Source organism: Mus musculus, chromosome 12 (assembly GCF_000001635.26).
Source record: "Mus musculus strain C57BL/6J chromosome 12, GRCm38.p6 C57BL/6J".
Classification (NCBI taxonomy): domain Eukaryota; kingdom Metazoa; phylum Chordata; class Mammalia; order Rodentia; family Muridae; genus Mus; species Mus musculus.
The window spans coordinates 109,423,615-109,494,276 of NC_000078.6; the positions used below are offsets into that span (position 1 = coordinate 109,423,615).

At 49.3% G+C, this 70,662-nt stretch overlaps 1 protein-coding gene and 1 long non-coding RNA gene across 11 annotated transcripts in view; one reads left to right on the forward strand and one right to left on the reverse strand.

Annotated features, from left to right (window-relative positions):
• The first annotated feature begins 28,870 nt into the window (after positions 1–28,870).
• Positions 28,871–39,722, forward strand: Dlk1 (delta like non-canonical Notch ligand 1). Of its 8 annotated transcripts, XM_030246536.1 has the most exons (8): positions 28,871–28,889; positions 29,151–29,680; positions 29,973–30,112; positions 31,371–31,434; positions 31,879–32,009; positions 34,460–34,601; positions 35,993–36,278; positions 36,504–37,011. In XM_030246536.1, exons 3-8 carry the CDS (start codon positions 30,046–30,048, stop codon positions 36,744–36,746), a joined length of 933 nt encoding a protein of 310 aa, XP_030102396.1. In that variant the 5' UTR covers positions 28,871–28,889; positions 29,151–29,680; positions 29,973–30,045; the 3' UTR covers positions 36,747–37,011. The 8 variants fall into 8 exon arrangements, 7 of the variants coding, with proteins under 7 accessions (XP_030102396.1, XP_011242294.1, XP_006515520.1 ...); NR_033813.1 differs by lacking the exon at positions 28,871–28,889 and having other exon boundaries at positions 29,209–29,680; positions 35,993–39,722; XM_011243992.3 differs by lacking the exons at positions 28,871–28,889; positions 29,151–29,680 and having other exon boundaries at positions 29,834–30,112; positions 35,993–36,238; positions 36,305–37,011.
• A 29,788-nt stretch (positions 39,723–69,510) lies between these two features.
• The window catches only part of Gm34081, a 47,025-nt gene continuing 45,873 nt past the window's right edge, over positions 69,511–70,662 (reverse strand). For all 3 annotated transcript variants that reach the window (XR_003950134.1, XR_872993.2, XR_872992.2), the window contains one exon: positions 69,511–70,015. This is a non-coding gene — a long non-coding RNA (predicted gene, 34081). The remainder of the gene's footprint in view (positions 70,016–70,662) is intronic.

Genomic DNA, 70,662 nt, shown 5'->3' on the forward strand with positions numbered 1-70,662 from the left:
CCCTCCCACCCTCAGCCTCAGGACCCTCCCACCCTCAGCCTCAGGACCCTCCCACCCTCAGCCTCAGGACCCTCCCACCCTCAGCCTCAGGACCCTCCCACCCTCAGCCTCAGGACCCTCCCACCCTCAGCCTCAGGACCCTCCCACCCTCAGCCTCAGGACACTCCCACCCTCAGCCTCAGGACCCTCCCACCCTCAGCCTCAGGACACTCCCACCCTCAGCCTCAGGACCCTCCCACCCTCAGCCTCAGGACACTCCCACTGTCATGCTGCCCTGGTAGAGGAAGAGCAGTGTCCTAGGTATGTATTATGCTAGTGGTCATGTTTGATGCCCAGGAAGGGGGACTTAGGCAGAGACAGTGGCCAGGGTGAGGATCCCACCTCCCCCCACCCCCACCCCCACCCCCACCCAGTGACTCTCAGAAAGCAACTTCCCAGCCATACACATAAGCAGCAACTTTGATGGCTTTCTGACACAGTCTATTCGGACTATACAGGACGATGAAAGCAGAGACATCCAAGCAGACCACCATGGTACTTGGAGTATCAGTGTGGACCTACTGGAGAGAGGAGTGTAGCCTACTGCAGATGGAACCAGCTCAGAGTCAAGTCAATAACATAGAGAGCCACCCTGACCTCATGCCTGCTGTGTGCCAGGTATTGGCTCAGTATGTTTACAGCAAACGGAATTTCTGAACTCTCTCTCCTGTGAGAGGTAAGTAAAGGCACAGAGAGGTTTAGTAACCCAATTGAAGACACACAGCAGTACAAGAATTTGTCATGACAGATGCCTCATAATACTAACGAGCAAACAAACAGACTGAAATTGTCACACTGCCCTGTGTCACAAGAGCAGGTAAGCAGAGGTGGACTCTGGGCAGCAATGCCATGGTCGTGACAGGAAGCCTCTTACTTGTGTCTGGCTGGTAGGACAAGGGGACTTTTCTTAGCTGCCCGTGTTCATTCCTCTGCTCATTTGTTCATTTGTCAAACACGACCTTAGCAGCCAGTCCCTGGGGACTGAGGGACCACTCAGATGTGGTTGCTCTCCACCTGAAATTGTCACCCAGCCAGCAAGGAGACATCACAGAAAGCAATGCTTCCTGGTGAAAGATGGGCCGGCTGAGCTGCTTGCAGGCAGACAGGGCCTTGCTCCTCCGTTCTGCCAGCAGCTCCGAGAGGCCCCCTCGGGAGCAGACCTTGGCTGCCCTGGAGTGCCCAACACTGATCTTGCTCGCTTTCCTCTCGTCTCTCTCGCCCACTTCTAATTCATCTGGCAGCTCTGGTGTTCCTTCCTAAGCCCTGCTAAAGCCAGGCGGGATGAAATGAGAACGAATGACATAAAGACTGTCAGCCATGGCGCCTGGGATCGCTCGCTCTGCCCTCCATCCGGCGCACCTGCCCAGAGGTGACTAGACAAACTCAGGAATTTAATTGCTCCAAGACTTGAGTTTTTATTACAGCCAGGAGTCTCCAAGGCTGACCCCGTGCCCCTTTCTCCACGCTCCCCCTCCTCCAAGCCAGACACAGAGCTAGTGCTCAGAGGGGGGAGGGTCCTCCCTCCCTCCCACCCACGCCTCTGAGCAAGCTCCGTCAACGCACATCCCCCGCCTTGTGAGTCACGCATCATCAAACTGAAGAGTGCATTTGCTCTTCTGCTCTAAAGCACAGCCCTCTCTTTCCAGCCCCACTTCCTGCCTTCTTGAGAACAGAGCCTCGTGTAGCCCAGGCTGGCCTCTCACTTGATATGCATATCAGGATGCCCTTGAATTTGCCATCCCTTTGCCTCTACCTCCTGAGCAACACCGTGATTACAGGTCCCGTTTTATGTGATGCTGCGGATGAAGCCTTGGATACGTCTGCATCCTAGGCAAACAGTCTGCCAAGTGAACCACAGCCCAGCCATCCCTCTCCTTTTATGGAAAGAAAAAAATAGCCACTTGACCACAGGTTAAGAGCCCTCTCTGCCCCTCTAACCTCCCCAGATTACATCTGGAGGGAAGGAGCAGCAGTCAAGGACTCTACCCTCTTCTTTCTAAATTCTCTAGAAGGAGGGTGGTCAGTATAGGCCGTTACCATTCTTCCTGACAGAGGTGAGCACTGTGGGCTCTGTGAGCATTGTGGGATCTCAAAGAGCTGGGCATGCAGACTCAGGAAGAGCCAGGCCAGAGTTGGGACTCCATCCTAAATGGGAACCCCATCTTTTATAGTCCATACCTCCTGTGCTTCCTCTGCTGGTTCACCACATCCCCGGGCCCCCTTCCCTCTTATCCACCACTGGTCCACACATCTTTGTGTGAACTATGGCAGGGGACTGGAACCAAGAGACAGAGACAGAGACAGAGACAGAGACAGAGAGACAGAGGGAGGGAGGAGAGAGCACTCAGCAAGACCCTCTCCAGCGCTGCCATTGCCAGGGACGTGCTCAGCTGCAGAATGTTCAAGGCTTCAGGCAAGCTCCGTGTCAACATCACCTTCTCTGGAGATATCAGGGATGGCCTTGAAGGCTTTGATCCTGGCCACACGTTGGCGCAGGACTGTGTGGATGGAGACAAGGCCACTCGCTCGGTGCTGAAGCAAAAGCTTCAGATGCAGTCTTCTCTTGAGTGCGTGACCAGCCTGTCAATGTCACGGCCTTGGCTGCCAGGGATGGTTTCTCCCAGTGGCAACTTCAAGTTTTCTCAGTGGGGAAAAAACGGTTTCACCCAAGCACTGTGTTCGTTTTGCAAGAATGGAGTCCCACTCTCTGAGTCGGTGCCCAAGATCATCCTGGGCTATTTAGGCATCTGTGATGAGTCTTGCCTCTACTCCTAGGGCCAAGAAGAGAGCCTTGGGCTGTGCCCAGCAAAGTACCTATGATCTTTGGACCACACCACACAGGGTGCACTCACTGGCTTCCACTGGCATCTCAGGATGCTATGAGAAATTCACAAAGGAACCAGTCATTCTGGTGCTGTGTACCCCTCCCCTTACCTAGTTCCTGAAGGGGCCCCCGTGCCCAAAGCAGGCTTCTCCATCCTCCCAGACCCCAACAGCCACTAATGCAGGTTCTGTCTGGAGAATTTTCCTCTTCTGGCCATTCTGTATAAATAGAATCAAAAATTGCAAACTCTGTGCCTGGTTCCCTTCATGTCACCCAAGGCTGGGTGATTTCTTCCAGCTGTGGTCTGTTTCAGACTCGATTTCCCTCTGCGGCTGAATACTATTGCACTGTGCAGCTGGAATGCAGATTCTGTATCCACTCACAGGCCTGAGAGGACCGTGGGAGGCACCTTCTGGTCCTTGTGAAGAAAGGAGCTATGGGTGCTGCACATGTCCCTGGGGGCTACAGTTTGTCAGGGGTCCTGAGGATGCATTGGTCTGTGCCGTGGGTAGTTAGAGCATGGGGTTTTCTGCTAAAGAAACGTGTCCAACGGCATGGGTATGACCATCGTCATCACCCAGCTTTGATACTTTAGTACTACAGAGCTAACACTTCCCACCCCCCATTGTTAATCTGTGATCCTCACTCCTGGGTAAAGAACCAGTTAAAAATAGGGCCGAAGAGATGGCTCAGTGATTAAGAGGACTTACCACTCTTGCAGAGGACCCAGGTTTGGTTCTTAGTACCCACCTGGTGGCTCACCACCATCTATAACTCCAGTCCAGGGGAACCAAACCCCTCCTCGGGCAGCAGACATGCATGCGGTCCATTTACATGCATACTAACACGCATATACATGAAATAAGTAAGCCTTTAGAAAGGAAACATTGACATAAAAACTGGGGCCGAAGATTATAATTTCAAGTCCCAACGCAGGCTCCAGAGCTCACGTCTATTCTAGTAAACTAGGCGAGACTCTGTCTCAAAAGAAAAAAGTCAAAAAAAAAAAAGAAGAAGAAGAAGAAGAAGAAGAAGAAGAAGGCTGGTGGACTAATAAGGTATTCAGTGGACAAAGGAGCTGCAGTCAAGTCTGCTGGCCTGAGATTGACGCCAAGACCACTTCACCAACACTGTAGGAGGACAGAACCAGTTCCTGTGTGTATCCTGCCCTTCACATGTGTGTCATAGGAGGTCACCTTTGCATCAATCAATCATCAATCAGTCTGTCAATCAGTTAATTAAAGACAGGGATGTAGCTCAGCTGTAAGCATTTGCCTAGCTCCGCATGCATACAACAACAATAACAACAACAACAATAAATAATAATAATAATAATATATGAACAGTAAGCCAGGGACAGTCTCCTCCTGGCAATGTTTCTGTGTCACCCACACATGTCTGGTGGGAACGGAGCTCTACCAGTGACTGGAGGTGCATACAGCATGAAGCCCTGTCTTGGCAGCTGAAGCATATCACTGCTCTGACCCCCGTAGTCACTCCCAAGTCCCCATGGCGGACCCTCCATGGCAGTGTGAGCACCAGGGACAAACTTGGCAGCAGTCTTCTGGATATGCTTGGAGCTTAGCTGCACCTGTGCGTCTGTCCCACCTGAGGCCAAGTCTCTGTGCTTCTGTCAGGCGGACAGGGGAACGGGAATTCCCAGGTCTCCGGGCTCTTACCTTGGAGGGAGCACTTAGCACAAGAAGAACCACCCTTAGGAAAGTGGCCTGTACTGCCTGACAGCGTTGTGGCCTCCTGCGTTGGGGCCTGCTGGTAACCATCTCTTCCTTGGGAAACCGAGGCACGTTCATAAGACATTAAGACGCCTGCCTGGCAGAGGACAGCTTGGGTCTGAGGGAACCTGGTGTGTTGGAGGAGACCCACATGATTGAATAGCAAGATGACCCAGGGGCCTTTGGGGGTGACATGGGCTGAATGACACAGGAACATGATGAGGAGCCAGGGTCAACTCCAGCCAGCATGGGCTGGAGGCAGGGGAGTGGTACTTCAACCTCACAGCTCATACCCAGCTCCAAGCCACTCTACTCTTCGTACCATCCCTCTAGCTGGCACAAGGCAGAGGTGGAACTGGCTTTATCAAGCAGTTCCCCTCCCTCCCAGCATGCATCGGATATCCAAGAGTATTCAGCCTGGAGATTTACCTCAGTCTCCTTGGTCTTCCTTAGGGACTTTTTCAATCTTTAGTAGCCAAACTTGATTTTGAAAAAAAAAAAAAAAAAAAAAAAAACGAAAAACAAAAAACAAAAAAAAACTTTATTGACAAAGTATTTATAAGCCATGAAGATTGCCCCCTCTAAGTGTGTAATTCAATAGTGATCAGTAAATTCACAGAATTGTACAACCATTACCAGAATCTAATTCTAGAACATTCCCCTTATCTAGGAGAAACCTTGAGGCCTCGTCATCTGTTGGTGATCTGGGAGCTCCTGTCCCACCATGCTCAACTCTCCGCCAGCCCCACCCCCTGAGCATTACAGGGTCTTACTTGTGCACCTGCCTGGGAGGTTCAGTTGTGTAGCCCTTAATCTAATGGCAAATGTGGAAGTCACAGAGAACCCTAGATGACAGGAGTCAAGGTTGAGAGCTTGCTCGTCAGCTCTGCCGTGTACGTGAGGCAGAGCCTTCTGGTCCAACCTGGATCGGGCTGACTCCCCTCCTTCCTCCTGTACGTGGAGGGGGGATTCCTGGGTGGAGGTCATGGCTCTGTTCATCTAGGACCCCTCTACGGTCTCTTTGCCTGTACAGTCCCTCGCAAGTGTTCCTCGTTAGACAGGTGATAGACATCAATCAGGCGACCACAGAGACAGAGACTGAAAGGAAGTTATCTCTAGTCAAGGACTGCAGGGAGTGAGGGAGGGCATTGGATGCTGGAAGAGACAGAAAACCTCTAATTCCAGACCCTTTAGAAGGAGCAAGTACTAGTGACCTCTTGACATTAGACTCCAAGGGAATACATTTCTGGAAACCACCAACTTGTGGCCCTTGGTAATGGAATCTCCAGGCAAGTTACTGCTGGTAAAAAGAAAGATTCGGGTTTGTGCCTGTTGGAGGGACAAACAGGGAGGCAGAGGGATAGCAGGAAGGTTCTGTGATTGGCTATTGGCAAGGGTGGGGCTTAGGCCCTGAATACTGCTCTGTGCCAGGCCTGTCTCCTAGATCTTGATCACCCAAGGAGCTGCAGACCCTCCTGGCTGTGTGTCTCCAAACTCCAGGACAGCAAAAGTGTGCTTTTGGGACATTGGGCCATCAGAGAGTTCCCCTATGGATAAAACAGAGAGAAGGTGACTACAGCATTCCCGAGCCCCTCTATGTCTTCCCAGAAGTCTTAGAGTGCCTCCCCGAGTGAGGGTTTGTGTCTTTGGTGTGCTCCATGTTGTAGCTGGAAAGTTCCCTGAAGTACAGCATCTTGTGCACACTGGGACCTAAAGCGAAGGCTGACCTCTGGCTGAAGGATGCCATTGTCAACTTTTTCATCCCTAGGCACAGCCAAAGGCATCTCTAGATAATACTAGGTGTGTCCTACCCGCAGAATCAGAAGACCAGTGACCCTGCCCGAAACTGCCCCCAAAAGAGGATGGGACACATGCTGGGGTCCTTTCCCCCAAAAGTCAGTATCTGTGAAAGATTCTACAGAAAAAGAAATGGTGAAAATTATTGGTTTTCCTCCTGTCTCCTCCTTTGGGTGGATTTTTCTTAAATTGTAAGATGCTGGGGTGTGGCTAGGCAGCAGAGTGCTTGCCTAACATGAGTAGAGCTGTGGCTTCCATCCCCCCAACAGTAATATAATGATATAGCATTACTATACACATATATAACATGAAATTCATCATTGTGACTACTTAAAATACTGTTTGTTTAACACTGGCTGTCCTAGAACTCACTATGTAGAAGAGGCAAGCCTACAACTCACAGAATTCCACCTGCCTGTTTCCCAAGTGTTGAGATTAAAGGCCTGCAGCACCACACCCAGCTGTGTGTGTGTGTGTGTGTGTGTGTGTGTGTGTGTGTGTGTGTGTGTGTGTACTTGTGTGCATATATACCATGGCCTGTGTGTAGAGGTCAAAGAACAACCAGCATAGGATGGATACTCTCATATCACCATGTGAGTTCTAGGAACTGAATTCTGGTCACCAGGTGTGGCCTTCACCTTTTGGCCCATCATGCCAGTGCCTAATGTCTGGCTTTCTAAGAAACTATCTCCCTGTTTAAAAGTAAAATCTTGGGCTGGAGTGTGGTAGCTCACACCTTTAGTCTCAGCCCTGAAGAGGCAGAAGAGGGCAGATCTCTGTGAGTTCTAGGTCAACTGGGGCTTCATAATGAAACCCCTTCTCGATAGATAGATGATAGATAGATAGATAGATAGATAGATAGATAGATAGATAGATAGATAATTGATTGATTGATAGATAGATAGATGATAGATAGATAGATGATAGAAAGATAGATAGATAGATAGATAGATAGATAGATAGATAGATAGATAGATAAATAGATAATTGATTGATAGATAGATGATAGATAGATAGATAGATAGATAGATGATAGATAGATAGATAGATAGATAGATGATAGATAGATAGATAGATAGATGATAGATAGATAGATAGATAGATAGATAGATAGATGATAGATAGATAGATGATAGATAGATGACAGATAGATAGATAGATAGATAGATAGATAGATAGATAGATAGATAGATAGATAGATAGAGATTTGACTTCTAGGTTTTGAACTTGCCCCTGGAGGTCCTATGTGATACAGAGATGTGGGCAGCTATGTAGGGTGCGGAGATTATAGACTCTCATGGGGTCAGTTGAGGTATGGCCCCTTTGTTTGTTACTTTTGCATCCCAAAACAGCCAAGTAACACAGAGGAATGGTTGAGATCAACTCATGGCTTCAGAGACGTTAGTCTGTAGTGCTTGGTTCTGTTGGATCTGGGCCTTGGCGATGCAAAGCATCATGGTAGTAAGGGCATGTGGAACGAAGGCAAGACTCCTCAGCCCCCTCTTTCAGCCAGTTCCCACCTCTTTGATTTTCAGAATCTTCCCAATAACAAGCTGAGGATGAGATTCTCATCATGTGAACTTTTTTAGTCAAATGCTTTCTGAGCTACCCAGTCCTGGGAGTAGAAGTTCAGGGTGTGTGTGTGTGTGTGTGTGTGTGTGTGTGTGTTATATGTGTATGTATGTGGTATGTGTGTGCATGTATGTGTATGTATATGTGTGTATGTGTATACATGTGTGTGCAGTGTGTGCGTGTGTATGTGTGTGCATGTGTATGTATGTGTTTGTGTGTGTGCATGTGTGTATACTTATGTGTATTTATGTATGTGTGCATATATGTATATGTGTGTATATTTGTGTGTGTGGTGTCTGTGTGCATGTGTGTGGAGTGTGTGCATGCCTGTGTGTATGCGTGTGTGGTGTGTGTGGTGTGTGTGTGGTGTGTGTGCATGTGTGTGGAGTGTGTGCATGCCTATGTGTATGTGTGTGTAATGAGTGTGTGGTGTGTGTGGTGTGTGTGTGGTGTGTGTGCATGTGTGTGGAGTGTGTGCATGCCTGTGTGTATGTGTGTATAGTGAGTGTGTGGTGAGTGTGTGGTGTGTGTGTGTGGTGAATGTGTGTGTGTATGTTTATGTATGTGTGTGTGGTGTATATGTGTGTGTGCATGTGTGTATGTGTGTGTGGTGAGTGTATGTGTGTGTGGTGAGTGTGTGGTGAAAATTCATGTGTGTGTGTGTGTGTGTGTGTGTGTGTGTTGTATGTGTATGTGGTGTGTGTATGTATGTTTGTGTATGTGTGTGTGCATATGTGCATGTGTGTGTGGTGAGTGTGTGTGGTGAGGATGCATGTGTGTGTGTGGTGTGTGTGTGTGTGTGTGCTGGACTGTGGCAGCTTTCATCACCCAGCAAGAAGACAGGTCCCTAGAAAAGCTGAGTTGTAGAAAAGCAGAGTTGTGTTCTCTGAGCTGGTGGCTGGAGAGTCAGACCTTTACATGGTCCTCAAAGTTCTCCACCATGGAGCATGAATGCAGTATTTTTAGCTTGGAAATATTTGCAGGGGAGGAGCTGCCCAACACCTACATGGGCCATAAAATAATTTCCATCAAGCAGCTGAGAACACCTCGCATGGAACACTGCAAGCGCCTGTGAGCTCTCCAAGATCAACACAGCCCCAGCACCCGCCAAGGCCCTGAACAAGGAGGGCTGCTATGTGGGCCAGGCAGCAGCACCAGCAGCCACGCACTGTCTCCCGGGAACAAGGCTGGCAGTCTTCTTGCCCATCCACAGTGGCCTTCTCTCCTGAAGGGTCAGTGACAGGACCAGGTGTCTTGGAGGGGGCTGATAAAGGATGTCTGTCTCTCTTCTGGGGCCTGTGTTGACCATGGCTGGATTTCAGTAGTCCTAGCAGAAGGAACCTGGTCTTCAGTTCTTATGAGTCACCCACAGAGGTGGAACTTACACAGTGTGAGGCTGTCTCAGAACCTCCCTCCCCATATCTCCCAATGCACTGGTGAGAAGACAGTGAGCTGCTCACTCCGTGTGTGTGTGTGTGTGTGTGTGTGTGTGTGTGTGTGTGTGTGTGTGTTGTGTGTGTAGGTCAGAGAACAATCTCAGGGATACTGGGACTCACCAAGTAAGCTAGGCTGGTTGAGCAGAGCTCCAGGGATCCTTCTGTCTCTGACTCTCCAGTGCTGGGATGTAAGTACACGATACCATGCCATACCAGTTTTTAAAAAGATCAAGTAGACCCTGGGGATTGAACATGGGTTCTTATGCTTGTAGCTTAAGGACTTTACCCACTAAGCTATTTTGTGAAGCTTCTCCGTTCTTAAAGTTGAGGAATCTGGAATCAGAGAAACCAATGGAGTCCCAAGGAAAGACACCTATCTTCTCTGCTCAGTGTCCAGCTCTGGGAAACCTATTGGCTTAGCTGAGTTGACTTATATGGCAGTAAGGAATGTAGTACATCTCTGTGGAGGCAGAGGTCACAACAGAGAGGGGGGAATGGACTGAAGACCCTGGAGGAATCCTATGTACACATTGGGGTCGAGATGGGCTTTTTTCCCTCCTTGGCAGATAACTCTATAGTCCTGTAGCTGTGGGCTTTAGTATAGGTCCACAACTGTAAGCTGTCCTGTGCATCTATGAGAAAGACCTTCAACCTCTCTGAGCCTTCCAGGGATGAACCCAGCACAGGGATCCTGGAAGTTAGGTAGTCACAGAGGAGATGTAATGACAGACCAGTCTTGGTCCAGGTAGGCAAACCCAACATCCTGGCACTGACCCCAGATGAAGGGCAGAAAAGCTGTGGGGGACAAACAGGTTGAATAGTGTGGATATAAGCAGGGTTTAAATATCAGAACCATGTCCATTGGGGGTCTTATTCCTTACAGTGGGGACCCACATGGATGCACTTTCAAGGAAGCACGGAGTTTCTGGGCTCCTGAGGAACACCCCATCCTCCTGGGGGTCTCTGGTTCTCTAAGGGAGAGGAGGAGGTGAAGGCTGAGGCAAATGGAGACAGAGCCATCAGGGCCGTCAGGACTACATGAAGGATTCAAGGAACAGATATAAGGCTGGTGACAGAATTGCTTTCCTTTTATGAAAAAAAAATGAGGCATAAGGAAATGACTCATAGCCAAGAGGGTCCTTCCATGCAAGCCTCCCACTGACAAAGAGAGACTGTTTGTCAGGAAGTGCTAAGCAGGTGGATGGATGTTAGGACAGAGGCAGTGAGAGGAACATGGAAAGATAGCCAGAGAGGGTGAACTTGGCCAAGACAGAAAAAATCTGAAGGGATTCATGTTTAGGAAAGGGAGCATGTGCGTTTTGTGCAAGGGCCAGAGCTGTTGTGGCTGGAAGAGTGTCTGAGGAGCAATGGTGGTCAGGTTGCCAGGAGAAGAAGGTGAGGTTGGACCAGAAGGACATTGCTAACCACCAGCCTGGCTTTGACCCATTTCTCCTGCATGAGAGGATCCCGGAGGCCAACTGCAGTGTCTCCATGATCCTGGAAAGAGCTGCTGCAGGCTCAGATTGGCCGGGGGAGACACAGAAAGAATGTGATAGATCCTGGACATGGTTTGAAAATAAACCCAAGGGCTGTGCTGGGGAGTTGGAAATAGGTGCAGGATAGTGACGGGGTGTGGGATGCTTGTGAGAGGAGCCGTGGAGGTGGCTTTGTGTCAGGGCCAGCCTCTGGGTAAGTCCTGGCAGGGACAAGGCCTGGCTGCTCTCAGCTCCCTGAGTGATGGTGGCTCTCCTAGTCTTACTCAGTCTTCCAATGTCCCCCCAAACAAGAGGCATAGCCAGGCTGGGGAACAGTGAAAGGCATCCCAGCTGAGGTAAAGAAGGACAGGGTCCCCTTATAGGTGCCTGAGGTCCAAATCCACAGCCAGGTACAGTGTGCCCTGTTTAGACTGGGGGCTCATGAAGTTTGAGATGGTGCCTGCCCATGGCTGTGCACACACACACACACACACACACACACACACATACAATCTATTATCTTATATAGATAAATCTGGCATTTGAAAAAATAGGGAATGTGTCTGAACTATGAGAAAAGCACCAGTCAGCAGAGAAGCCCCAGCAGGGATGCATTTTCTCATGACAGTTCAGGGACTTCGGGCTGGAGCGTCAGATAGCCTGGAGGTTCAGAGTACTTACTGCTCTTGTCAGAGGACCTGAGTTTGGTTCCCAGCACCACATGGCAGCTCACAGCTATATTAGCACTGTTTTTCTGGCCTCTTCGGGGACCTGCACTCACATGCACACTCACACTCATACACACAATTAGAAATAAAACAGATCCTAGTTTTCATCTTTTGAGGCCGGGTCTTGATATATATATATAGCTCGGGTTGGTTATGAATTCTTGGCAATTTTTCTGGCTTAGCCTTCTTTGTTCTGTGACCACGGGAGTATGATGCTATACCTGCCTTTAAAAGTACAATTTGTGGGGCTGGAGAGATGGCTCAGTGGTTAGGAGCACCGACTGGTCTTCCAGAGGTCCAGAGTTCAAATCCCAGCTACCACATGGTGGCTCACAACCATCTATAATGGAATCTCATGCTCTCTTCTGGTGTGTCTGAAGACAGCTACAGTGTACAGTGTACTCATATACATAAAATATGTCCTTTTCTTTTTTTTTTTTTTTTTTTTTGGTTTTTCAAGACAGGGTTTCTCTATGTAACCTTGGCTGTCCTGGGACTCACTCTGTAGGCCAGGCTGGCTTCGAACTCAGAAATCCTCCTGCCTCTGCCTCCCGAGTGCTGGGATTAAAGGTGTGCACCACCACGCCTGGCTCATAAGTCTTTTTAAAGACAAAAATAAAATATAATTTTAAGTCCCACATGTCTCGAATAAAAGGCCAACCCCACTCAGTCTGGGCTCTGAGGTGGTCCACAGTTGGGCATCTGGGAAGTCACAGGGAAGGTCCTCCCAGAGAGCTGTGGGATGGCCCAGTGCCAGACTGCAGCCACAGTCCTCTGATCCCAAGGAGGCCAACTCTTGAAGGGTCCCAGTGTGTGATTTTCTCGTCTCTCAGTCTTCTGCCCTCTCTGATTTTTCTTTAAATAGCACAACAGCAGCAAAGCCAACCAGTTACTTCTCATTTTAAATTCTCACTCTGTCTCCAAATCCCAGCTGAAAGGCAAACTCCCTGGCCAGAGCACTCAGTCTCCACTCAAAGGCAACCCCCAGCCTTCACACGCTCCCTTCTGCCCCTATGCTGGACCCAGAGGGCCACGCACGGGAAATAGAAGGGATCATCTCCGGGCTTTGTAGATATGGCTGCAGCAGCAGAAGACATAAAGAGAGACTCAGGATCCTTCTCTGTCCTGTTCTCCACAACCACACCTGGCCCAGAGACACCCCTCCCCCCAGATTCCCACAGGTCAGTTACTGGCCCAGGCCTCTGGGTGGCACTACCAGTCCTAGGCTGGAGCAGTCCCTGCCTTGCCCCGCCCCGCCCTTTCCACACCTCTCGGGACTCTTCTCATATATCCCCCTGGGGTGGCAGCCAGGACCAGGCTTCCAGGAAGGGGAGAGCCCAAAATATCTCTTCTGTCCTGTTCAAAGTAGCCCCACGGCAGGCTGAGACCGATGTACATCCCACGTTCCCTAATTGGGGGTGGACGGGACAGAGGACCACTCTGGGAAAAGGCCCTTGTTTGTACAAGGAAGGGCCAAAGGTCTCAGATCCGTGTCACCGCAGAGTCTGTGTGAAAGTGGCGCTGGCCTTCAGAGAACCACATTAGGGAGAGCTTTATGTTTGTATAGGGAAGGACAAAGGTCTGGGAACGATGTTACCACAAGAGCTGAGCAAAGTGAGACTGTCCTTCACACATCGGGGTGGGCAGTGTGGGTGAAGAAGCCACTGGAGGAAGCAGGGCTTCGTTCTTTCCATGTTCACACAGAGAAACAGCCCCTGCCTGGGCCTCTGGCTCCCTTCCGCATCCTCACACACCCCTGAACGGGCCTCTTCTGTGCGCCCCTCCTGCTGAGGGGATGTAGAAGACCTTCACCGCCCTGACACCAGGGAGCCATTTGGCCAAGCCTGGCTGTACGGATGGGAAACTGTATGGAACAGGCCGTAGTCTGGACTGTGTCTCACGTAGCTGTCTGTTCTGCTCCCATGAGGGGTGAGAGCATCCAGCCACCTGGCTGCGTTTGCTGGGAACGGACGTCAGGAGCAGTGACTGGAAGGCAGGGGGCCTAGTTGGGGAGGGAGGAACTCTGCAGGCTTGAGGCACCTTCCACCCCATATGACTGCCCAAAAAAAATACCTTGCTCGGGAGAACAAGGACCCCTCTCACATCCCCCACGTTTTAGACGGCCCATTACCACAGTTACAGACTCCTGGCTGTCTTTGGGTCCCCTCTCCTCATACACAGCTGACTCTGCCAGCTTCCTCTGCCCGGCCCCCACACTGCCAAGGCTGATAGGATTGGGCCACGGGGAGGAGTGAACCCCCAGAACTATCCGTCAGAATGCCTGGACAATCAATGCCTGGGAACGTCTGTGCTTCCAAAAATTTGTTATCGGTCTTCCTCTTGGGCCTCCTGAGCAGCCTGTATTGAGGAAGTTTGGAACAAGCAGTATGGTTCCTGGGACATGAGTTATGACAAGCCTGTGGCTTCGTGACTGGAAGGACTGGGGCCCTGGAGGGATTTATCACTCTGAAGAGAACCTTCAGAGGGCTTCATTAGGCTGAAAACGATAATGAATAGGCTCCCCTTGCCTGCATTCATTCACAACGGCTCTCCTCTTATCTGTTCCCTACAGGAGCCACTCTCTGAGGAAATGCAGACATCCCGGGGATGAACTGGTAACTGCTGCAGAGTAGGCGCCTTCCAGCCCTCTTCCTCCTCCACGTTGGCGAGGCGAGGCCAGGAGACCCGCCGGCAGGGGGCGCAGCCAGCTCGCCGAGAGCAGGGGCGCTAGGCGGGGCAGGTGTGCTGCCCGGGGAGCCAGCGGGACCCAGGGTGGTAGAAAAGTTGAGGCACGCAAAGGGGGAGTAGGGCGAGCCTTCTGGGGCCTTCAGGCCTGCACTGCCTTCCAGATAACCACATCCGGCCATGTATGGATATAAGCCAGATGCCGCCATCTCCCCCACTCTGTTTCTTTTTCTTTTAGAAGTGGTTTAAAGAGTAACACTGACTCTCTTCCGCACGACACTTTAAGGAGTGAATCCTCCTTCCACCCCAGTCCCCGCCCACTCAGCAGAGGTGAATGCAGTAACAGTTTCTTGTGTGATCTTCCTGAAACATCTATGTCTGTGTAAACATATACATAGAAAAGTGGATCTGGTACGTTCCCTTTCACACTACATAAATGAGTTCATTATATACACACTGTTCTGTCTGGAGCCTTTCTTTCTTTCTTTCTTTCTTTCTTTCTTTCTTTCTTTCTTTCTTTCTTTCTTTCTTTCTTTCTTTTTTTTTTTAAATCTTACCACTACTCATCTTGGGGATATGTGAATGTATTTTCCCTGTCTGTGTTAAACGGAACAGACGCAGGAGTGGGAGGGGGACTTGCTAAGGAGGAGAACTGCCTTTAAACTTCTACTTCTGTGTCTCTCCTCTATCTTCCCTACTCCAGCCACGCCCCACAGCACCCCACTCCTCTTCCTCTACCCCATCTCTGCCCCTTGGCCTTTCAGCTGTCGCCATGCCCTTCTTCCACCATGGCTGCCACGGTGACCGCTGGGGCTTCTTAAGGCTCTGACCTTGTAGCTTCACTTCTTGGAACCTGCCTGAGCTTTTCCTGTGGCAATGCCCAGTAAGGTCATGTTGGGGACCCCTCCAAGCTTCACCTCCTTAGGGACAGCTGCTCCCCTCACTCTTCTGAGACTCAGCTCCCAAAATAGCCAGGCGCCCGGGTGCCTGGCCTGCCCTGGCTGGGCTTCCTCCTGTTGCCGGGAAGACCTCCCCCTCCCCTGAATTGGCACACTCCTTTGAACCTATCAAGGCCCATCTCTACCTCCACTGGGATGTCTTCCAAAGGCCCTGCTGGGGCCTAGTGGCTCTCCTGGGGCCCAGCTAGAGTAGCTCACACAGTCTGACCTGACCTGCGTACTCTGTCCGTCTCGGGGCTGTTGCCCAGGGCTGGGGACTCTACTTCAGTTGTTGTGGCCTGTTCTTCCCCGCATACATTTTCCTTCCACTAGGCATGTAGCAGACTAGAATGTGCTTACAAGGTCTGCTCCACGTTGCTCCCACTTCAAAGGCCCAGTAACAAGGTTAGAGAGGGGCCAAGAAGGGTGTCCAGCGTGCTAGTGTCTATCTATGTTTCCTTAGCTCTGAGACATGAAACTCTAGACACGATCCTCTTTTCAAAACTCTTGTTTCTTCCTCCAATATGGGAGCTGAAGTCCACACTCAGGCTATCAGTTCAGACACTCTTTAGAGCCTTCCAGACTTGCCAGTGGCATTCCCAGTGCTGAGCAGTGGCTTTACCAGCGAGCATGCCAAATGAGCTCTATTCTTCTCTAGGCTCTGCATAAACGGCCAAGCTGGAACTTGTTGGGATCTTTTGTCCAGGCCAGACTCTACAGGACACACTTGTGTCCTGACAAGTGGCAGAAGTGAACAAGTAAACAACAGGGATTGAATTCTGGGGCGGAGGCAAGTGGCCACATGGGACATGAGCCTCTCAGTGTCTGGGGCAGCACAGGAGGAAGACCCCAGGGAAGACAAGAAGGGACAGAGGGACATCTGACCTTGCCCTAGTGGACACCAGTTTACGGTGGGCTTTATTGTAACTGTCTCCAAGGTCAGAGGAGATATTAAGGCTCTGGGCAGGAGTGCAGAATTGTGCCAGGCCCAACACTGGGATCCACAGGCTCCTTCTCCACTCGCCCATGGACTCCTATGGCCAGTTCCCAGGTTGACACTCCCGGACCCTCTTTGAATTTGTTCCATGGATGATGCTGTTGATCCCACGGTCAGATCTGTCCTCTGTGCTGGTTTGCCCTGCCTTCCTAGTATGGCTATCAAGAGCTTCTCAGTGTCCTTTCTGAGAGAGAGCCACCACAGATGTTTCCACAAAGTCGGGGCCAGGGAACACACGGATGCCCCCATCTGTGTCTGCAAAGCCCTCCCTGCCTGCTCTGTCTCGACAAGTGGGGGTTGGGGGCTGAGAGACCTGGGGGGGAGGGGAGACAGGCAGATGTGGAACCTGGGAACACGGCCAAGGCTTTGTTCCGGACAGTCTTCTCTATCATAAGCAGAACTAAGGAGCAGACAGGAGCAGAGAAGCTCCGAGATAATTTGGGGCTCCAGGGTACCCACAAGCAACCCACTAGCCAATCATGGTCAGGACATCCCAAGCAGGTGGCCTGGCTGCCCCCACCCTTGAGAGAGGCTCTGTCACCCTGAGGCTCAATGGCTACATTCCATGGTTGTAATAAGGACAATTTGGGCAGGTAGTGGTAACATACTCCCTTGTCCTTCTGTTTCAGGCTCTCCCTGTGGCCCACCCTCCCCCAACCCTTTCGAGGGGCTATGGGCATATAGTGCCTTAGCCTCCTCTTTCAGAGATCCATGGAATGAATATGTGACAACTGTTCAATCAAAGTCCTCGAAACTGAGTACTGGGGTGCCTGACTACAAATGGGAAGTCAAGTGGCTATGGAGTCCTTGGAGTGGGAGGCAGACAGTTGTGGCACCCTTCAGATCACATGGAAAGGGTGACCACCTCCTTCAGTTTCTCGGCAACCCAATCCTGCCTGAGGAAGAGCAGTATTTAAACACCCACTGTTGCTCTCTGGGCCAATCTGTAGCTTTACTCTAGGAACCTCCCCAGTGAAAGAGAGAGTCTCATTTTCCCTAAGGAACAGCCAGGATTGTGTCTGTAGCCTTGGCAGGATAAGGACAGGGAGGTGACAGATCCTGTCTAGACCTGGCCATGATGGTAGAAGATCTGTCAATAAAGAGTTGTGCCCCCCCCACACACACTCTTCTTAGATGAGGGGAGAATAGAGGCATTGCTTCTTCTCATAGTCAGCCCAGACAGGAGGATAGGGATGGATAGACAAACAGACTGTCTGCCCAAGGTCCTTGGTGAAGGAAGCATTGGGGAAGAACAAGGGTCTTATGGGACTAGGAGATGGAAGGCATGAGCAAGCAGGTGGTATTTAGGGGCATAGGTAGAGACAGGACAGTCCCTGCAAGATCCCCAATGTGTGGCAGAGCCAAGTACATATGGAGGGGACCCTCTGGAGGGCATGCAGCGGGGTCTGGGATGAAGTTGGGCTACAGAAAAGCATAGAAGTCTCTAATACAGCTGCCAGGGGCCACGAAGTTCCTGGCTCCCTGGCCCTGCCACCCATCTGTCCCAACTCTGCAACTTCAGTGGCCACAGGAAGCACAGGCCTTCCCTGGCCTCAGAACCAGTCATGAGGTTTTTTTTCCTCAGAGTAGTGTTGTAGTTGAATCCCTTAACTGTCGGTTACTGCTCCCCACACAGACAGTTTATTAAAAACTGGGCCAAGTTAAAAATACTGGCATCGAGGAAGTACAGGCACCCCAAACTACCAGAAAGCCGCAGCTCCTCCCAGGGGAATCCCTGCCCACGGCCTGTGTGTAGCCCAGCTGGCAGGCAACCTGCCAGCTCCACGGAAGGGGACAGAACAGCCCCTCCCAGCTGCTCCAGCTCTGTTCTGCCTGAACTGAACACCAGCCTGGGACCAGGCCCGGCACCCCTGGGTGCTAAAGAGGTCTGGACTGGGGCCAGATGGAACCCCTCCCCACCTTGAAGTGAAGGCAGGGTTAAACACATTCACATACCCACCCGCCACCCATTTCTTAGCACTGAGATCCACTCCAGGGATAAGGAACAGGACTCTGTAGAGAAGTCCCTAGAAGGGGGTCCTGTCTGGCATGGGAGGGACTGAGGGGTAGCTACCAGATGAGACTCTCTGGTAGCCCCAAAAAGACCCCTTTGATGGTCACAACAAGAGAGATATACCTTTCCTGTAGAGTGAGTATTCTCCCTAGCTCTCCGCCCACACATTACACACTAAATCAACAAATGCTCTCTGGGCCCCAACGGTGTGTCCAGGATACAGATGAGAACCGGGCACCAGCTAGATCTTTCAGAGGCTCTGGATACTTCCCAGTGCGCAAAGTGGCTCACTAGCCTCCGAGGCAGAGCGTGACAAACGCCAGGTTCTGTGTAAATAAAATCAATGCGAAACCACTTTGAAAGTTAAAAGCACAATTAACGCCCAAGTGTGCCTACTACAAGGCCAGTGGCAGAGAGTATCCAACAGGCTGGGCTCCGCAGCATGGCTGTTCTCTTTGCCAGTGGCACCAGAGGACAGATGGAAGGGGCTCACGGTACATTGACTCACTGCCCGTGTCGTTCCCCCCCACCCCCAGCCCCTCCTCACCCCTGCAAATGCTGCAGACTCAATTAAAGAGCTCGTGGAAGTGTCGGTTCAAATCCTAGTCTCCCTAACTCGCCAGAAACTCTCAGAGGAGCAGGCTGCATTTGCCTCATTCAATTAATCATGTAGGTGCTGGATCATCACCTGCAGCCTCTTCAGCCCACAAACACCCTTGGGTCCCTCTTACAGTTAAGTGAAGGCCTAGGCTCCCACGCACGCACTCACTTAGACATTAAACTGTGCATAGTCTCTGCATCCTGGAGCCCTTGGCTACCTGTCTCCATCTTTTGCTTTTTTCCCTGTGGCCACAGTTGGTCCTCTCCTTTTCTGCATCTCCCTACAGTCCCAATCACACAGCGTCTATGTTTTCATTTTCTTAATCGATGTCCCTACGACATTGGGGACCTACGAGGAGTGCCTCCTTCACTCTCTCTGGGTGTCTGGAGTCCCGTTGGGTTTTTTTGGTTTGTTTGTTTGTTTGTTTGTTTGTTTGTTTTTTCATGAAAAGGATTGAAGAAGGGTGCTTAGGGACACCAGGCAAGGAGCCAGTCGTATGAGCGGCTGACACTTGGCCAAAACGGAGACTGGAACACAGTCGTTAAGGGCACTTGATGCTTTTGCAGTTCTTGGTTCAGTTCCCAGCACCCGTGTGGTGGTTCAAGATCCAACACCTTTTTTTTTTTTCCCTGTCCTCCTTGGGCACCAGGCTCTTATGTGGTGAACACATATGCACACTTAGGAATAACACAAAACCCAGGAAAGTCCCGTGGGCTTCTCTAACTTGCAAAGCCTCCACCCCTGACCCTTTGTGTCTAGACCTGGTGAACTTGGCCATCACCTGGGATGGAGGTCAGATCCTGTGAGCTGGAGCTTCCTCCACTGAAGCACATAGCTTCTCTACTAGCTTTGAGTTTCCAGCCCAGGTACTGATACCCCCTAGGCCTGTAGGGTAACTGGGCCTGCTGTCATCTGTCTGTTTTTTTTTTTTCACCTCACCCACTTTGCTGTAAATAGTCTCTCTAATAAGCTCTCTCTGATCTCACCATCTTGCATGAACCATCTGTCTTGTGCTGAGCCCTGCCTGGGAGGCCCTGATTCACACAGACCTCCCCAGTCTTGCCTCTTAGCTCACAGGGTCTGTTAACTCTCGCTGTCAAGCAGGGAGATTGGGCCCGGATCTCCAGAAGTGGATGCTGGCCTGTAGAGTCCATTTTAGATCCTAGGTGCTGGTTCTAGAGGCCTTGGGTCCAGGTCTTGGCTGGTAGGTTGCCGACTTGATTTGTTATCAGACTTTCCACAGTGCTCTCTCACCCTGCCAGCAGCGGAGTATTTTGTCAGAGGCCAGACTCCTTGAAAAAGTGCTCATCAGAGGCCAGAGGCTTCACATTCACTGAAAAGCAACCCCCTCCAGCTCCCCCCCCCCATCTCATGACCCCCATGCCCTTGCTGGCTTCCTGTTCCTTGGCCTGTACCAAATCTTAAAGATGCTGTCAACAAGAAAACAAACCAAGCAAACCCAGACAGTGTGGAGATGGGGCGCCCACATGCCACACCAGGATGAGGGAGAGGGAAGGTCAGGGGTTGGGTCTTGTTGCTGCCCCTCAGGCTGGGAGTCAGAATGGAGTAAAATACAGTTGGAAATAATTGGCCCGTTACAGGGAGGTAACGAAAAGCCGTTGAAAAGAAACTTACGGAGGAATCAATGTAAGGCTGAAGGCAACTCTTCCTAGTGAAGAGAAGCTCACTTGCTTAAAGGACAGCTTCTGAGGGGCCCTGTCTCCCCAAGCAAGCCCAGGACTTCCCTATTGATTCTTTCATAAGACGTTGCAATTCGATTCCACACAAACTTAACGAGAACCTACTGTGCACTAAATTCATAGCTTGGAGCCCCGAGAAAGCTAATTTTCCTCCTAAGTCTGGCTCATCTGTGGGAGAGCTAAGGGAGACTTCACTGCTCTGCGGCAAAGCCTCTCTGATCCTTGCTTGCTATCATGGTGGTGAAAGGGGTCAGGCAGGTCATGGCCAGAATGAGGCTTAGAAATGGGGTTAGTATCTGGGATGCCAGTAGGTCTCAGACTTGGGACAGGCTTTAGATAATGAGGAGGACAGGGGGGAATCAAAGTTGAGTTCCAAGGTAGGAAAAAGAGAGAAAGGAAATAAGCCATTGTGTATGTGTGCTTGAGTGTGTGTGTGTGTGTGTATGCATGTGTGCGTGTATGCCTGTGTGTGTGTGCATGCGTGTATGTGTGTACCTATGTGTATGTGTGTGCCTGTGGGTGTGTTGGTGCATGTGCGTGTGTGCCTGTGTGCCTGTATGTATGTACACGCAAGTACATGTGTGTGCACGCGTGTGTGTGTGTATGCCTGTATGTGCATGCATGCATGTGTGTGTGCATGAGTGTGCATGCATGCATGTGTGTGCCTGTGTATGTGTTCGTAAGTGTGTGTGTGTGTGTGCCTGTGTGTGTGTACGTGATCAACCCAAAGCTTGACACTGAAGTAATAATGGCAAGGAAGGACTACTCAATCCCAACTCTGACCCTTCTCCTTGTTTCTAGTCTCTGGGCTTGTTACTGTACACGGGGGTGTCGCTGTGCATGTGTGGAGTACACCTGACACGAGTAAATACTCTCCTTACACCATCTGTGTCTCTGAAACTGAACCCAGGTATTCAGACTTGGTGGCAAGCATCCTTGCTCGCTGAGCCATGTCGCCAGCCCCTCGGAGCTTTTTGATCAGTTTTGGCTTGTTTGTTTTAGATTTTTGTGGTTTAGACAGTCTCATTACGTAGCCCAGACTGGCCTCAAACTCTGTCTCCTGTGCTAGGGTTAAAGCTGTGTCATACATACCACACCCTGCTTTTTTTTTTTTTTAACAAAGCCTTACAACCTTGAGGGTTCCTGGGGGACTCTTTGAAATAAGCCTCTACAGTCTTCCTAACAGGGCTTCACTCCCAAACATTCTAGTCCTACTCTGTCCAGTCCTTGCTGTGTGACCAGCAGAGAATCACTTGCCCTCTCTGAGCTGTGCCTCTATTATGTGACTAAGTGGGGAATGACAGAGCTGGAAGCTAAGAGGGAGAGACATTTCTATGCCTGGATCACATTAAAGATCATCAAAAGTTTGGGTTTGGGTTCTAAGCCACCCAGTGTGTGCATGAGGTAGGGGGTGGGTCAGCTCACGATAGCACCCCCTTGTCCTCCTTGTCCTGTCACTGGTTGTATAGCCTGACTGCAGACTTGCTAGGTAGGGCCTCCCGGAGGTGCAGAGCGTCACCATAGGAACGGTTCGCTCACATGCAGAGAGAGCGGTTCAGAGGAACCAGGCGCTTGGTGGAGGGAGGCAGTGGGGGGGGGGGGGGCTCTGGATGTGGTCTGACTGCTACTCACATTCCCAGTACAAGATCTGGGGGCCTCTGTTGCGATGTAACTAGGTGGGAAGAGTCTTGCAACCTAGGGGACCCTCCTGGAAGGCCAATTGGGGAGGTCAGCCACCCCTGGGAAGTAGAGGGCTGCTGTCGGAGAGGGACCTGCTGCTGGGACCAGTTGCTAGGACACGGGATCTTTCTGAGGGGCCCATGGTAACCCTCCGAGAACACGTTGTGCCTCATTCATTTATTCATTAATTCACTTAATCCGCAACCAGCTCACGAGCAGGGCTGCAGGCCACCAGCCGCGAGGTACAAGGAGGAACAAGATGTCTCTGGTCCTGCTGAGGTCAGGCACATGTGCACAATCCATTAACACCGGAGCGAGAAGATGTGTTCTGGCCAGTGATGAGGCCCAGGGAGCAGGCCACAGACAGGCTCGCTACAGGTCCAGAGTGAGAACTACAGGAGAGGGGGCGGTGCGGCGCAGCTCCGGCACCTCTAGTGGGCAAGCTGGCTTGTGCTTCTCTCCTTTTCTTAGGGACAAGGTGATAGCCTTCTCCAGTCGAGAGATTCTCAAGTCTGTCCTGGACTCAAAAGAGCACACTGAAAACATTTTTTTAATACAATGGAATGAAAATGGAAATGTTTCCTTACAAAACTGAAAGAGAAAAGAAATCTTCGATTCGTTCCTCGAGAGCAATGTTTTCACAGCCTTAAACTTGACAGAGCTTCCTGCCAACAGCTGGGGGGGGGGGGGGAGGGCAAACCACCACACAGCACTCTCTTTTACAGATGGTGGAGAGCCAGCGAGAAGTTCTGCTTCTCCCGCAGCCCCCCCCTTGCCCCGCCCCCTAAGAACTGATCTGGGGCCAGCCAGGAGGATCCTCCTTGCTCAGGCTCCAGGTTTGAAAGGAGGACTTTCTGGTGACTAAAAGCAGTCTCTGATCTGGTGTCCTTGGCCTTTGTGGTCACTCGTTCTCCCCCAACCGAGGTGGGTGGTTCTTCACTGGACGAGGATGGACGTCTTGGATTTATTTCCAAGGCTTCTGATCAAGTCTGGGTGCGATACTGCTGCCACTACCGTCATCATTTCTGTAGTCTTGGTCAAACGACTCTGTGATAAGAGGATTCTGATTCTGAAGCCATTGTTTGCCAAATTAGGACAGATTTTAGATCCAAATATGGAAGCTTTTGCACTGCACTACAGCCTCGGGGGTTTTTTTGCTCCTTTCTTTTTTGTTTTGTTTTGTTTTGTTTTTCCCGAATTTTAATCCTGCAGGACAAACTAACTAAACCTCTACACTTTGTTGCTAGCTTGTTACAAGGGCTCACCATGGTGCCTCAGACCTTTGGGCTTGTGTTAACCTCCCGCCTCAGTCTCCTCCTATATGTTTTCTTTGCTTTGATTTCAGTTTTAGTCATGTGCACGGATGTTCGGTTTGCTCATGTAAGTATGGGTGCTCTCAGAGCTCAGAAAAGGATGTTTGGCATTGGGTCCCCAGAGCTGGAGATGCAGATGATTGTAAGCTGCTCAGCATAGTTGCTGGGAACTAAACTTGGGTCCTCTGGAAGAGCATGAGAACTCTCAACTACTTCGAATCTCTCTATCCCCATCCTGAGCTCTTGGGATCATAGTCATGCCATATTCAGCTCTTATCTCACAGTCTAGCAGCTGCACAGGAACACACATGCGCAAGTCTCACTCACACCATTCCCCAAATGTACGCCCTGAAGACCGTCCCCACAGAAACATCACTTGGAGAACTCCTATGCATCCTGCTCAGCCCAAGTCTATAAGCCCCTTCCCCAGCCTGCACTGGTTTGGACACATAACAGAGCCCCTTTCCCTTCCTGGGCACACAGTAGGTTTTTTGTTTTTTGTTTTTTCTAATTTTGAAGAGATAGATGGATATTTTTGTTTGTTTGTTTTTTGGTTTTTTTTGTTCTGTTTTGTTTTGTTTTGTATTTCGAGACAGGGTTTCTCTGTGTAGCCCTGGCTGTCCTGGAACTCATTTTGCAGACCAGGCTGGCCTCGAACTCAGAAATCCGCCTGCCTCTGCCTCCCAAGTGCTGGGATTAAAGGTGTGCACCACCACCACCCGGCTGGATATTGTTTTTAAGGAGGAGAGCCACTCACTGTTTTATTGGAAACTAACTTCTGAGAATTTGTGATATGTGGAGAATTATTGTAGTCTTGGTCAATGCTTATAATGGCAGCTACATGACAAAAAGACTCCTCATTCTTTTGAATGCCCTCCCTCCTGGTTGGAGGGTGAATTTACCTTGGGAGTAAAGAGTCACTTAACATTCTTAGAGACCCCCAGCGCGGCTCCCTACCGTGGAATGACTCACTGGTGCCCTTTAAGAGGATAATTTGGTTGATGCAAATGACATAAACTTAATATTCATGTAGACTGTGCCTTTGAAGAAATAGAGAGGTCTAGGTTTTTAATCCTCTCACTGATGGATAAAGGAAAACTAGTGTCTGGAGAGAGGGGAAGACCCTGCCCCAACCTGCGCTACATGTGGAACCCAGACCAATGTGTCTCAAGCTTGCCAAAACTGCGTCAAGAGCCTGGTCTCCCGCATTACAGGCAGACCCACATGAGAGCTTGGGACTATGGGGGATTTGTGCTCCGGCTGCCTTCAGAAGGCCTTAGTGTGGCTAGGAGTGGTCTTGATGCACCTCTCTGGCCCCACACCTCAGACTCAGGAAAGGCTTGCATTTCTGAGGCCACGGGCCACGTTCCCGGTCCTCTACATGCAAAGATTCACTTGAGAAAATTCACTTGAGAGTGAAGAGCCTTTTCTCAGCTTGAACCTGAAACAGAACAGTCATGTTCTCAGGCCTAAATGTGCCCTGTGTGCCTCTCATTTCCCCGGTCTTCCGCCTCTGGTCGGCCCCTCCGTGGTAGAGGGAAGGGGTGAGGGGATTTCTGTCTCTGGCCTTTGCCTGAAGAGTCTTGCAGCACTCAGGAGTGCTGAGTCACTCCTCCCACCCTAAGAGAGAGCAGGGCTTTGGAGGTACACCGAGGTGGTCCCGTTCTCGCTTGGACACATTCTTGCTTGGCCCCGAGGTTGGCCCTCCGAGCAGTGAGCCGAGGCTTCCATGTCAGTAGGCCATGGTTTGTTCCATTCTGTGGTCATCGGCAAAACCCTGGAGCCTCGGGTTGCAACCCCACAGCTCCAAGCTCCCAGGAAGCTCTGGTGAACCTGAAACCCACTATACCAGAACAGAAAGAAAGCGATCTTGGGGAGTAAGAAGAGGCCGTTGTGATTAGCATTTGGTGGGGCCAGGGCTCCAGACCTAACATAGGCCTGAGTCTCTGAGCTCTTAGTTAGACCCAGTCTTGGGGGAAAAAAAAAAAAAAAGAAAAGAAAAGAAAAGTGGAAGGAAGGAAGGGGGAGGGGGCAGTGTCCTTGCACAGATGGAAAATGGAGAATGTCAGCTTTAGAGAGAGCAATAAAAGCACCCCCCGACCCCACCCCCGCCCACCCTCCACCCTGAGAATCTCGACAGGCCTCAGTTTACTTATCTGTAGTCTTTCCCAGGACTCATCAGCAGAGAATCTGACACCTCCCCAACCCACAGTCCAGCCTAGGCAGAAACAAAGCTTCAAGGCTCAGAGATTCTCAATAGGGGTGTGGAGCAAGATGTCAACCTGGGGTTAACCCCCTCCCCTTCCCCCCTCCCCACGACCAGCTGGCCTAACCCGCTTCTGCAGACCAAGGCTGGCTTGTCTGAGAGGCCCATCAGCTCCACCCCATTGAGCTTCCCTGACCAGCAATTCTGTATTTAATCAAGGGCCAAGTGGTCTGCAGAAGGCTGGAGGCAACTATAGGGTCTGGAGAGGGAGGATGGGAGAGGGGAGCCGGGTACTGGAAATGGGCCAGAGACAGCATTTTTTGGATTCTTTCAGCAAACTTTGACCCATAGCCAGGGCATCTCTTTTGCAAGGCAGAATCCCCGTTGCTTTCCTCTCCTGCCTGCAAGAGAGCCTGGAAGTTACAGAGTCCTTGGTTTGGCCAGAGAGAAGCAGCCTAGTTCCGAGGCAGCCTAGACTTTTCCTGCGACGCCCCCTCCCCCCACCCCTCAGCAGATTCAGTCTCTGCTACCTGTGTAGGGCCCCTGCTACCGCCGGCCACCGTGACAGTTGGGCGGTGCTTTTGCCATAGGGGGCTACCGGCCTCACCCCTGTGAGTTCAGGGGTCTAAATGCAGACGCCAGAGAAGAGGAGGGACCGAGGGGGGGGCGGGGGAATGCTCCGATGAGCGGGGCGCGACTCCCAGCCCCCAAGATCTGCTTGGCAAACGGCAGACCGTGCCGGCTTCTCCCCCAAGGGATTGGATTGGCATTTTCTGTGCAGCCTCTGAGCCTGTGACAGTCTCCAACCTCCCCTGCCTACTGCTCCTGCCTCACTCATTTGTTCTCAGCGTATGCTCATTACAGGACGTCTTCAGCCGGCAGCGTTAACAAACGCTTTATTGAGACCAGAGCAAACACTCATAAAACTCCTGGGCTTGTGAGTCCTGAAAGAGGAAACTCCCCACCCAAAGCCACCCTGTAGGGCCTCCAAAAGAGGATTCTGTCTGCTTCCCTCACAGATCCCTCGAGCTTTCTGGCGCTCAAGTCCAACCGGGCTGTGGCTGGACCTTTTAGGCACTGGGCTTTCTGCTTACAAAATCCTGAGGTCTTTTCAGGGACAGGTGTGTGATCCCTGCTTAGAGGCATGGAAACATGGCTCAGAGACTGGGGTGCCGGGCCAGCGCCCTCTCAGCAGGCGCGGGATGGATCAGGGATTAGAAAGCAACTTCTCCTCAGCCAAGGGAGTGCCATTTCATTTAAGCCCATGACATTTAGGCACCTAGGCTGTGCCTGTGACTTGCTTTCCTTTCCAGCCCTGGGGAGGGCAGGGTGGAAAGGGGGCTTAGGAAGGGAAAATGGAGTCTGGGGGCGGGGGGGGGCTCACCTCACTAGTCTGGGGCTTCTTGTACTCTATGTGCCCCACTTTCCTGCTGCCTTGAGCAGGAGCCCTTATCTCAGGGACCCAGCCCCAAGATCCTCTCATCTCCCTAGCTCTGGCTGAGAATCCAGCCCCTCCAGTCTGCCTGCTGCACTGCTCTGCTTGGGATAATTTTGGAGGCTGAGGTCAGGGGGTTTGGAAGGAAGGAAGAGATGAAGGAGAGCCAAGGAGACCTCAGTGATCACCAAAGAGGGGACAGTGGCACCTGTCAGCCACTCTCATTTAACCAAAGACTCTGGAGGGGGAGAATCCAAACAACAGCCCCCCCCCAACATAAATACTTGCTATGTTAGCCTCAGTTTATTAACTGAAGACAGGAGGAGCCTAAGGGGGTCAAGGTCCACACCAATGCTAGTCCACCTAGAGGCTATTTCTTCCAGTCTTCATTCAGTTTCTGCAGAAAGCCCAAGAAAAGAACATTACCACCCCCCCCCGCCAGTTCTTTCAACCTCCACTCAAACCATGTGCCCATCCCCTGCTTTCTGCCCGAGAGGTTCCCACTGTCTAGCTTCCAGTTCCCTAAGATGGCAAGACTCTTCCAACCTGCTTGGATAAGGTCAGATGCTCTCCCCTCTTTGGGCTGAAGATACCCCCCCCCAGGTTCAAAGAGTTAATGTCCCTTGTCTAACCACCCTACCTCAAATGAGGAAAAGGAAGCCATGACTAGAGAAACACAAGCTCACAGCCTCTGAGAGGTAGATGACAATTACTATATGCAAATTGAGAATACCTGGACTACCCATCTAAAAATCCCAACATCTTTTCTCAGAGGTTAAAAGACTTTATTTTTATTTATTTATTTATACTTTATTTTATTTTACTAAAACATGTATATGTGTGCATACTACATGTGTGTCTGGTGCTCTTGAAACTGCATTTAAAATCAGTGGTGAGCTGCTGTATGGGTACTGGGAACTGAACCTGGGGTTTTCTGGAAAAAATGATCTTTACTGCTGAGTCATCTATTCAACCTCCACATTAAAAAAAAAAAAACATTTATTTATTTATTTATATTTTATTTTTAAAACATTTATTTGATTTTTATTTTTCTACATGTTTTCTTTTTTCATATAGAGAGACAGAGATGTGTGAGAGAGAGAGAGAGAGAGAGAGAGAGAGAGTCATGTAGTGGTCAGACAAGACAACAGCTTAGTCTCTTCTTCTACCGTGTGGGGGTCTGGAGATTAAATTCAAGCTGTCAGCTTGGTGGCAAGTACCTTTGCCCATTTACCAAAGGAGCTATGTCAATGACTTTATTTACATTTTATTTAAGGGGGTTCTGTGGGGATCAAAGAGCAACTGCAGGAGTCAAGGATCAAACTCAAGTTTGGCTGCAAGCACCTTTACCCAGTGAGCCACCTCCCTGGCCCAATAAATGTATCACTTCACTCAGCTCCTCCTCCTTTGGAGCCTCAGAATGGGGCATGGGGGGCGTCTCAGCTGAGTAAAAGGCACTGAGCCCTTGCTGGGGGGTCTTGCAGGAAAAAGGAATTGCCCCAGGGACACTGGCAGAATCAATACCCACACACACACACACACACACACACACACACACACACTCCCATCCCATCCTCTAAGCCATCCCTGGTTGAAAGCCACTAAGTGAGGGTGTGTGTGTGTGTGTGTGTGTGTGTGTGTGTGCCTGTCTGTCTGTCTGTCTGTCTGTCTGCATTTGACGGTGAACATATTGGTGAACTGTCGACATGTGTCACGGTGAACAAAGATGGATTTGGATTATGTGTGCTTTGGTGTAATTTGTGTGTTTGTTGGGTGATTCCACAAATCTGAGACAGATTTGGGGTCTGGGCATACGTGTTGCTGCGAGGTGTGTACATGTTGGAAAGAATCAGTGCTTTTATGTTTCAGAATGATAAGGCCCAGACTGTGACTGTGGTACCTGCGAGAGGAGGGGGTGGGGGGGGGGGGTGACGCATGATGTCGTCGGTGTTTACCAGTGGTCTCCTGTGTTTACAGGCGGGCTGCGTGGAGGGGCAGCATAGGCAGGAGGACTCTCAGTCTTTTCATAGCTGGCGCTTCCCCTGCTTGGAGCAGATCAGTGTTCCTGCTGCCCTGGTCTGTGACCTGTGCCCCAGGGACAGGCAGTAAGGTTTGCCTGTGCCGAAAGGTGTGTTTGGGTTGGGGGTCCGTGGGGCAAGTGCATCTGCACCTTCCCCAAACTCCACAATGGCAAGGCTCGTCGGAGGGCTTCGGCTTTTCGTGGTGGTTTTCGTGTGTGCATCTGTGATCATGTGCATCTTCCACATCTTCGTGGTGTGCGTTTGGGTCCTCCTGGGCTTCTGACCCGCGCCATGTGTGCGCGGGACTCCAGCCCTAAGTGTCTTACTGTGTCTGTGAGCGTTTTTGTATTCTGAGTGCGTGCAAGGGCTTTCGCCCGCCTGGCTTGGTTCCTGAGACTTGCGCTAAGCGGGCCTGTGTGAGCGCCGCCGCCTCCGCCTCCAGCCGCGTGCTGTCCTGTGTGCGGACCGCGTGCCCATCGTGCGCAGGTACCCGTCTAGCCAAAGAGTGCGGCCGCGTGCTCGAGCCGCTTCCGGGCGCCGCGGCGCTGGGGGGCGGCCCCGCCAGGGGGTGGGTCACCGGGACTGGCCGGCGCCTGCCCCGTGCGCGCGAGGCGTGGGCGTGGGCGGGGGCCGCGGGGGGGGGGACGACAGTACGAAAAGGCGGCGCGCGGGCCGCAGCGGCAGCTCCTCGGCAGCCGCACTTAGCAGCGTGCGCCCCGGTGCAACCCTGGCTTTCTTCCCGCTGGACGCCCGTGCCCCCTTCGTGGTCCGCAACCAGAAGCCCAGCGCAGCCCCCGGAGCAGCCCCTGCACCGCCTCCGCTCCCCGGACCGCGACCCAGGCCGCCCCGAGATGATCGCGACCGGAGCCCTCCTGCGCGTCCTCTTGCTCCTGCTGGCTTTCGGCCACAGCACCTATGGTGAGCCCCCCCTGGCGGTTTGGCTTGCGCCCCCTCTGGGGAAGCCTGCGATGCCCCGCCGACCACCCCACCGACCACCCCATTCTCCCTGTCCCATGCGCCCCAAGTCCCGCCCGTCCCGCCTAACCCTAAGCCCTGCACTGTGCCCGCCTCATCCGCCCTGCACCACTCTTGCTTGTTGAGCCCAATCCCGGGGTCCCAGGGTTTGTGGGAGGTGGAGGGTCCCAGCCCCTTCTAGCCCGGCAGAAGTGGCGTTCAAGAGGGGTGTCGTTGCTCGGATTGAGGAGGTATGAAAAAAAAAAAAAAGAGACTGCGTTGGGAGGTATCCTATTTAAGGAAAAAAAACGTTCTAAGGTGCAACTTTGGGGGTGTCTGTCACGGCTTATGTGCTTAGGAATAGGTCTTGGGGGCTTTGGGGGGGTGACTTTGCAGTCGTAGTCCCTAATTTCCAACAGGAGCACAGCTGGAGCCCCTCTTGCGTGGCGTGTTTCTCTAGGTGAGGGGCTGCGACACTTCTGTCTGCAGAGGCCATCTGTCTTTGGTAGGAGAGAGTTGGCCCCTTCCCGCAGCGACCCCAGCCCTCAATGCGCCAATAGTTGTGAGTGGGGGGTCGGAGGCTGTCTGGGAAGGCCGAAAACTGGTTGAGTAAATGCATACAGTAGGTGTCTATTAAAGTGTCAGACTCCCTTAAGAGCGTCGGAATCTCAGAGGCCCTGCAGAGCTATTGCGCAGTTCTTTTAATGTGACCAGTGTGGGGTAGGAGAAACGTGGGAGGTAGGATTTGGTTGCCTGGTTTAACTAGGGTTAATCTTGGGGTAAAATCTAGCCTTTCACCTGTGGGCTAGGCAGGTGGGCTTGTCTGGGCTTTCCCAGAGACCTCGAAATCTTCCCTTTAGCTCACTTTGCAAATGGGAGGCTAGACAGAATGACCAGGGGTCAAAGGCTACCTCTTCATTGTCCCTCATTCCTACTTTTAGGGGCCTAGGGGCTCTTATTTTCTTTGGGGAGAAAGGTGTCTGCTTTGCACTTGGAGAATCAGGGGTGTGCTGTGCTTAGCCCATGGCTAGGGGCAGGCACAATTGTTTTTCTGGGTAGGTATTCACAGATGAGAAATGCCTACTGTGTGCCAGGTTGGTAGGACCCAAGAGGGTCTTTGGACTCCCTGTTTAGGGTCCCCAGGCCATTTGAGAGAAAATGGACTCTGTAGTGTCCTTTAGGCCTTGTGGGGTGAATTGTGTACCTTTTTTCTCTTCCTCAGGGGCTGAATGCGACCCACCCTGTGACCCCCAGTATGGATTCTGCGAGGCTGACAATGTCTGCAGGTAATGGAGGAAACTGTTTGGGGGGCCATGGTGGGGTCTGTGGAGCCTTGGAGCCAGGCTGAAAGGGAGGGGGGTGCTTTGCCAAATAAAAACTGCGTCACAGCTTTCTTGCTTCTGCAGAAAACTGGTGGGGGGGGGGAGGGAGAGAAGGAGGGGTACAGGAGAGAGGGGGATCAGAAGAGTGTCTTGCAGGGGCGGGGAGGCCACTGTAGATCACTGTACCAACTGTGGTTCTTGTGGGGGTCTGGAAGACCCTTGTGTTTCTGCCCTTCAGCACCTTCTCTGAGTTTTCCATTCAGGTGGCTGCCGTTTGTCCCAGGAAGCCTCTGGCCTGGGACTCAACAAAGACCACCAAATGTTCTCCATACAGCAGAAGACAACTGGAGTCTCCTTTGTACCCCTGCTCCCCTCATGTGTCCCGCTCTCTCCCCTTTGTCCACACAGGTGCCATGTTGGCTGGGAGGGTCCCCTCTGTGACAAGTGTGTAACTGCCCCTGGCTGTGTCAATGGAGTCTGCAAGGAACCATGGCAGTGCATCTGCAAGGATGGCTGGGACGGGAAATTCTGCGAAATAGGTGGGCACTGACCTTAGCCTACCCCTCACCCCTTCTCCTTGTCCCCTCTCCCTCCCTTTCCCCCACCTTGAGCTATATTCCAGAACCCCTAAGGCTCTCTATGTGTAGTATGTGATCTATAGTGTATAAGCTCTTCCTGCTGGGCCTCAAATGTATTCACTATACTGTTTACTTCAGCACTGAAGGTTCTCGAACTTGAGGGGGGGGCAGTTGAGGTGGGGTCGAGGGGAAACTGCCTGTTGAATAAAGACTCACAAACAAAACAAAACAACAACAACCCACCATGCTTAGGGTGGCTGGACCATGGACTGGGGCTTCTTGCACAGGTTGCTGGAGTTGGGGTGTTGGGGGGCTCTGTGTGTGTGGTGGGGGAGGTGAGTCTCAGGGTTCAAACATCAAGGAAAGGGAGCCAACAGACAAATAGGGGAGGGGTGGGCTGAGGGGAGGATGGGATTGGGGAGGGGGATCACTCAAGTGTTGCAAGGGAGAGGCTGAGAAAGGGTTAAGGTGCAGATTGGTGTTATGTGTTGACGTCATTAATTTATATGATCATCGTAGATTGACAGCTGCATTGTTTCAGGGCCATTCTCATTTACTAAACCTTGTCCACCAAGTCCAGGCAAACTGAAGTCCTGGGGAATAAGGGTTTATGTGCCCCCCCACCCCCGCCAAGGTGATATCCCAGCAAGAAGGCAGAAGGCTAGTCTCCTCAACACTGGCAATGACAAATAGGGAAACCAAGGGTCCCCCAAATTGTCTATAGTCTCCCTCTCCCGAGTGGTGGTTTAGCAGGTGGAGGGAAGGCTTTGCTGCAGCTGACTCATGCTCAGGCCGTGGCTCTGCAGCCCCTGCAGCCCCTGCAGCAGCAGCAGCAGCTACTTGTTTGGGGGGTGCTAGGAAAAACCACTGACTAGGGTAGGACCCCTCCATTCTAAATATCTGAACCCCAAACAGCTTTCCAGACAGAATTCTTCCTCACAGATCCTTCCGCCTGCATAGCCCCTCTCCATCAGATTCATGGTTGTCTGGGTGGAAATGGCGGGGGTCAAGGGTTGTCCCAGGGGGGAAATAGCCCCTGGGTAATTGCTGGCTCTCTCCCTTACTGCCTGCATGGCCACAGCTGCAGTTCAAGCAAAGAATCCCCTTGGTCCTCTTCATACAGCAGCTGATTTACACACACACACACACGCACGCACACACACACACACACACACACATCTTTGGGGTGGGAGGCTTTAGGGGGGAATGAGCAGGCATAGTCTGGGGATGGTGGTCGCCAGATCTTTATCTTAAATTCAAGATCCCAATCGGCAAGAGTGCAGGGGCCAGGAAGCCCCAGCCAGCTGCAGAGGCTCTCTGCACTAACGTTTTTTTTTTTTTTTTTTTTGCTGGCGCTATCCCAGAAAGATAAACCCTCTTTATGTTTTCTTGCACCACACCGGGCTCCTGCAGGTTTTTCTGTTGATTGACACTTGTCTCCCCTCAGTCAGGGTGCAAGGTCCTTTGAAAAAGGAGAGAAAAATCATCATGTGTTGCCTTAGCACCAGGAAACCCTTCCTGGGGGCTGCCTTCACTAGCTGTCTCTCTGGCTAGCCCTGGCTTTCTACAGCTCAAAATTATAGAAAACCCCTAGAGACCAGCAAAAAGAGTTGTTTGTTTGTTTGTTTGTTTTCTTTGCTTTTATATGGAGGGAAACTGAGGCAGAGCAGGAAGGAGCTGAACTCTGCGGAGCAGCAGTCAGAGACCCCTTGCCCCCAGCCCCTTTGTTCAGCTCATCCTGGCTTGCTGAGCCTGAATAATGAAGTGGTCCTGACAGGGGGTATTAAAACACAGTGGAGATACAGCAGTGCTCATGGAAACCCGTATGGACAGGAGAGCGCTCAATAGTTCTAATTTTGCTGCCTTCAAAAGATGTAGCCTTTTTATCCCTGGACCCCCTTAGTTCAGAACCTGAGAACAGAAGGACCACGGGTTGGGGTCGGCAGTGCTGTGGTTAAATTAGACTTCTTGCTTCCCAATGGAGGACTTTGTTGGGAATGTGTGAAGGGCCGGTGGGGGCTTTGCTCTCCCCCTAAAGTGCCAGCCCTGACTGGCTCCCAGGCTTAGAGACCCTTCCCCTAAATATGAGAAGCAGATGTGACAGGGGAGACAGGCCTCAGGGCATTTTAGCTCCCTGTTTTGTGGACGAACAGAAGCTCCAGTAATAAAGGTTGTGTCGCCACACTACTAGGGTGCCAGGAGAGGGTCTAGCTGCTTCTCTGGCCTTGGCTTTCTCACCGATGGCCTTCCTAACCCTCAGCAGTAAAGATCTTTGCATAGAGTCACTGCACCCTCTCACTATAAACCCCACTTGGAAATCACTAGCTGAGCCACTTAGGGTTCCTGTCCCACTGGCTTCTGGAAAGGAAAGCTAAACACTGGGTTATTCCACCCCTCCCCCCATTTCCCAGACGTTCGGGCTTGCACCTCAACCCCCTGCGCCAACAATGGAACTTGCGTGGACCTGGAGAAAGGCCAGTACGAATGCTCCTGCACACCTGGGTTCTCTGGAAAGGACTGCCAGCACAAGGCTGGGCCCTGCGTGATCAATGGGTAAATATTCTGACCTCACTCTAGGAGTCTTGCCTCTCCCCCCACCCCCAGGACTCTTCCAGCCTAACCCAGAGGACCTGTAACCTGATGAAAGATGTGCTCCCCCAATCCGTGCCCCCACCAGCCCACTCTGACTGGGTGGGGGGAGGTGATATAGGAATGTGTCATTTCCATAATTTAAAAAAAAAAAAAAAGGTCCTGAAGGTGATTTCATATTCCCCTGACGTCCCCGGCTCCAATGCTGGTGAATGACAGCTGATTGAAATGGGGGTGGAGGTGACAAGCTGGATAATTTTCGAAAGGCAACATAATAAGAGATCAGAGTTCAGCAGGGCCAGCCTGTGAAACCCGCTTACTGTATTGTAGGGGGCAGTTTAGGGCATTTCAATTGGATTTTCTGGGATGTCTAAGGAGATTGGAGGAGATGGGGGGGGGGCACAAGTATTTAGCTAGCCTTAGTGGGAAAGAGGCCCTTTGAGGGGGGGGAGGTGGCAGATCTGTTCAAGATCCAGGAATCTGCTGAAGCTTTGAACAGTCAGGAACATAGGGGTCTAAAGATCTTTATTTAGAAGGGACATTGAAGGTAGTGACCACTGAACTCCACTGCTGTTTACTGGGAAGGGAAAAACACAGAGCGAGACCTTTCAACGTGTTTCGTTCTAACAGACTTGAACTAGTCTGTCAAAATAGAGCCCAGGGGCCCTTTGGATGTTTTCAGAGCCCAAGTTACTCTGCAGCCTTTGGCCCGAAGCTGCAATGCTCATTCCTAGTGTTGGGGGTGGGGGCTTTTCTTTCCCCCGGAGTTTTGGCATTTATCAGATGACAAAGGGCTAGCTCGTTTAAAAACACTTACATTAAATGCTGCATGTGCTCCGCTTTGAGCAAACAGCTTCAGTTTGCAAGCTGCACTTGGGTGAATAGACCACTATTAAACAGCTTGCCACAGACACCACTCCCGCCAGCATAGATACAACCCGTATTTCTTTCGCTGAGAGTCCCCAAGGGTTCCCCTCACAATAGATGTCTGGGCCCACTCCACTAGAAATAAAGACGATCAGGGATGGGGTGGGGCGGGGCGGGGTGGGGGATGCAGACTGGACCCCTGACTAACAGTAGACCTCCCCTGAAGAGCCCAGGAACTGTGCCCTTCACTCTCCTCATCTGAGGGATGAGCCCACTGAAAGATCTAGCTCCAAAGTGTTAATAATGCTGCCTCTCCCAGCCTCAGTTTCCCCATCTGACTAGTGACTTACAATCTGTGCTCTGGCCTGAGAGACTAAGTAAGAGGTGGGAAAGGGCATGGGAGAGGACGTGGGAGGTCGTTTCTGTTTCTACTGCTCTGTCCTAGCCCAGCCCCCCCGAGGGTTCTTTACCACGTCTTTGTGTTACAGTTCTCCCTGCCAGCACGGAGGCGCCTGCGTGGATGATGAGGGCCAGGCCTCGCATGCTTCCTGCCTGTGCCCCCCTGGCTTCTCAGGCAACTTCTGTGAGATCGTAGCCGCAACCAACAGCTGTACCCCTAACCCATGCGAGAACGATGGCGTCTGCACCGACATCGGGGGTGACTTCCGTTGCCGCTGCCCAGCTGGATTCGTCGACAAGACCTGCAGCCGCCCGGTGAGCAACTGCGCCAGTGGCCCGTGCCAGAACGGGGGCACCTGCCTCCAGCACACCCAGGTGAGCTTCGAGTGTCTGTGCAAGCCCCCGTTCATGGGTCCCACGTGCGCGAAGAAGCGCGGGGCTAGCCCCGTGCAGGTCACCCACCTGCCCAGCGGCTATGGGCTCACCTACCGCCTGACCCCCGGGGTGCACGAGCTGCCTGTTCAGCAGCCCGAGCAACACATCCTGAAGGTGTCCATGAAAGAGCTCAACAAGAGTACCCCTCTCCTCACCGAGGGACAGGCCATCTGCTTCACCATCCTGGGCGTGCTCACCAGCCTGGTGGTGCTGGGCACCGTGGCCATCGTCTTTCTCAACAAGTGCGAAACCTGGGTGTCCAACCTGCGCTACAACCACATGCTTCGCAAGAAGAAGAACCTCCTGTTGCAGTATAACAGCGGCGAGGAGCTGGCGGTCAATATCATCTTCCCCGAGAAGATTGACATGACCACTTTCAACAAGGAGGCTGGTGATGAGGAGATCTAAGCAGCGTTCCCCACCCCCACTCCCAGGCCCTTCACCCCACCCCACCCCAGGCCCTTCTCTATTACCGGGGTTCCTTAGAGCTCTCTACGCAGTCTGCGCTTTTTGTGGTGGAGTTTGCTCTATTGTGTGGAATCGAGTGAACGCTATGCTTACATATATTGTCTTGTGTTGCTGTGTGCCATGCTACCACGCTATCTAAGAACCCCTTCCTCCCTATTAATGCATGATAATGAATAATAATAATAAGAATTTCATCTCTAAATGAGTTAAAGAAATAAGTATGTTATTCTAAACTCTTATCAAGTATCAAATATAAAATATCAAAAAGACCAAAAAAAAACATGGTAACAGAACCAGGACTTAGTGCTGAGGTCCCTCTCCTGGGGGGGGTGTCAGCCACCAGGTCCTCGTGAAACCATAAGAGTGTTGTGCTTGACCACTCACTGTGAAAAGGGCTAAACTCTTTCGTTCGTTAATTCTCACGCACACTCACATCAAGTCTCACACCGCAACCCTTAGATCTTTCCGATTGATTGTGACTCTGCAGTGTGTAGTGGCTGTGTGCCAGGCAGAGAGAGACCCCAGGTTGGCTGCTGGCAGAGAGGTCGGGACCTAGTCCTAACCCAGCTGCGCACTCGCTGTGTGACCCTTGGCGAGATTCCCCCACCTCCAACCCTGGGCCACTTCCCCACCCCTCCCCATAAGGGAGGGGTGCAGACACCCAAACACCAAAGTCCTCTCTAGCTCCCAAATTCAGAATTAGGAACGATGGATATATACCAAAACACTTCTTGACTCCAAGAGTAGGACCTGATGGAGACTTGGTCTCATCCTGGGATCCGAAAGGTTTTGGCCTATCCTGGCTGTACACTTGATATTGACGTCGATCCCGATAGCGTTTCTCAAAATGGGGAGCCTCCTGGCTCATGTCCAGTTTGGGAAAAATTGGCCCCTTTAGGTCAAAAATGTGCCATTTGGTGTTGCCTCTTGAGCAACCCATTCCCTACCCTAGCCCAAGACTCCACCTCATGCCCCTCAAACCCCACCCCATATCTGCCCCTCACCCTGATGTAGAGTAGAGATGTGCTTTCAGACTTCAGTGTACCTCGAACCACAAGTGCCCCCCCCCCGGGCAGAATCTGAGTGAGCAATGCAGCCCCCACCAAGGTTTGCACAGGCTTTAGTGACACTATGGCTTGTGGGGTGTTTTCTTGTTCTGTAGCAAAAGCGGGAAAGCAGCTGTCCACAGCCATGGATGTACCTTTGTGTGGCTGAAGTTAGGACCCTCAGATCCCCAAACACCTAGCCAGCTTCTTAAGTAGAATTTTGACTTATTTTTTAAAAGAGCATCTATCTTTTTTTTGCAAAACAAAACAAAAAAACAAAACAAAAAAAAAGTAGAAAGAAATGGGAGAGAGCCCTGTGTAGCTCCCTGACTCTTGTTTGGGGTCTGGGTGCTACACAGTCCTTGGGTCCCCGTTAGGAATATTTTGCTTCTTAGATTATTTGGGTAGGAACCTATGCTCCTAAGCTTTAAGTGTGAGCCGTGTTTACCTTGCTCTGAGTACTTGCTTGCAAGTCATTGTCACCGTTGCTGTTCGAATCATGATCACAGCACACACTTCATGGTCATCAGCCATTGGTCATACGCGTCTCCGTTGTCACACATTATCGACCCAATCACCCCTCCAACCTCTACCCCAGGTTCATTTCACCCAAAGCCCTGACTCAAAGAATCTCTCCCCAGCCATTGGTCATTCATTACCTTCAGCCCAAGCCCCTTCCAGTCCCACCCTGAAACCCCTCCCCCATTTGGCCCCAGCCTCATCCTGATGAGGGTGTGTCCCAGCTCCCCAAATCTCCACCACCTCCCATGTCCCTGCCTCCTAGCCCCTCTTCCCCTGGTTCCCTCCCTCCCTCCCTCCAGGCCCCTCCCCTGCCTCAATCAGTCCCGCCCTGAGGCAAACCAGCCCCATCACAATCACCTCATTATCCCATCTCATTTTGAGTTCATTTTAAGAAATAAAATCGAAAAAAATTTAAAAAAAAAGTATTGACATATGCCAGGAGGGTTTCTGATACCCTTCCTGGCCTCTCAGCGTGAGACCTTGACCGAGTCTGCGAATAATTCTGCTCCTCGGTTTCCCAATTTGGAATTCTACAATTGGACAAAACAGCCTATTTCTCCACGCCACTTTTTTTTTTTTTTGATCTCCCTGTTGTGGAGAGCAGCCGTGTCTCTGTGTCTCTCCTGATAAAGGGGGCCCGGCTGTTCTCTTAGCAACTCCTCCTCCATCCAAAAGATCCATCATCCACCATCCATCCAGCCAGGGAGTGTTTCCAAGCACCTGCAGAGTGTAAGGCAGTGAGTGTTCTTGGAGCTGTGGGATGTGCAGGCCGAGGGGCATAGTCTGGGAGGGGAGTAGACATGCATGTGCCCCCAGGAAGCCAAGCACAGGGCAGGCAAAAACCCAAAACTCCGTGGAAGCCGGATGGTCCAGAGCAGGTGCCTCCCTCAGAGTGCCACCACCTCACCTTCCAACGTGACCAAAGATCAAGAAACCAACATCAATGAGGCGGCCCCGTCAAAATTCCACGGCATCCACCCACACAACAGGAGCAGCGTTTGCAGTCTCACCCTGGTCTTCACGTCCGCAGAAAGGGTCCATCTGCGACCTCACGATATCTGCTGAGAGCATCAGATCTCTGGCTGCCCATACACATCTCCTGTGTTTGGTGTAGTGCAGTGTACGCAACGGGTGGTGAAGCTAAAAGACAGCTGTCTGGGACATTTTCAAACTAATCTGACCCCAAATTAAAAGTGGTGATAATTCTGTAACCAAAATGTCAATGAAATGTCCACCAGGGCGCTCTTTCTAGCTTCCCCCATATTTTTTCTTTGGCAGGCAAGTCCAGACGCAATGCAAAAAGAAACAACAACCTTGTTTATTGTTAAATAAAGGAACAAGGGCTTTACTTGTGTTTGCTATTTACTTACGATTCGCCAGTTGCATCAGCCCCACCCATGATGGCCTTAAACATAGGCCGGGAATATTGGGACCTCCATTGAGGACCAGGTCCAACTCTTTCAATGTGGCCTGGTGCCACAGGGTTAAGGGTGGGGGACTTGAAACCTCAGCATTTCCTAATTACAGGAGGCCTGAGACCACCAGGAGTTGGGGGACCTTGTCCGTATCTTGCTCCCTCCTTGCAGCCCATGGGAGGTGGAGATAGAGCTGGGACAATGGAGGTACATGAACAGGGGCCCTAGGGATCCACACATGAGCAACAAGCTCTTCCTGCTCAACAAGTTTGGACCCAGAGAGAGCTCTGTGCACTCTTCCCTGGCCTTTCTGGGGTTATTAGAGGGTTGATGCTAAGGTGAGAGAGAACATAGGTTAAGGATATCCAACAAGGGCAACTTGGACCATGGCAGGTGTGCAGGCTCCTTTCTCTCTCCTAACTCAGTCTCTGTGTGTCCTGGTAGTACCTATTCCTCTAACCCCAGGACACCAGTAGCCATGCGTCAAATCAGCGGTGCACCCTCTGAATACGCCACTCTGGAGGCCTTGGAGGCCTCAGTCTAGTTCCTACTGGCCCAAGAAGTGATCTTTGCTCTGATATCCCATCTCCAGCCTCTCCCATGGCCTGTGTGCACCCTTGCCTGCTCAGCTGCCCAGGCCCAGAACCTGGGATCTTTAAAGGGATCACCTCCCCATTCTGCCCACCCTTCTGACTCCTCTCACCTCCTTCTGGCTTCATCCTCTGCCCCTTAGAGTCCCAGGCCTATTTTTCCCTCTGTGCATCTCTTGTGTCTGCTATGGCCCATTTCCCTCTGTGCACAAATAAAGGAGAGTCCAAAGGAGAGACTAGAAGGGGACATACGATCTTATACCTGGACAGTGTCCTAAAAGCTACAGGAAAGTAGCATGGTCATGTGGGGTTAGGAAACACAGAAGCATCTACATGGAGAATACATTTTCTATCAGAACATTAACCCACAAATTCCCCCGACGTGATCAGTGGACATGGAGGAGAGATCCAGTGAAGGAAGTCAACCTGACCCAGGAACTCTGGCAGCCAATACCCTGAAGGAGTGAGAAATGACCAGGTTAGGGACATAGGTCCAGCAAATGGGTCATAGAGTAGGAACACCCAGTTTTGATACTGGGCAACAGAGAAATGACCTTCCTCACCGATGAGTAAAGAAACAGACCCTGGGTCAAAGTCAAGAGTGTTTTCTGGGAAAGCAATTCTAACCAAATGTGAGGTGGAAGCTCCACTGACCTTAGAGGGGGCAGTGGTAAGGGTGGGTGGGGTCTGGGTTAAGAGGACCGTGAGATGCATCCTGAGCTCACAGATTGGGAACAGCAGTGGAAAATACCCCATAGATACAGTTACTCCAGAGGCCTTTGTGCTACAGGCTGGACCGGTACTGGCTCTGCTGGGAGGAGGCGGAGCTTTTAAGAGGTGAGGCCAAGTGGCAGGTCTTTAGGTCATGGCACTGTGCCCTTCAAGAGGATTTGGGGCCTCAGTCCCCTTCCTCCTTTTCTCTATTTGCTTTCTACCTATGAAGAAGGAATGAACTCCCTCCAGGATGTACCACACCACAAGCCCAAAGCGTTGGAGCCAACGACATCCTCAAACACTGCTCTTCATAACTTCATTATCCTGGGTGTTTGTTATAGTTATGCAAAGCCTGATCACATCTGGGCAGGTCGAAGGGGGGCTGCAGAAAGGGAGTCAGGACAGAGAGAATTGTGGGAATGGAGCCAGTCCAAATCCAGCCAGCCAGCCAGCCAGCCCAGCTCCACTCCTGAGACACCTGGGAAGTCATACTATATGTACCGTGCTTGATTTCTTAACTGTCTTACGCTACTGAGGAAAGTCCCTGTCACCCCAGTGAAGACCCTCTGCTCGATGAGACACTTAGCTCCTGCCCAGAGGGAAGAAGAAGCCCAGGCCCACATTAACTGAGGAGGGAGACCATACTTGCCCGGCTTGTGGAGGATGTTTGGGCTCACCCCTCATGCGTGTTGCTTCACCGTGCCTGTGACAAAAATGAAAACACAGGAGGTTAACTAAATTGCAACCCAGGAACTCTTAAGGAGGAGGAGGAAAAAGGTCCCATAGAGCTAGAAGGCACACGACCCCTTAAGTCCTAAACACCTTGTCCTAGGTTATCCATTACTGACCAGGGTGGCCTGCGGGATGCAAGCCTAGGCCTACCCAGTGGATGATAGGTCCACATTTGGATGTGGCTCTGTGGCTTGGGTCACCTGACATTTTCACTTCCTGCTGCCTTCTCTCCTGTGAAAGAGCACACTGAGGCTGATACTGCACTCTGCCCCAGTAGTTCTAGCTAGCACACAAGACAAGAAAACGCAAGTCAGAATGTATGTGGTTCACAGATACACACACAGGCAAAACATCTATACACACAAAATAAAATCAATAAATCCCCAAAGGAAAAGAAAACAGGGAGACATGCCTATCACCAAGAAGGTTAAATGGCTATCTCCCCCACACCCCAAAACTTCAAAAACAGTTAGAAGAAAGAAGCCAGGGACCGGCTGGGGACAGAGCTTAGTTGGTAGTGAACTTGCCTAGCACGAACCAAGTCCTGAGTTTCACCCTCAACCCTACATAAAGTAATCACGGTTGTGATGTCACCTGTGATCCCAGCACTGAGTTAGTGGAGGCAGGAGAATCAACAGTTCAAGGTCACCCTAGGTACATTGTGAGTTGTAGCCTGCCTGGGATATGTGAGACCATCTCAACAACAACAATTGCTACTACTACTACTATAGCATCTCAGAAATAGCCCAAGACGACGTAAGAAGGAAAACACATCTATTGATAAAACCAAAGATTTGAAGCCAGGTAGTGGAGCACACCTCTAAACCCAACACTCAGGACTGAGAGGCTGGCAGATCTCTGTGACTTCAATGCCAGCCTGCTCTACAGAGTGAATTAAGAAAATCCAGGGCTGCTGGGCAGTGGTGGCACACACCTTTAATCCCAGCACTTGGGAAGCAGAGGATTTCTGAGTTCGAGGCCAGTCTGGTCTACAGAGTGAGTTCCAGGATAGCTAGGGCTACACAGAGAAACCCTATCTCAAATATATATATATATATATATATATATCCAGGGCTACTCTGAGAAACCATGCCTGGAAAAAAGCAAAACCAAATAAACAAACAAGCACCCAATAATTTTGAGTATTTTACATTAAAATTTTCTATAGGAGTAGCCCCTGACTTAATTTATGCACTTAACACTATCAACTTACATGAGACTACCTGAGACTCTCACTCTGAATTTTAGCTGAGAGGATAATGAGAACAAGTAAGAAGCAAACCCACCAAGTCAAACAGAAAAGCCAGGGGGAGTGTGTAGCCTAGTGCGGCAGTGTGCCCTTTTAATCCCAGCACCCCAGAAACAACAGGCCGAAATCTGTCAGTCTGTGGCCAATTTGGTCCACATAATGAATTTCAGGTCAGGCAGGGCTACATAGTAAGACCCTGTCTCAAAACAAAACAAAGCAAAACAAAGCAAAACAAAATATCATGGCTCAAGGCTGGCAGGTGTTTTTCTGCATGGCCGGAACGCACGGCTGAAGCATGAAGCAGAACTTTTAAAGAAATGTCAGTCCCTCCTGCCCACGCACTTTATCGTAAGTATGGAGAGACGGAAGCAAGGCTGGGTGATGCATCTCAACGAGAAGATGATTAGCAATGTCTGGTGGCATTCGTCATTGTCAAAGCTGAATGGGTGCTACTGAAACCTATTGGGTAGACGCCAGAGATTCTGGTGAATAGCCCATGAGGCACAGGATGGCAGAGAAGATCCTGTCCCCACTGCTGATGCACGTGGGAGACTCCAGAGCAAGGTCAGGGCTGGCATTTTTAGGAATGGCACAGCCTCATGCCAAGTGTTTCGTGCCATTCTGTTAGCAACCTATGGAGCAGGTAGCAAGTTTGCAGCTTCTCGTGTTAACAGATGACGACTTTGGAGCTTAAGGAAGTAAGGCCCCAAGCCGGGCATGATGGCACATGCCTTTAATCCCAGCACTCAGGAGGCAGAGGCAGGCAGATTTCTGAGTTCGAGGCCAGCCTGGTCTACAGAGTGAGTTCCAGGACAGCCAGAGCTACACAGAGAAATCCTGTCTCGAAAAACCAAAAAGAAAAAAAAAAAAAAAGGAAGTAACCCCCCTCTTCCACTGGTCAGGCAGTGGCAGCACTCAGCTTCCACTGATGTCATACCCAAGTATTCTGCGTACCCATGGCTGCAATTTGCTTTTGCCTCCTAATTTTCTTGGTTTCGTCACTCCTTTAAGAACAGTTTCAGGGGACTGGAGAGATGGCTCAGCAGCTAAGGGTACCAGCTGCTCTCCCAGAGGTCTTGAGTTCAATTCCCAGGAACCACATGGTAGCTCACAATGATCTGCCATGGAATCTGATTCCCTCTTCTGGTATGGATGAAAACAGAGCATTCATAGACATGAAATAAATAAATCTTTAAAAGCCAATAAAAGGGCTGGAGAGATGGCTCAGCGGTTAAGAGCACCGATTGCTCTTCCAGAGGACCTGAGTTCAATTCCCAACAACCACACGGTGGCTTACAACCATCTGTAATGGAATCCAATGCCCTCTTCTTGTGTGTCTGAAGACAGCAACAGTACACCCAATATATTAAATAAATAAATAAATAAATAAATAAATATTTTAAAGCCAATAAAAATATTTTTAAAAAACCAAAATAAAAACAAAAACAGTTTCTGGCTGTTTCCCTCCTAGTAGGTCATTGATAAACAGAACCCAGTGAGGTTTGATCTTGGTCATCTCAGGGTATGTATCCCCTGTCCCCTGCGTATACCCTTGTATAACGAGCTATGTGACTTCTCATGCCCCCTTCCCCTGGCAAGTCCCCAGTGCAGTTAACAAGTCTCTGCCGAGCTGAGGATAGGATGGAGCCAGGAGCAGTTGCTTACATGTTCAACTGTACCAGCAGCTGCTATCCTCTCCAATGGCACACAAGTGCAGCGAATGTTTCATGTGTATCTTATCAGCGATTACAGAGGACTGTAAGGGAATCTTACTTATATCTGGATAGACAAAGCAATACTGTGCTCTCTCGTCAGAATGGGGACCTTGCAGGTCAAGTTATCAATGGAACTGTCTCCTAAAGGTCCCAATGGTTCCCTGACTGCACCTGGGTTTATCTTTTTGACTCAGGTGCAGTCAATTTCTTAACATGATGAATTCCTGTTGGAATTATGAAATCAGTATCTGCAGTCCTCTTGCAGAATACTTGACTAGTGGAGTGAAGGCTCCTGTGGTAAGAAGGTGCCAAGCTCCTAGAATTGTCTGTGTCTATGAAGATGGTATGTCAGAAGCAAGACCTTATTGATGGAGAGTGTGTGTTGTGATTCAGATGTGGAATGACATGACTTAGTGACTCACCCTCGTTCCTAATGTAGCCTTGTGGAGATGGTGACATGAACAGTTCCCTCACCCATTGCTGTGCCACCACCTACCATTTTGTAAACAAATCACAGGTGAACAGATTGGGACCACAGGAGCTTGGCCTCTTGGCTTCTAAAAGTGAGTTAAATAGACCTCTAGGGTGTGTGTGTGTATGTGTGTGCGTGTGTGTGTGCATGTTCATTCATGTGCAGGTTCACACATGCATTGTGCACCAAGAGTCATCCATCTTCTGTTTCGAGAGGGTCTCTTGCTCAGACATCTAGACTACCTGGCCAGTTGCAGCTGGAGATCCACCTGTCTCTACCTCCCTAGCACTGTGAGTGCTTTTGTGTTCTAGGGATTGGACTCAGGTCTTTGTGTTTATAGAACAAGCCTTTTGCCGCCCAGGCTCTCTAGCCAGCCCCTCTTTTCTTGACAAGTTTCGTAGCCCCAGGTGGGTTTCAATGGGAACATAGAATGGCTAGCATTGAGGGTTTGGAAGATGTAAGGCTGGTAATTACTAGGATAGTCTACTTTTGTCCAATCGCCTACTTAGCCTGAGAAGAAAACAGATAGATCTTGGGGAGCCAACAGTGAATTATTTTAAAAAATCAAGTGTGTGGCTGTTATTCATGATGTGATTCCATTGTCACCGCCAGTCCACACAGGAACTCCCCAGCACACAGCTCTGCTCTGCTGAGAGCTTTTCCCTTTATGTCTGTTAGTAGAGGCCATCAGAGTGAGTTCATTTCCCAACCGTATTGGCAAAGCCAGAGTCCCATCATCCCTGCTGGACTTCGGGGTACAGCATGGGGGATGTATCTTTTCTCCCAGTACCATGCTGTAATCTGCTCCCCAGGGCTCTGATTGTCTCTCACTTACACGGTGCATCCTGCTGCTTTCTCACACTGCATTTCCTCAGCTGCTTGTCCCTGGGAGCAGGACTTGAGGTGCTGAAACACTTGCAGACCAGAGAGTGGGAAATAAATTCCCCTTCCGCCTTGGTGAAAACCTGAGCAGTCCTGGAGTTTGGGGACATGTCAGAATAGTCTCTCCAGGGCAAGAGACAAAGAGCACCATGTAGGACCTCCTACTCATAAGGAAGAAACATGTGTGTTGCGGGTGGGCACAGGCCTGTCATACCAACTACACAGAGAGCTGAAATCAAGGGCATTGCCCAATCGAAGGCATGCCTGGGCTATGGAGCAAGTTCAAGGCCACCCTTAAAAAAAAAAAAAAAAAAAAAAAAGGAGATTCTTCCTCCAAATAAAAAAGAGAACTAGCCGGGCAGTGGTGGCGCACGCCTTTAATCCCAGCACTCGGGAGGCAGAGGCAGAGGCAGACAGATTTCTGAGTTCGAGGCCAGCCTGGTCTACAAAGTGAGTTCCAGGACAGCCAGGGCTACACCGAGAAACCCTGTCTTGAAAAATCAAAAAAAAAAAAAAAAAAAAAAAAAAAAGGAAAAGAAAAGAAAAAGAAAAAGAAAAAGAAAGAAAGAAAACTAAAAAGTCTAAAGATCTAGATTACTGATAGAATGTATGCATGCATTAGGTTCAATCCGGAGCTGGAGAGGGACAGAGGAACACAGAGGGGAAGGAGAGAAGTGAGGAAGGAAAGAAAGGAAAAAGAGATGGAGGAGAGAAGAGGGGAGTGGAGGGAAGAGAGGAAGGAACGAAGGAAGGGAGGGAGGGGAGAAGAGAGAGACAGAGAGAGAGGAAGGGAGGGAAGACAGAAATAAGGAAAGGAGGCAAAGAGGAAAGGAAAGGAGGGAGGGAGGGAAGGAGGGAAGGAGGGAAGGAGGGAGAAAGGGAAGGAGGGAGGGAGGGAGGGAGGGAGGGAGGGAGGAAGAAAGTGCTAGCCTTAGAAGCTCCTTCTAATCATCAGTACTACCTGGGCCCCTTCACCATGACCTACTTGTAAACTTAGTTCTGAGTGGAGCCCAGAATCAGGGGGAGCCTTGCAGCAGTTGTGCACGGCCCAGTTTTGCTGAGTTGAGTCAAGTGACCCAGCAGATTTCAGGGTGTGTGAAGTGCTGGGCAGAGATTATGATATAAGTGACCTCAGAAGTTAACCCAAACGATGACTGGCGGCTCCTCTTAGGAGGTACATGTCAGCTCCAGTTGTCCATTAGACTTCCCTGGACCTCACACTCTGGGCCACAGGCCCCAAGCTGCCAAGTGACCTGAGATACTCACTTCATGGACTAGGGTAGCCTGATCCATGTCTCTGGCCTTCCGTCTGGGCATGCTCAGAAGCAATCTATCGTCACATGAAACTGTATGAAATCTCAGCCCTGAAAGGTCTAGGTAGTAGTGAATTGTTTGAGAAGGAGGTGACCCAGATAGAGCTGCAGTTCTTATAATGCACCACTTTCTCTCCATCTGCCTGTAATCACGGCTTCACGGGGAGGTTCCCTGTGAGCCACTCACCAAGAAAGAAAGAAAAAAACATTTAAACCTCCTTTTCAGACAGTTCTGCATAATAGAGAGGTTCCACCCAAGAGCGAGCAGCAGAAGTGGACTTTGAGGCCATGGTGCGGCTGGGGGTGGGGGTGTACCAAGAAGCAGGATGTAGACTGTTGATTTCATCTAGAGGGAGGGATGGCCATGGCTGTGGGTCACTATTGCCTTGAGGTCTATGGCTAATAACTTGGGAGAGTAGTCAGGAAATGGTTAAGATTACAATCAAAACCTTAGTGGTTATCTCAGAGGGACAAACAGGTAGACTGAGACCTCCAAACTGCACAACGTGCTGATGTGTGCATCTCAGAATTGTCACTCAGACTGAACAACCGGTGAGCTCAGCAGAAGAAGATGCGGTCAGCCAGGTGGGCAGGCTGATTGGTGTGGATCCCAGAACCTTAGCCTCTTGTCTTTGTTACACCTTTTCATGAACAAAGTATCCTCTTGGAAGTGACTGGATAACACAGACTGGTAACATTTATGCCTCCAGTCATTCAGGGCCGGGACTGAGCGGCTAAAATGTCAACTCACTGGATCCCCTTGGCAAGCACTATCCAGTGGATCAGTCAAGTGCTAGAGGCTGTTTGAGTGTCTTGGCCACAGGGACACTGTGCTGAGTGGTAGAGCTATAGGTTGCTCTGCGGGTAAGCTTTCCTACCCTACCTATGATACTTCTGTGGACGTGAGTTTCCACCAGGCCTCTGAGTGTGGACGTGAGTTTCCACCAGGCCTCTGAGTGTCGTTGTTGCCCTCACATGACACCACCATCAACTCCACATTAAGGCTGCCATCGGATGGACCACTGAATCAACAAGTAGGCTTCTTTGTGGCTGAGACAGGTGATCCTGGTCCATCCTGAGTTAGGAGATCTGAGTGGCTACCATGTACGGAGAGTCAGGGGAAGGCATCTGAAATGCAGAAACATCTGGGGGTTACTTATTATTCCCGTGTCCCGTGATTAAAAGCAGTCATAGTTTCCTGACTCAGTTAAAAGTGCTTCTCTAGCCAACATGGGAGCCCAGGGCTCATCCTTGGCACTTCCACAAACAAACACACACACACACACACACACACACACACACACACACACACACACACAAACACGTTAACTTGATAAGTGGGGCCCTTGGTAGTTCAAGATCTTCATGGTTAAGTGCTGGGGTAACTCCTTAAAGCAAAGAGGAAGCCAGGGGTAACTGGAATGTCACTCAGGTGGAAGGGATATGAAATGAACACCAGAAGAACATAGCTATCAAATCAGGCAAGGCTGGAGAGAGACCTAAGTGGTGAAGAGTACTGGCTGCTCTGGAAAAGGATCAGGACTGACCAGGACTCAGTTTCCTTACCCGTAAGGTGGCCCGCAGCTTTTCTGTAACTCCAGTGTCAGGGGATCCAGCTCTCTCTTTTGACCTCTTCCGGCACTGAGCACACACTGTGCGTGGGCCTACACGTGTGAGCAAAGCACTCTCACACACAAAATAAAATAAGTAATCCTCAAAGCAAACCCCTAGAAACTGTGGGACTTGAAAACGAGGGCCGACTTGTGAAGCTGCCGGTTTGGTGATGGCCGTGGGTGTGAGATGCCTGTTTTCTTCATCTCTCATCCCTCTCCCACACACGGGAGCTTCCATCAGAGCTGTTAACTTCCAGTCTCAGTGTTGGAGCTACGAGACCTGAAAGGGTGGAGTGTGAAGGAGAGACAGAAGAATCCAGAGGCAGAGTGTAGGGTTTTCCTCTCCCCCAGGGGAAGAGCCAGGGTGCTTTTGACTGTGTGTAGAACAGTTCTATAATGCGGGCACTTGTGTTAGGAAGACACTTAGCCATGTGAAATATATGTATATTAGACAGTAAATGTTGGATCACTGTGCCAGATGAAAATGGGTGCCAGGTTGATGAGAGGTGGCCTTGGGGCTCTACCATGAGTCACCTCTGCTCAGTTTACCTGTTACTCAGAATCTCCACTCCTCAGTGTGTCTAGTCAAGAGGGTACAAGATGAGATAATCTAGAGTGTGAAGGAAGCCATGGCTTGTCAGCAACTCCCCCATGGGTGATGGCTCTGAGCTGAATAGCTTCTCAAGTAGGATATCAAACGATCTCAGCCCATCCATCACCTCCCCTTTGTACCCCAAGGAGGTGCTGCGTTCAACTTTGAGGCTACATGGCTTCTCAGGCCCCAGAATTCTACAGGATGGTCACACCACCCAAGCAAGAGGAAACAGCTGACCAAGGTTTGTCTGTCTTGGGGGGGGGGGCGGGTACCACTGTGGGTGTGGCTTGCTCTTGCCATCTGCACGGCACACATGTCCTTCTTTCTCACACTCCTTCCTTGTGCTCTTTGAACTCCAGTAACAGAGGGGAAGGCAGTCACAGAGCCTGGGAGCAGCCCCTGTGGTCCTGTGTAAGGTCAAGTTCCTGGAACAAACGGTTCAATTGCCACTTGCCCTGCCTCTTGGGGCAGCTTGGCTCCCGTGCTGCAATTCCCAGCCAATGCTGCTCCCAACCACTGTGCAATTCAGGCCGGCCATCGGATTGTCAGAGAAGATCAAGCTCTCGGCACACTCATTCCCTCAGGAAATACATCCTTGCTCCCCCCATGTTGGGAACTGGGCCCAGCCTGATGCTAAAGACCTGTCATTCCACCCACCATTGCAGGCTGTGTTCAGCACAGTCCCTGTGAGTTCTGTGCAACCGTCAGGAGTTATTGTCACACTCCAGAGCAACACTTTTCACATTGTAGATGCTATCCTCAAAAAGCATTTAATTATCCGTTCATAAAACAACCACCCTCAACTTTAACATCTTATCCCTTCATAAAACAGCCGCCCTCAACTTAAACATCTGTCCGTCGTCGCTTTGGGGTTTTGTTTTGGACTGCTTTCTTCTCTGCTGGCTGCCAGAATAGGGAGGGTGGACGGATTGGAGGTAATTGTTGGACTTAATGTGTATGATCACATCGGACGGGCGAAGACAGTGCTGTTGCAGGTTTGGGCCCCCTTGGCAGAACATTCTGAGTGGAGAGTTCTGCACGCACGCACTCGAAGTTGTCTGAGGGATACTGTTCATTCCAATACCTCTGTAGGGGACCTGGAGGGGGAACCCCTAATGAATTACTTTCTCGTTCAGTTCCAACAGATAAGAGCAATCCCAAGAAAGTTTGAGGCTACGTGGCTTCTCAGGGCTATTATGTCCTGGAGGTGGGATTTAAGAGCCACATGGGTCTGTCATGGAGCATAGATGGGGGGGTGGGGGTTCTTGTCCCAGCCAGAAGGTTGTCTTCAGACAAAAATACTGGTACCAGGAGACAGGCTTGCTAGGCAACACATCTGTTTCTAACAGTGGAGGCTACAGTTCTTCCCCGAGCAGCCTGACTTCAAGCACGGATCCCAAAGTCACTCCCTGGCTTCTGAGAGTCCCTTTCCTGTAGGAACTCACAGGAGGAGGGCCATTAGTGGGATGCCCGTGAAGGGTACTTGCTCTAACCACCACATCTTGAAAGTTCTCTTCTTATGTTGTACCTAAAATGGTCCTAGCTGCTTGTCTGGAAGGTGGTTCAGACCCTCATCCCCTGTCCAAATGCTACTTAGGTCAGACTTGGGTCATTTGCTTATCAACAGCTTCATTGAGCAAAGGCCTACCAAGAAGCGCCCTTAAACTAACCCAGGTATGCTTGCATGCCTTCTGCAGGAAGGCATCCCTCCCTGGAAGTCCCCTGATTTCTCCCAGCAAGGAGGCTCCTCCCCTTGTCTTTTGGCCCTTTGATGTGAAGAGTTCACACACCAATAACAGAGGCTAAGGTTTAATGACCAGCCAGATGGAAGGCAGATCTTAGTTAGCAACTCTTGACTCTAGGAACACCCTGATAAAACTGTACCAAACTGTCAGAACTCTGGAAAGCCACCAAAGCCTGTAACAAATCAGATGACACAGACTCAATAAAAGCCTCCCAACTTTGGTTGACAATGGCAGGGTCTGCACTGTTTCCACCTGGAGCTGTCTCTGCCCACCTCTCCTGGAACTGTGCCTGCCACATGGTGACCAAGGGTTGTAAGTCTTGCTGCTACCGGGGAGGGGAGAGACGCTGATCTAATTTGGCTGATCCAAAACGCCATGTCTGGGGACACTGTCAAAAGGAAAGCTAATGTCACAGAGGCCTCGGTTGGTGTGACTTTGACTAGGGAAAAGCAACAAGACACATCTTTGAAAGAGAGATGGTGGAGGTGAAATGGCCTGAGGGGAGAATGATCACACAGTCCACAAACACACACACACACACAAACACACACACACACACACACACAAACACAAACACACACACACACACACACACACGCCAGAGGACAACTTGTGAGAGTCAGTTCTCTCCTTCTACCATGTGGGCTGTGGGCTGGAACTCAAGTTATCGGGCTCTTCTCTTCGGACTTGGCAGGGAGCCCTTTTACCTCCTGAGCCATCTTGATATGTTTAAAAATGAAGGGAACCACATTTTTTGCAAAAAGTAGATACAGATTTCAGAGTTTCCACACTGGAGAGGAAGCAGGCTTAAATAACTCCTCTAGCTCCCTGAATGTGCCGATGCACACCTATAATGGTAGCACTTGGGGGGCTAAGGCCGGGAGATCTTCACTTTGGGGTCAGTCTGGGCTAATGGTGGGACCCTGCCTCAGAGAAACAGAAGAGAGTGAAGCAAAGCAACTGAAAGCACAAAAACACACACCACCCATCCAGGCAAGTCACCAAAGACAGCAACAGTCCCCAGGGACATCGGAATCTGTGTTTGCTATTATGTGTATCTGAAATGCTCCTAAACACTGAGCCAGCACCCAGTCCCTTTAATTCTTTAAACAGGACATTCTGTTGGTCTTTAACTTCTAATCCTGAGTTTGTATCTGCCAAGGCCAGTACCTGGGATGGCCTGGGGTGGTTTCCACTCACTGTTCCATGTGTGGCTACACTTTCCTATTTCTTTCTATGTTCCATGGAATTTTGGGAGGAGAGATGAGCATTTCAGATACACATGAAGAAGAGAACAAAGAAGGAGGAAACAGGAAGTGATAGCTGGAAAATCTCCCCAGCCTGAGGAAGGCCTTGAGGAGGAGCACACAGTAGGCATAGTAAACACCTTCTCCTTTCCTTTGTTCTTCCTCCTCCCACTCCTTCCACCCTCCTCCCTTCTGTCCTCCTCTCTTCTCACATCCCTCCTTCCACCCCTCTTTCCACTTCCCTGCCTTTTTCCTTCTTTCCTGCTCCCTTCTCACATCCCTCCTCCCACCCTCCTTTCTTCTTCTTTCCTCCTCCCACCCTTCCTTTCTGTCATTCTTCTCCCCTCATCCTTCATTTTTCCTCCCTCCTCCTTATCTCTCCTTTCCTTCTTTCTTTTCTCTTTTCTCCTTTCTTCCTCCCCCTTCTTCCCTTCCTTCATTTGATTTTTTCTTATCCCTTTCTCTCTTCCTCCTTCCTTGCCTCTTCTATGTCTCCTCCCCGTCCATTTCCCACCCTCTCCCTCTTCTCCTTTTTCTCCTTCAGCCCTCTCCCTTCATTCTCCTTCCATTCCTTCTTCCTTGTTTTCCTCTTGGTTTCCCTGTTATTCTTTCTTTCTTCCTCATTTTCTCCCATCTCCTTTCCTTCCTTTTACTCTTGCTTTCTTCCATTCTCTGTTCCCATTTCTATCTTCCACTCCTCTCCTTATTCCTTTTTAGTTCTTTCTCTTTTATGCTTTTCCTTTCTCTCATCCCTTCCTTCCTTCATCTTTTCTTCCTCTCTCTAACCCTCCTTGCCTGTATTCCTCCCTTACTTCCTTTTATTCTTCCTCTCTTCCTATTTCTCTCTTTCTTCCTTATTACTCCCTCCCTTTTTCAATTCCTTCCTTCTTTCCACTCTTCCTTCCTTCTTTCTTCTCTTTGTCCTCTCTTTCTCTCTCTTTCCTTTCTTTGCCCTCCCCTTCCTTTCTTCTTTATTTTCTTTCTTTTTTTCTTCCTTTTCTCTCCCTTTCTTTTTTCTTCCCTCTTTCCCTTCTTTCTCCCTTACTTCCTTCTTCCTCTTCCCCTCATTTCCATCATCTTCTTTCCTTCTTCTTTTCCCATTTCTTCTCCTCCTTTTTATTTCCTTCCTTCTTCCCTTTCTTCCCACTCTTTCCCCCTCCTCTTTTCTCTGCCTTAGAACCCTCTTTCTTCCTTTCTCTCCTCTTCTATCTTATTTAACCCACTCCTTCCTCCTTTCCTTAATTCCTCCTTCTCCACTTCCATTTTTCTCCCCTTTTTTTATGTTCTTGTTTCTTGTTCCTCTCTTCCCTTCCTCTCTCCTGCATCCCTCCTTTTGTCTCTCCCATTTCACTCCTTCCTCTTTTCCTTTCTTTTTCTCTCTTCCCTTCACTCTTGTCCTTCCCTTTTCTTTTCACCTTTCCTCTCTTCCTTCCTTTTCTCTCCATACTTTCCTTTCTTCCTTCTTTTCTTTCTCTCCTTCTTTCTTCTGTCTCTACCTCCCTCTCTTCCCACTCCCTTTCCTCATTATTCCTCCCCTCCTCCCTTCCCATTCTCTTTCTTCCCTCTTTCCTCCTTGTATTCCTTCTTCTCCTCCTTTTACTTCTCCCTTTCTCCCATAGCCTTGCTCTTTCCTTCTTCATTTTCCTTCCCTCTTTCCCTCTCCTTCCTTCTTCCTATGTCTCTTCTCCTCCTCATTCTCTACCCATAATTCCTCATTCTTCTCCTTTCTCGTCTTCTTTCCCTCTTCTCTCTTCCTTCCTGTTCCTTCTTTTCTCCTTTCCTCTCTTTCTCTTCCCATCTCCCTTCCTTTGTGTTTTCTTCTTCTCATTCTCTTTCCATCCCATTCCTCTATTTTCCTCCATCTCCTTCCTTCTTCCTTTCTTTTTCATTCCTCCCTTCCTCCATTTCTCCCTTTCTCTCCCTTCCTTTCCTATCTCTCCTTTCCATTCTTTCCTTTCCTACCTTTCTTCCTTTGTGTTTTCTTCTTCTCAGTTTTCCTTACTCTTGTTCCTTCTTCCTTTTTCATTCCTCCCCATTCTATTTCTCTCTTCCTTTCTGCTTTCCTCTCATTCTCCATGCCTTCTTTCTTCCATGATTTCTCTTCCCTCTTTTCTCCCCTCTTCTCATCCTTTCTTTATTCCTTTTCTCTTCCTTTCTTCCTTTCCCTCCATTCCTCTCCCTCTTCCTTCCTGTCCCATCTTCCATCCCCTCTCCCAACCTCTTTCCTTCCTTCTCTTCCTGTATGCTCTCACCTTCCTCTTCTTCCCTCTCTTTCATTCTCCTTCATTTTCCCTCTTCCTCTCTCTGTTCCGTTTTCCTCTTCCTTCTTGCTTTTTCTTCTTCCTTCATTCCCCATCCCTTCTGCTCCTTTTCCCTTCTTTTCTTCTTATTTCTACATTTCTTCCTTTCCTTTCTTCTTCCTCCCTTCTTTCTCTCCCTCCCCCTTCCCCCCACTCTCTTTCAATCTCTCTCTCTGCCTCTCTCCATGTCTCTGTCTGTCTCCCTCCCCCTCCCTCCCTCCCTTCCTTCCCACTCTTCAATCATTCTCTCTCCATGTCTCTGTCTGTCTGTCTGTCTGTCTGTCCTTATCTCCCTCCCTCCCTCCCTCCCTCCCTCCTCCTACTTCATATATCCTCCCACAAGCCAGGTGGGTATTCTCCTACTCAGCTATACACACTGCCTCTTTAGCTATTTTATAGAAAGACACCAGTCCTATGTACACGACTCTGATAGACAGGCTCCATCACTCTGATTCCACAAGGTTCCATCTTCAAATATCATCATTTATGTTGGTAGGATTTCAATGGGTAAATTCTGAGGGGAACAGAGATATTCAGACCATAGCATAGAACAAACTTAAATCCACGACCACATGTCATGGTCAAAGGCTATGACTATAACACATCTTTAAACAAACATCAATAAACAAGGTTGGTATACAGCGGTAGTCCCAGCCCTGGAGAGGTGGAGGTAAGAGGTTTAGGAGTTTGAGGCCAGTTTGGCTACATGAAACCCTATCTCAAAAAATAAAAGTAAAGCCAGACACATTTAATCCCAGCACTTGGGAGACAGAGGCAGGCAGATTTCTGAGTTCAAGGCCAGCCTGGTCTACAAAGTGAGTTCCAAGACAGCCAGGGCTACACAGAGTAACCCTGTCTCGAAAAAAAAAAAAAAAAAAAAAAAAAAACAGAAAAACAAACAAACAAAAAATAAAAGTAAAAAGCAACAACATAAAAATGAAGGTTGGGCTGGTGAGATGGCTCAGCAGGTAAGAGCACCCGACTGCTCTTCCGAAGGTCCGGAGTTCAAATCCCAGCAACCACATGGTGGCTCACAACCATCCGTAATGAGATCTGACACCCTCTTCTGGAGTGTCTGAAGACAGCTACAGTGTACTTACATATAATAAATAATAAATAAATCTTTAAAAAAAAATAAAATAAAAATAAAAATGAAGGTTATACAAGGGACTCACACTCAGACACACTGGTTATACAAGGGACTCACACTCAGACACACTTGACTCCTATTTAGAAGGGATGAGGGGACCAAAAGTGGTACAAGAGCAAAATACCGATATATGAAAGTTATCAAATAGTTAACTTTATACCCAGCAAAACAGTTCTTCACTCACAAAGACAAAACAGAGACATTCCAGGACAAACAAGGCTCAAAGAGTCCATTGCTAGCTGATGGGCCTTACAAAGCCCATGAAAGACAGTCCTTCGGACCAGAGGAAATCACACCAGATGGTAACAGCCATCCACGAGGAAACAGTGAGCAGCCACTTAGTTAGCCTACAGGCAAACACAAACACAGATTAACCACAAATGATCTTTGTATTTCTTGTCTCTGGATATAAAACACAATTACATACAATAAGAACCACAACACTACCTGAACAGAACAGTAACAAACCAAGATGTAATACACGGTAGTTTCAGCATATGAGAGAGGGAAGAGAAGGCTGAATTGGAGCGAACGTCTCTACGCTGCTAGAGAGATCAATGCCACCTACTCCTTAAGATGTGTTTTGTGATCCCAAGGATAATCATTAGAAAACAATTTTTCAGATTGGGGAATTAAATCCAGGTTCTTAGGTAGTACGTGAGCGCTGTGAGCTGAGCTACAGCCATAGACTAAAAATTTTAAAACATACACCAGGTACAGTGGTGCAAGTGGCAACCCAGCATCGTGAGGCAGGAGGATCACCGTGAGTTACTGTCTTATAAACTGTGACAATTCCTACATTTTGGTTTTCATGTTATACTATTTTAGTATAATTATTGTTATTGTTTGATTTACACCTGACATTTTGATGTATCTCTGCCTTTTGATTCTCTTTCCTCTGGGACTGAATTCTTCTGTGTTGTTGTGGTTGTTGTTGTTATTTTGTTAAACACATATTTTCTAGCAGATCATTTTAGTGACTGTTTTTGCTTTTAATTTACTGATTAATTAATTTTTCCCTTCCTTCCTTTCTTTTTTCTTCCTTTCATTTTTTTTTTCTAGACTGGGTTTCTCTGTGTAGCTCTGACTATTCTGGAACTCACTCTGTAGAACAAGCTGACCTCAAACTCAGAGATTCACCCGATTTTTGCCTCCCTAGTACTTGGATCAAAGGCGTGGGCCAAGACCACTTGGAGATAGATTAATTTTTTTTTCTTTTTTGGTTTTTTGAGACAGGGCTTCTCTGTATAGCTCTGGCTGTCCTGGAACTCACTCTGTAGACCAGGCTAGCTTTGAACTCACAAATCCACCTGCCTCCCAAGTGGTAGGATTAAAGGTGTGTGCCACCACTGCCCAGCTGATTAATTTTTTTTTTAAGGCAGGGTCACACTATGTATCCTTGGGTGGCCTGTAACTCTGTATATAGACCAAATGAACAGTAGCTCAGATCCAACTGCCTCTGCTTGTTAACTGCTTGCCAGCAGAGAAAGTTCCAGGCCAAGGTGGGCTATATAGCAAGACCTTGTCCCCCTCCCCAAAACAAAAAATGAGGGTCTGGGAATATGGCACCACACTTAAGAGCACTTGTTGCTCTTGAAGAGGGCCCAGGATCAGTTCCTGGCACCCAGATTACTCACATCTGCCTATAACTTGAGTTCCAGGGGATCTGATGCCTTCCTCTGACTTCCTTGGGTGTTATACATGCACGTGATTCACATACATATGTGATTACAAGCACCCATATACATACACATAAAAATAACCTTTAAGTGCATATACAAACAAACAAATAATAAATATTTGGATTTTAAATGGCCTTGTACAGTGGTGCACACTTTAATCCCAGTATTTTGAGAAACAAAGGCAAGCAGATCTGCGTTCCGGTCCATTTTGTCTACATAATGATTTCCAGGTTGGAAAGATGGCTCAGTTGTTAAGAACACTGGCTGCTCTCCCATGGGACCCAGGTTTGATTCTCAGCACCCACGTGGCAGCTTACGATCTTCTGTAACTCCAGTCCCAGGGTTGCCGATGCCCTTTTCTGGCTTCCATGGCCGGCAGCCACATGTGGTACACAGGAATGTGTGTAGACAAAACACTCACACACATAAAGAAATCATTGAAATGCTTTAAAAGAAAGAAGAGCAAGCAACACTGGTAAAATAAATGGTATCAGGGGTTAAGAAAATGGTTTAAAAAAAAAAAAAACTAGAGGGCCAATGAGGTGAAGGCACCTGCTGCCCAGTGCCATACCCACTTCCATCTCTGCATCTCAAGAACTAATTCCTGAGCTGATGTCCTTATATGCCAGGAAAATGCCCTTTCAAATGACTAACTAGCTAAATAATTAATTAATTCAATAATTTAAAAAATAACTAGAGTGGAGCTGGGGCTTGGAGCCTGGATTCCAGCCTCACATTGCAGAGAAGAAAGGGCTGGAGGGAGAAGGGAGAAGAGACAGGGCGAGCTGGAGGGTGTGCTCTCAGGAGCAGATGAAATGTTCAGATACTTGGTCCTCACATCTTCGTATCAACCAAGGACAGCGTGTACGCCTTCCCAAGAGATGCCTTGAGAAGCTGAAATCCACTGAGCAGACATCTAGTCCAGTGTGATTCTAGACTTGGATTTCTTAGTTTCCATATTTAAGAAATGAATTTGTTTTTGAGAAATTATCCAGTCTAAGGTGTTTTGTTACAGGAGCAGAAGCACTTTAACCCTCACTATGACATTTTGTGTATGGACCTGAGAATGGAGCCTGGGGCTAGTTTTTTTTGGGGGGGGATAAAAAAGGGGGGGTAAAAAAAGAGGAAGAGTCTGTAGTCATGGTGAAGACACTGTGGAGAAGAGCAGTGTCCATGATGAACTGGACGTGGGGACCCAGACCCTGTGGAATGGAGAGAAGGTTTTAAGCAAATAGAATGAACAACTTTGTCTCAACACATTAGACAACTGGACAAGGATCTAGGACCCAAATCATACAACTTCACCCTGAAAGAAGGAAACCTAAATGTCAAAACGAAAAGGAGGGAGAAAGGAAGGAGGAAGAAAGAAGAGAAACAGCAGAGAAAAAAATGGTGAAAAGAGAAATAGAAGAGGGGAGGAGGGCAGGGGAGCAGAGGAGGGGAGGGGAGGAAAGGAGGGAAGGGAGAAGGGGAGGGGAGGAGGGAAGGGGAGGAGAAAGAGGAAGAAGGGAGATGAGGAGGAGAAAAGGAGAGAGAAGAAGAGGAGGAGGGAGGGAAGGCGAGGAGGGGAGGGGAAAGAGAAGAGAAGAGAAGAGAAGAGAAGAGAAGAGAAGAGAAGAGAAGAGAAGAGAAGAGAAGAGAAGAGAAGAGAGAAAAAGGAAGGAAGATGGGAGCTGTGGTTCACAACTGTAATCACAGCATACAAGAGGCAGAGGCAGGAAGAACTCTGTGAATTTGAGGCCAATCCTGGTGTACATAATGAGCTCCAGTCCAGCCAAGATCATAAAGTGAGAACCTTTCTAAAAAATAAAAAATAAAGTACTGTATTTCACACTTAAGGTGAGATGCTAATGCTGCCCTCTGGAGACTGGGGACAAGACAGAAAGCTTACCCTTTCTACTCTCATCCAGCTCTTCACAGGACAGAGGTGTGGCCTGGTGAAAGGCTTTGTCTATTTCCCTGCTAAACCATCTCATCAGCCTTCTACTGTTTTAATTTCTAAAATATCACGTTTCATGAATTAGTTGAGAATTTCATCTATGTATACCATGGATTGGATCATATTCGTCCCAACTCTCTCACCTGGCCCTTCCCAACTTCATTCCATTTTTTTTTTAAGTAGTCAACTGAGTCTACATTGCGCTGCTCATGTACCCCTAGGTCCATCCACTGAGCACGGTCACCTTGTGAGGGGCCACACCCTTAAAGAGAGCTCTCCCTCTCTAGAAGCCATCAACTGCCCATAGTTCCTCATTTATTATGGGGTCTTGTGAACCCCCTCCTCATGCCAGAATGCTGACTGGCTTGACCTTGTGCAGGCAGTCACAGATGCTGTGAGTTCATGAAAGAAGTGGTCCTGTCATGTCTTGCCCTGGATCTTTCCAATGCCCAAGTCTTACGCTCTTCTTGACCTCTCTGCTGGGATGGTGCCTGAGTCTCGAGGATGAGGGGCTGTGATATAAATATCCCACTTGTAGCTGAGAATTCCATAGACACTTCCTCATTCTCTGAATTTTGACAATGTATGCATTTCTGCATTAATCACTGACCACTCTTCTCTGACAAGGTCTGAGTGCCACGCTCATCAATGGGTATAGAGATATAAATGTAGATGGTGGTTTGATACGATGTCCATTTAGGACCATAACAGTAACAGGCTTACTCCTGGGACCCAAGAGCTAGCTCCACACTGTGGTTTTGTGGCCATACTTACAGTGTTAGGTATGCATTCTCTCTTGTGGATCAGGCCTTAAGTCCAGTCATAAAGCAGCTGGTTGTTTCCATAGTGTTCATGCCTGTGTTTCACCCATGGGCTTATCTTGCCTGCCTTATTGTAGTTTGCAGGATTCAGAGCTGAGAAAGATTGTTGATGAATTTTCTCCACAGCAACCATCATAGAACTTTTTAGTATAAGTTTCTAGGAAGGAACTTTCCTGGTTAGTACCAACTTGATTTCTCCTTGACTTGTGACCAAAGTATATGGTGTCATCATTAATAGGGTCTTACCATTGGTTCTAGTGGGCAACTATTTACCTTAGATTTTGAGACAGGATACAGTCACTGGAGCTTAGACTCACTGATTCCACTAAACCGAGGATCCAATGAGCTCCAGGGATCGTCCGGTCTCTGTCTCACTAGCTGTGGGATTGCACACGCACACCACCATGTGTGGGTGTTGCAAATGCAAACTCAGGCAACCGTGCTTTCCTGAGCACACTTTATAGCACTGATAAGCCATCTCCTTACGTCCATCCTGCAGACTGCAGACCCTGTGATTGCATCAGACAAAGGCATCCATGTTGGAAAAGAAAAATTAGGGTTGGCCGGGAGTGGTGGCGCATGCCTTTAATCCCAGCACTCGGGAGGCAGAGGCAGACGGATTTCTGAGTTTCCCAGCCTGGTCTACAAAGTGAGTTCCAGGATAGCCAGGGCTACACAGAGAAACCCTGTCTCAACCCCCCCCCCCCACACACACACACACAAAAAAAAGTAGGACTGGCAGGATGGCTCAGTGGGGAAATGTGCCTGCTGCCGAACCATGTGACCTGAGTCTGATCTCCAGAACCACATGGCAGAAGGAGAACTCCAACTCCCACGAGCTGTCCTCGGATTCCCTACATGAGCATTACAGCATATGCACGCCCCACTCCTATTCAAAACAAAAGCTTTTTAAAGTAAAAAATGACTTAAAAAAAAAAGGAAACAAAACTGTATCTACACGGCATGATCTTTCTATGTAGGGAACCCTAGTAATCCATAAAAACATTATTACAATTAATACATTTATCAAAGATAAAATATAAGGTCAAAGACACCACCAGATCAATGTGCCCAAATCAATAACATTTCTCCATATTAGCAATGAACAATCTGAAATGAAATGAAGAAAGCAATTCTATTCAATTGCATCTGAAAGAAGAAAGTGCTTAGGAATACATTTAATAAAGAGAAGTGGGGACTTGTACTCCGAGAAGTATAAAACTGCTGAGGGAAATTAAAGAGTAGCTAAATAAATAGGGACAGTTCGCGCTTGCTGATTGGAGGAATCAATAGTGGTAAGATGGCAGTTCTCCCTGAATTGATCTATAGAGCAAACAGAACCTCTATCAAAATCCCAGCAGGCCTTTTTCACAGAAATTGACAAGCTGATCTTAAAATTTATATGGAAATGAAAAGACCCAGAAGAGCAAAAATGATTTTGAAAAAGAACAAAATGGAAGGACTTTGATTTCCCAGTTCCAAAGCCTGCTGTGTGCCCTTGATAATGGAGATAGCATTCTACCTAGTAGAGTCCAGGGTGGGACGCTCATGATGCTGGCCAGCTGACTCTCAAAAAGGAAATTATTACATTTGTGCTGATTAGTTTTAACTATCAACTTGACACAACCTAGAATCATTTGGGAAGAGGATTTTAATGAGGAATTATGAAGATCAGGTTGGCCTTTGGAGGACTGCCTTGATTGCTAATTGATATAGGAGGACCCAGACCACTGTGGGGAGCACCATTCCCTAGGCAGGGGGTCTCAAATAGGAGAGAGCAGAGAGCATGCTGAGAGCTTTCGAAGAAGGGAGCGAGCCAGGCTGTTGCATGGGTTTGTTCTGCTCTAAGACCCTGTCTTTTTATTCCATTTATTTATTTTTTAAATATGTAGTGCAGGCTAGCCCAGAAATTGCTATGTAGACCAGGCTGGCCTCTAACTCAAAGACATTCATCTACTTCTATGTCCCAAGTGCTGGGACTTAGTATGTGTACCTCTAGACCCCGACTGTTTTAAGATTTATTAATTTAAATTAAATTTTGTGGGCACAAGTGGTGTGCATGGCACAGTTACTCCTGTGGAGTTCAGAGGGCAGGTTTTGGGAGTGGTGCTCTGCTTTCACATGTGTGTCTTGGGAACAGAGCTCAGGTCATCAGACTTCCATTATGGTGTTCAGAGCCATCTCGTTGGCTCTGAACTGATAATTAATTACGCTGCAAAGACCACTCCGTGAGTGAAGGACAGATTTTTACACCATTGGAGACAACTAAATATCCATTTACAGAGCTTAGAGTTTGCCTTACACCGTTTCCCCAAAGTCAATTCAAAAGAAACCTCACAATTTAGGAGCTAAAACCTTGCAACCTTAGAGGTACATACAGCAAAACATTGAATAACCTTGACTTAGGCAGGCAGGAAGCTCAACAGAGGAGAAAGAAAAGAAGAGGAAAAAGGTGAGCCTAGTAAGAAGGCTCAGAGAGTAAGAGCACTGGCTGCTCTTGCAGAGGACCCAGTTTCAGTTCCCAACACCCATATGGCAGCTCTGGGTCCAGGGAATGCAACATTCCCTTTTGATCTCCATGAGCACCAGGCACACATGTGGTGCACATATGTATGCTCAGGCAAACCACTCACACACATAAATTAATAAATCTTAAAACAGTCGGGGTCTAGAGGTACACATACTAAGTCCCAGCACTTGGGACATAGAAGTAGATGAATGTCTTTGAGTTAGAGGCCAGCCTGGTCTACATAGCAATTTCTGGGCTAGCCTGCACTACATAGTAAGGCTTCGTTTCGAAAGAAAGAAAGAAAGAAAGAAAGAAAACAAAGCAAAACAAAATCAAGAATCACAAAACAAAACATGACAGCAAGCAAGCAGACAAACAGGAAATCAATATCAAAGAGGGAAATGGGTACAGTGGGTTTAACCAAAAATTTAAATTTGTGAGTGGAGAGATAGCTGTGTGGTTAAGAGCACTTACCACTCTTGCAAAGGACCCAAGTTCAGCTCCCAGCATCCACAACTGCTGTAACTGCAATTTCTGGGGATCTGACACCCTCTTTTGGTCTGCACACATGCAAATGCACACACACACACACACACACACACACACACACACACACACACATACACACTCACGTGTGTGCACGCAGACACACACACAATTTAGAAAAAGATAAGAAAACATTTAAGTTCTGGGCTGGGGCGATGGCTGAGGGGACGAAGTCCTCTCTGTGCAGCGTGGCGCGCAGAGCTCAGATCCTTAGCATCCGTGTAAAGCCAGGCAGACATGGAGGCCTTCCTGTAGCACAGAGCAGCCTGGGAAGCTGGCACAGCCCCAGGTTCAGTGAGAGACTCTGCTTCAGAAAATAAAGGGGAGAAAGGCTAAGACAGGCACATGAAACCATCTCTGGCTTCTGCATGCATATACAAGTGCACTGACACATACCTGTACATATATGTGGGAATACACATACACACAAACACAGACACCCCTCACAGGGGCACATGCAAGTTTTCAGGATTTTGCACTTAAAAAAAAAATATCATCAGGAAAACAAAAAGGCAAGCCGTTGGTTGGGAAAGAATATTTGTAAAGTGCATATTCAATCAAGGACTTGTTTGTAGCCAAGATACATAGAGAGTTCAACAAGAAGATACTCGACTAACTTTTTTTAACGGGTAAGAGATTTGAATAGATATCCCACCCAAGATGCTAAACAAATGACTAACAAACACATCAGGAGGTGCTCAGCATCAAAGCCATTAGAACAATGGAAAGGGAACTATGATGAGGACCTGGAGGGATGGCTCAGTGGTTAGGACCAACTGCGGCTCTTCCTGGGGACCTGTGTTCGATTCCCGGCATCCATATTGACAGTTCATAATCAACTGAGACTCCAATTCTAGGGTACCAGTGCCCTTTTCTGACCTAAGGCACCAGGCATACACATGTGCAGATATACATGCACCCAGACACGTGGAATAAAATTAATCCATTTTAATTTAATTAATTAAAAAAATCCCACAATAGCCAGGCAGTGGTGGTTCATGCCTTTAATCCCAGCACTTGGGAGGCAGAGGCAGGTGGATTTTTGAGTTCGAGGCTAGCGTGGTCTACAGAGTGAGTTCCCAGACATCCAGGGCTATACAGAGAAACCCTGTCTCGAAACAAACAAACAAACAAACAAACAACAACAACAACAACAAAAACCCCACAATAACATATCACTCTAGTGTCTCTGTAGTTGAAAAGAGACAAGGACAAATGCTAGCCAGGTTTTGGAGAACTGGGCCTCCTCATACATGGCGGTGGCATTTTCTGAAAAGTTGAACATGGCTTGGGGGTGGGTAGCTCAGTGTCCCATGTGTGTGTGGAATGCAGGAGACACTAGCACCTGCCAGTAGACACACAGATAACATCTTAAACTTGCTGAGACCAGGCATCCTAGCCATTGCCTCCTGGGTCTCTAAGAAAAGTGAAATAGAAGCATTCCCAAACTGGCATGCAAATCTTAGTGGTAGTTTGATTTTTATTATGCTTTATTTAAGATTTATTTATTTATCTTGCTGGGTGTAGTGGAATATACTCTGGATCCCAGCACTCGGGAAGCAGAGGCAGGTGGATCTCAGACAAAGCCATCTCGGTCTACACAATGAGTTCCAGGCCAGTCAGACTTGTCTACACAGTGAGACTTGTCTCAAAAACGGTCAAACAAAGAAAGCAAAAGCCCAGACTATTAAGATGGTTCTAAAAGCTAGCAAGTTTATTGAAAATCACCAGCTTGAGTGCCTAAAATGGGTAGATTTTTTTTTCAAAGCAATAGGCTGTGTTACTAGGTAGAGAGAATGTCCTGGAAATTCTGGCCTCTGTAATCATAGGGACCTGGGTCATTAGATATGGCACCTCAGGTCCTCCAGTGGGTCACAGGAGTGATGACATACAGAGCTATCTCTCCCTCTGCTCAGTGGTTCCCGATCTACTTTGCAGGTGAGGGAAACACAGCATATCCTGATCTTCCAATAAGGGCAGGTGGACCCTGGGGGGACAGCATCCCAGCCTTTGCAGAATCAACCTCAGGCTGACCTCATCGTGTCTGCAGTGGACCAGGCCAACACTCCTGGCTACAACATGAGTGACCAAGTAGGCTCAGAGGCTCCTGGACTTACATTTGTCCTCTCAAAGTCTTGGCTATCATCTTACATGAGATTGGAGAGGTGAATACTCTGTAGTCTTCATGTTGGGGGGATCAACTACCCTGTACTCTTCAGAAGGGGTGAGACGGATGATCAGACAGTGGAAATCGGGATGAACTTTTGTGACAAACCTATTCTCAGATGGGGTGATTATTTGTGTTACCCTGGGACTGGCATTTATACTGGTGGACCCTAGAGGCAGATTGCCCTCCACTAAGTGCACAGGCCTCTTATAATCGTGGAAGAACTTGTATAGGGTGGGACTTCTGGGCCTTTGCAATCTTGGTCTCTAGGCTGCTGGTCACATTGCAACCATGAACTTCTCAGCCGCATCAATACTGGTCATGTCCTTGATGCTAAAGCTCATCTGCAGACAACCTCTTGGTCCTGTCCATCAGACAACTCTAAACACTGAACATGTGTCAACTCTTACTGCAAGGAATCCTTCCAGGGTGGAAGGGTCCTCCATGGTCAGCTTGACACCAACTGGTTGGATGATCTCAAAGCCTAGGCTATATCAGAAGCTCAGAGTTGGTCAGTGTTGCTGACAGGTTGAACATTCAGCCAGTGCGTGCCTGAGGCCCTATCAGCTGTAGTCACTAAGTGGAGACCACGGGGCTAGGTCAGAGGCCAGTATGCTTCATCCATACTGATATGACCATTCAAAGGCTGTTTAGCGTTCAGCTGGCCCAGCCATTCTGCTGACTCCCATTGTTTGATTCACACCACCAAACTCATGTTCATTTTATAGCCTTGGGGATGAAGAGATGGCTTAGTCAAGGAAATGCCTGCCATACAAGCCTGAGTCCCTGAGCTTGAATCCCCAGGTCCAGGTAAAAATCTGGGTGCAGGGGTGTGCCTACAACTCCAGATCTGAGAGGTGGAAACAACAGGCTCCCCGGAGCTTGCCATTTAATCTAGCCTAATCAGGAACTCCACACCCAAAAGTTAAGGTGGCTAGCTAGAAACAGAGGAAGACACTTGACATAGATCTCTGGCCTCCACACATACACGCATGTAACTTCATATACACACATACACAAGACATTCCATGATCTTTGTAACAGTCCAACAACTGGGATGTTTCAACGGTGATAGGACCATAAGGGCTCTTCTCCGAGTTTCTGAACCAACAGATGCAACCAGGGCAGGAGCGGGTTTGTTACACAGCATCAGGTGTTCTCATAAGTAGATGTGCCCTGCCTGCTTTCCTATCTGTGTCACCTATGTTCACTCACCTTTCCGCCGTTTCCCTCATCCATGTGGTTACGTTGTTTGGAGTTTCCCGGTGTTCTGAGCTATGAGCCTTATATAGTCTTTCCTCATTTCTAGCTTTCTCAGCTTGTGGGACTCCATGGGGGCGGCAGGAGATGGACTAAGATGCCTCTTCTGAAATTTGGAGGCATCAGGATGCTGCCGCTAATGGTGTGAGTGAATGGTGTGGACTAGATGTGCACTCAAAACCAGGAGATAGGAGAGCAGGAGAGCCCAGTGGACCAGGTATGGAGAAGACAAAGAGACACTGTTATCAGGTGGCCCTGTCCCCTTGCACTGCAGATGCTTTTGAAGGACATTCAGCATAGCGTGGAGATCCTCCCAGAAGGCCCTCCCGGAAAGTCCATCTACCTGTCTCTCCCTGAGGTCTCTTCCCTCATCTCCCAGCCTTTCTCTCTTTAGGTGTGTGGGAGTCAGTCAAACCCTTAGTCACTTCTGAAGCATCTACATACATTCTATGGATTCTAGCCTTTCTACACCTGATAGCTGGGCACCAACTAAGACTCTGCCCTCTGGGAGAAGTTCCCCTCCATGTGGCATAATCTAATGAGGCATAGGCTAGGTCATGCCAGGCTGTAGACGACTTCCCTTAGCCCGTTCTTTGGGCATGTGCTTCAGGCCTGGTTGCTGCTGGGTCAGGAGGCAGAAGACTCTCTGTTGTTCCCACCACGTGGTGAAATGACAGACAAGCTCAAGTTGTGGCAGCTGTTGTAACTCCCAGCTGCTGCGCCCCCCCCCCCCCCAGCCCAGGTGCCGCACATGCTAGGGGAGGGAGCCTCCAGATGACTCCAGTCCCAGCAATGACCTGCAAGTTGGGTTTGCCTCAGTTGAGAACCAACCTCTTCAAGGCCTTCTAATATTTATAATTAAGTCTTAGGTCAGGTCCTCAGCCTTTTCTACCCTCCAGCTGTGGTAGTCTCTAATTTATAGGATGTTAAGGAGACTTTCTTGTTATCTTAATTAGCCTTTAATTGGTGATTAGCCACCTTCTGTCTTTGATTGTCTTCCTTCACTGCTTCAGCTGCCCCCAGTCACAGCCATCCAACTCCATAGGCACCTGATGCTAAGTTGCCTTGTAGCCCCTCTTCCACCCCCATACCTGATCCACCGAGCTCTCCTGCACGTTCTCCCTGCTGCTCTTAACTATACCTCCAGCCCTCAGCAGGGACAATTCGTGTGTTCATACCACCAGCCATAGAGTCCTCATTGTCAGCCATCTGCTGGCTGGCTAGATCCAGATTCTTGTTTCAGAGGTTCTTGGAGCCTTTCTGGTACCATCTGTTGCAGGTTGGATTCCCTGGCATTTGGTCTCTTGAGATGGAAATCTGCACACAAGAAGGAAATAGTCCCTGGGACCCAGCCAGTGGAGCAGGAACTGAAGGGAGGGGGACATGGCAGTCTCAGGGAAAGCTCATTTGGTCCTATGAGGACCCACCAGAATTGGAGAGAGGGTACCATGCTGTGCAACGCCCCCCCTCTCCAATGCCTATAGCAATAGGTGGTATGTGGGCAAATCCCCGTCAGGGAGTGTGTTTTGGAGCTGGGTCTTTCGGGATGAGGATGGCCCTCCCCCAAGAGATGACTCAGCTGAGAGAGGGAAGCCTGTAGCCCAGTAGTAGTAAGTCGGGGAGTGTAGATGTATCTGTGCCCAGGGGAGTCAACGGTGAATATGGGTGGTGCCTTGGAAGGTCCACATCATCAGCACATCTTCCCTGTATGGCTGAGATCATGTAAAAAAAACCCGCATCCGGACTCGAAGAGTGAGACTTTTGACACATTTGGATAACATGAAAATTCTAATTAAAAAAAAAAAAAAAGGTGGTTATGAGGCCACCATCTTGGAAATGGGTCTTATCAGTATGCCATGTTTGGGAGTTCCCAGGGCAGTGATTTTGTTTTATTGCTGAAGAAAACCAAGGTCTCAAAGCCACCCCCCTCCAGGTGTACCTAAGCAGAGAGGAACAGGTGAGAATATAAAAGTAATAACATCTCGCACATGGTGTTTATTAAGCTCTCTGCTCATTTGTTTATTAGCAAACACTCATAAGCACCCACCAGGTATCGGGTTCCACATGACAGCTGAAAACAAGCTCCCCACAGGGCTGCTTTGACAAACCAACATCCTTGCTTTGGGGAATCATTCTAGGAAGATAGCAGCAGAGCCAGCAGCAGACCTCACACTGTCAGTCCCTCTTCAGGAGGCCAGGCACAGAGCTCTACAGCTTATGGACAGCCAACCTGTTCTGCACTGGACCAAACCATGTCCCAGGCACTGCCCTGCAGATGTAAGAAGACAGCTTCCTGGGGCTGGTGAGATGGCTCAGTGGGTAAGAGCACCCGACTGCTCTTCCGAAGGTCCGGAGTTCAAATCCCAGCAACCACATGGTGGCTCACAACCATCCCTAACGAGCTCTGACTCTCTCTTCTGGAGTGTCTGAAGACAGCTACAGTGTACTTACATATAATAAATAAATAAATCTTTAAAAAAAAAAAAAAAAAGAAGACAGCTTCCTAATAAAGTTGCTAAGTTGGTATGGGAAGAGAACCTAGTAGAAACACAACAGGAGAGGAAGAGGAGGCAGGGAAAACACACATGTGGTCCTAGGTTAGATTCCCCGTTGTGGCAATAAATCAATAAATCAATAAATCAGTGGGTAGAGAAAAAGAAAGTGATTGAGCTCTTAAGACTTGATACCGTCGATTCCTCCATACTCTCCGTCCCTTAAGTGGACTGCCATGTGCTTCTGTTCGGTGTGGATCCTCGGTGGAGACCCCGGATCTACAGTGCCCAGCTCCAGAAACCATCCGTTTTACGGTTCAGGCTTTCTAGTTAAACAGGCTCGCTCAAGCGCCACAGTCCCCACAGGGACTGTACCATATTTGTCTGCTTTTGCAGAGACGGATGCAGGCCTTAAGTGGGTACCAGCAGGTCATCGAGATGGCTCAGCAGGTGAAGGGGCTTGTTGCCAAGGCTGGAAGCCTGAGTTTGGTACCTGAAACAACCCAGATGACAGAAGGAGAGAATCAACTTCTTCAAGTTGCCTTCTGTCCTTTACATACACCCTAGGGCATGCATGCATGCATGTAGACACACACCATCCTTACCCCCCCCCATACATAAATAAGCAAATAAGTAAGTAAATAAATAAACATAATAAAAAATTTTAATTGTCAGGGTTTTTCTGTGTAACCCAGGCTATCCTGAAACTTGCTCTGTAGACCAGGCTGGCCTCAAACTCAGAGATCTGCCTGCCTCTGCCTCCCAAGTGCTGAGACTAAAGGTGTGCGTCACCATCACCACCTGGCGACAGTAAAAAAAAATGTTTTAAAGAGTTTAAGAGAGTCTTAAATGGAATGGATTGGAAAGTGTGTTGTGAGATGGACCTCTTATTGCTATTGATAATGAGTCCCTGCAATCAAAGCAGCCCCTCCTTCAGGATGCAACCTCTGCCCTTGAGACTCAGATGGCCGCACTGGGTAGTTCTCCAGATCAACAGTGTTTCCCACCCTCTAGAGACAGAGGGTCTTGAACTGCTGTGGTCTGAATGTAGTGCCGACTGGATTGTTGGTGTGCCGTAGCTTCCAGGTCAATTTAGCTGTAATCTGCAGACAGGCAGAGGTAGAAGCTGGGCCCACAGCA

Bases quoted from the DNA above. Each gene is read 5' to 3' on its own strand.
- Dlk1 (NM_010052.5), top strand. From the start codon at position 30,046: ATGATCGCGACCGGAGCCCTCCTGCGCGTCCTCTTGCTCCTGCTGGCT. The intron at 31,435-31,878 runs GTAATGGAGGAA...TTGTCCACACAG, and splicing joins GAGGCTGACAATGTCTGCAG to GTGCCATGTTGGCTGGGAGG. The intron at 32,010-34,459 runs GTGGGCACTGAC...CCCATTTCCCAG, and splicing joins CGGGAAATTCTGCGAAATAG to ACGTTCGGGCTTGCACCTCA.